General features: G+C 35.8%; 1 protein-coding gene and 1 pseudogene across 3 annotated transcripts; one reads left to right on the forward strand and one right to left on the reverse strand.

Annotated features, from left to right (window-relative positions):
• Positions 1 to 3,928: 3,928 nt before the first annotated feature.
• On the forward strand, positions 3,929 to 54,866 carry LOC125080037 (zinc finger protein 133-like). 3 transcript variants are annotated; one of them, XM_047693836.1, is made up of 2 exons: positions 3,929 to 4,233; positions 50,621 to 54,866. In XM_047693836.1, the coding sequence occupies exon 2, from the start codon at positions 51,580 to 51,582 to the stop codon at positions 53,554 to 53,556; it is 1,977 nt and encodes a 658-aa protein (XP_047549792.1). In that variant the 5' UTR covers positions 3,929 to 4,233; positions 50,621 to 51,579; the 3' UTR covers positions 53,557 to 54,866. The 3 variants fall into 3 exon arrangements, with proteins under 3 accessions (XP_047549792.1, XP_047549793.1, XP_047549794.1); XM_047693837.1 differs by lacking the exon at positions 3,929 to 4,233 and adding an exon at positions 34,957 to 35,080; XM_047693838.1 differs by lacking the exon at positions 3,929 to 4,233 and adding an exon at positions 40,932 to 40,943 and having other exon boundaries at positions 51,300 to 54,866.
• LOC125079794 (vimentin-like) lies at positions 22,703 to 33,781 on the reverse strand (annotated as a pseudogene).
• Positions 54,867 to 60,948: the final 6,082 nt, after the last annotated feature.

A 60,948-nucleotide genomic window follows, 5' to 3' on the forward strand; every position in this document is an offset into this window, starting at 1 on the left:
CCCTTGCCTTTGGCAATGTTTCTAGGAAGAAGTTGATACAGCTGAGGTCAAAGATGTACCACATCATCTTTATCCATTCATCTGTTGATGGACATTTAGGTTCTTTCCATAGTTTGGATATTGTGGACATTGCTGCTATAAACATTCAGGTGCACATGCCCCTTTGGATCACTACAATTGTATCTTTAGGGTAAATACTCAGTAGTGTGATTGCTGGGTCATAGGGTAGCTCTATTTTCATCTTTTTGAGGAACTTCCATGCTGTTTTCCAGAGTGGCTGCACCAGCTTGCATTCCCACCAACAGTGTAGGGGGGTTCCCCTTTCTTCTCATCCTCGCCAGCAACTGTTGTTTCCTGACTTGTTAATTTTAGCCATTCTGACTGGTGTGAGGTGGTATCTCATTGTGGTTTTGATTTGTATTTCCCTGATGCCGAGTGATGCAGAGCACTTTTTCATCTGTCTGTTGGCCATCTGGATGTCTTCTTTATATACAATGGAATCCTACGCAGCCATCAAAAGAAGTGAAATCTTGCCATTTGCAACGATGTGGATGGAACTAGAGGGTTTTATGCTGAATGAAATAAGTCAATCAGAGAAAGACAATTTTCATATGATCTCCCTGATATGAGGAATTTGAGAGGCAAAGGAATTTGAGAGGGGGTTTGGGGGTTAGGGAAGGAAAAAATTAAACAAGATGGGATCATGAAGGAGACAAACCATAAGAGACTCTTAATCTCACAAAACAAACTGAGGGCTGCTGGGGGGTAGGGAGTTAGGGAGTGGGTGGTTGGGTTATGGGCATTGGGGAGGGTATGTGTTATGGTGAGTGCTGTGAAGTGTGTAAGCCTGATGATTCATAGACCTGTACCCCTGGGGCTAATAATACATTATATGTTAATAAAAATATATTAAAAACAACCTTAAAAAGAGAAAGTAATATAAGTAAATGTGGGGTCAAATCTTTAATTTCACAAGTGACAAAAAGACGATATTTTTTAAGTAAGTGAAAATTTTGAAGTGATGCAGATTAATGTTGAAGGCCATTTACCCTATGTTAGCGATTTAGGGAACATGAGTGAATTACTTGATCTCTTTGTGATAATTTCTTCTGGAAAAGAGGAAATTGGTTAAAAAAATGTCTGGAATACTTGCCTTGCATTGAGCACAATAGGATACCAACATAAATGTGCCATACAGTAAAAAAATGTACACATTTGGTGTTATTTCTTCTCGTACACATTTTCATCCCAGATACTGATCATATGCCTTTGTAGAGAATGCATTTAAAATGATTCCCTTCTAAATGACCATTAAGAAAAGCTATCATTAAAAAGATATATATATATATATATATATATATATATATATTTACCATAGAGATTTACTTCTGTTTAATGTTTTGTTTTTACTTTTTTATTCTGAAATAATTATATTTTCACACCCACTGGAAATATAGTACAAAGAGGTCCTCTGTACCCATTACCCAATTTTTCCCAATGGCTTCTTCTTACATAATTATCATAGAGTATCAATGGAATTGATAGATAGGAATTGATTTAGGATAGGATATGGAATTGATAGCAATAGGAATTTGATATTGCTACAATGTGTGCACATAGTTCTGTGGTAGGTTTTTAAAAATGGCCTCCCAAAGACTTATTCAATTCCTGATTCCAAGAATCTAAAAATATTACTTTAGATTGCAAAAGAGTTGAATATTAACTAAGGTGTGATTAAGTTAAGGATCTTGAAAGAAGGAATTCATCCTGGATTGTCCAGTTGGGTCCTAAATGATATCACAGTTGTGGGTGACTATGTAGGTGACTATAAGAAGTTGTGGGTGACTATGGACAAACATAGAAGAGAAGGCAAAGATGAAAAGAAGCAAAAGAGATGTGATCGCAAGCCAAGGAATGCTTCCAGCCACCAGAAACTGGAAGAGGAAAATAATGAGTTTCCCCCTACAACTTGTGGAGGGAGGGTTGCCTTGCCAACACGTTACTTTCAGCATAGTGGTACTGATTTGGGACTTCTGTCCTCCAGAATTTTAAAAGAATAAATTTCTGTTGTTTTAAGCCATTCTGGTTGGTGAGAATTTGTTTCTGCAGCCACAGGAAACTTATACAAGTTCCATCTCATTTTTATCATATGGAGAGATTGGTATAACTACAAATGCAATCCAGACACAGAACTATTTCATCACAACAAAGATCTTCCTCTTGATAACCCTTATAGTCTCTGCTTTTAAGAATTTTTAAATTATTTTTTGAAATATATACAAATGCAGTGATCCGGAGGGGCATGTGCACCTGAATGTTTATAGCAGCAATGTCCACAATAGCCATACTATGAAAAGAACCTAGATATCCATCAACAAATGAATGGATAAAGAAGAGGTGGTGTATATATATATATAATGGAATACTATGCAGTCATCAAAAGAAATGAAATCTTGCCATTTGTGAGGACGTGGATGGAACTAGAGAATATTATGCTTAGCGAAATAAGTCAGTAGGAGAAAGACAACTATCATATGATCTCCCTGATCTGAGGAATTAGAGATGCAACGTGGGGGGTTTGGGGGGTAGGAAAAGAATAAATGGAACAAGATGGGATTGGGAGGGAGACAGACCATAAGACACTCTTAATCTCACAAAACAAACTGAGGGTTGCTAGGGGGAGGGGGGTTGGGAGGGGGGGTGGGGTTATGGACATTGGGGAGGGTATGTGCTATGGTGAGTGCTGTGAAGTGTGTAAACCTGGAGATTCACAGACCTGTACCCCTGGGGCTAATAATATATTATATGTTAATAAAAAAATTAAAAAAAAAATTTAAAAAGAAATATAATGTCCAGGTTTTTATTTGTAGTTAGTGAGAAGAATAGAGAAAACTACACCTAAATGTAATTTTAAACATAAATGTAATTGAAGATGAAAGTCCCAATCTTTTATGGCAGTAGAAGTCTCCAGAGTCTGTTGTTAACAAAGTGTGCTGTGGTTTCCCTCCCAAGTAATATGCAATTCACATGTGAGTCCAATTGTATATGCCTAGTTATATCTGTTGTGAATTTTACTGTTACCCAAAGGCAGGTACACAGCTTGCAAAACTACTCATATATTTTAATGGCTATTAAAGGCATTATGTCTACTCTGTATTTATGTTTTAAATTTAAATCTCATTAAAAGAAGACAGTGGGTTAGCAAAACTGCTTCTCTTCAAAATAAAACTTTGAATAGGAGATATGCATTTGTCCCAACAAATAACTAGACATTTTTTTGAAAAGGAATTGAGATTTTTTTTTTTCAAAATAAAAGTTATCGAGGGCTGCAGTTTTATAGGAAACTTGAAACAGATTAAAAAACCAAAAGCATAATAACCCTAGTCCGGCAATCCCACCCCTCTGCATTCATTACTGATCTATTTATTATTTTATTATTTCTATGTGATGAGCCTCGCCAAAGGGAAGGAGCCCAGGTAAGGGGTTGGCAAATGCCATTTGGCCTTAGTATACATTTCTGGATGCTGTTCACTCCTCCCTAAATCCCCTTCCCCCTTTAGAGTTTGCCTCAGATTACTATGCCTTTTTAATCATAATAATATTTTAGACAATCTCTTTGGAACACACTGGTCTTCCAAACACTGGGTAATCAGGTGAGGGACACCTGCCTGTGACTCTAAGCCTCCGACAGTCCTTCCCAATGAACTCAGTGTCACCTCCTATGGCGCACTCAGGTTCCACTCCTGGCAGATTGGAGTTCTCTTCCCCCCCAACCCCCCCAGCCCGACCCTCCCCATCCTCTGGAGAAGCGGGACAAAAGAATCCGCCTCTTTGGGTGTGCAGCGGGAGACCCGAGCGCGCGGGGCACCCGAGCGCGCGGGGCCATCGCTGGGCATCCCCTCCACTCTCCAACTCGAGAGACAGCGCACCCTCTGGCCTTGGGAGCAGCGGCGCCCAGCGATCCCTGGCTGGGCTTTCTTTGGCCGCCGGTGACATCACTGGCGAAACGGATTCCAGGCGCCCGGCTCCTGGTTTTAAGAGACGTAGGTCGGTCAGTCCGTCTCTGCCTGTCCGCCGCGGAAGAGGGCTGCTCATCGTTGAGTTCCTGGGACCCGGAGGAGGAGGGAGAGCGCAGGCAGCGAGGGAAGGAGGACCCCGGCAGGCGACAGCAAGGAGTTCTGCCCCGCGCACTTCCCGGCTGCCTCCGCTGCCCGCGCTGGGCCTCAGCACCAGGTGAGTCCGGGAGCGCGAGGGACCGGAGCCGAGGGGCTCTGCCCGTGTGAGGCTGGTCCTAGTGTGAGTCACTTACGGGAGCCAAAGGCACACAGTTCAGTTCTATGCATCTCCTGCCTCTGTTAGAGAGTTGCTGGGATCAGTATTCTGATCTGCTGGGGCCGCAAAGGCCTTTTGGAGGACAAAGGATTTTTCTTACCAAAGACATGCTTCTCTCCAGCCCTAAGAGTAGTGAGCATACAGTCTACAAGTAAAAGAGACCAAAGAAGTAGGATAGAATCAAAATACAGGGAGGAAACTGTTACCAGGGAATGTCCCTGCAGCAGCCTCCAAACTCAGGTGCCTGGTTTTGGGGTATAGAGAGCCAGAGAAAGAGGACTGGTTCTAGGATACCTGAAACCTTGTACAAAAAAAGAGAAGAGAAAGGAGAGAGGGAGAAGGAGGGAGGGGAGAAAGAGAGTAAGAGAGAGACAGAGACAGAGACAGAGAGAGAAGGGAGAGAGAATGAGAAAGAGAGAAAGGAAAGAAACAAAAAATTCACAGAACTCTGAAATGACCAGGTTTAACTTCTGGAGGAAGCTAAGTGGTGTGGAGAAAGAATGCATACACTTTCATTTGTGTGTCCTCTGACCTGAGCTAAATAAACAGCTACAGGGCCAATTATAGTTAGAAACATTTAGAATACTAAGGCTCTCTCTCTCATTGACTCCAGATGTGGCCTTTTAAAGGTATTATTTATAGGTAAGAGACTATGCAAATTTTAAGTGGACAGCCAAACTGAGTTTGGGCAAACATATGTAAATTAAGATACAGAATATTTATGTGCATCACTCCAGAAATTCCCTGAGTATCCCCCTTCAGGAAACACCCACTCAAATGTAAACACTTTTCTTATTTCTGCCACCATAGCTTAATTTTGTCTGTTCTTTAAATTTTTATAAATAGAATTATGCAGTATATGCACTTTGTGCAGTTTCTTTTACTAGTAAAAAATTCTCAAATTCATGTGTATTTTCAAATCAGTAGATTGCTCCTTTTTAGTGCTGAGTGATATTCCATCGTATGAAGAAACCACAATATGTTTTAGCCTTTTACTTACTCTTGGGGCATTTGAATTGTTTTCAACCTTGCCTTATAAAATAAAGTTACTAAGAACATTCTTGTAAACCTTTTTTCAGGTATTTGGGAATCAATCTCTCTCTCTCTCTCTCTTTCTCTGTAATTGCTGGGTTATAAAATAGGTATAATTTAACATTATGAAACAGAGGCTGAAACTGTTTTTCAAAATGTTTGCACCATTTTTTAGTGTGACCAGCAAGGTAAGAGCAATCTAGCTGTTCCCCATCATGCACAACACTTGGAATTTTAATCTTCTTCATTTAGCAACTCTAAATTGTAGTTTGCCTTTTCACTTTATTTATCATGCTCTTTGCAAAGCAAGTATTTTTTCATATTGGTGAAATCCAATGAATCATCTTTTAATGATTAGTGTTTTTTTTTCCTTATCTAACAAAAATTTTCCTACCACAAAGTCTTAAAAATATTTTGCATATTCTCTTCTAGAAACATCACCATTTTAGCCCTTATCTTTGTGTCTGTGATCAGTTCTAATTTTATGTGTTTGGTAAGAAATAGGGGTCAGGGTATTTTTGGTTTGTTTGTTTGTTTTATTTTTCCAAATGGATATCCAGTAAGCAATTTCAACATTATTTGCTTAAAAAGCAATTATTTCCCTATTGGATTGCCCTGGAGTCTGTTGAAAAGCATTTCACTGTACTTGTGCGGGTCTATATCTGGTATTGTGATTTTGTTTCATTGACCTACTATCTATATTTATAACTTGAGATTATGTACTTTAAAATATTTTTATAGAACTTCTTAAAATCAGGTGATGTAATTCTCAATTTTTTTCTTTCTCAAAAATGCTTGTTTATCTACAAATATTTTAAAATCAGTTTATTAGATCTATAAAATGTCTACTGGAATTCAATTCAAATAACAAAGCATCTTCGGGAAAGATTGAAGAGAATTGACACTCTAACAATTATAAATCCTCCAAGCAATAAGTCTGATATATCTTTCATTTATACGGATCTTTTAAAATTTCTTTCCACAATGTTTTATAACTTTTAGTGCATCCGACTTGCACATTTTGGGTTAAATTTAATCCAGTGCAATTTATGTATTTTGGAGCTGTTGCAAATGGCAATACATTTTCCAATTGTTTGTGGCCGATTTTTAGAAATATGATAAAATCTTGAGTATTTACTTTGTATCCCTCAACTTTGTGACATTTGCATAGTACCTCTACATATTTTGCTGTTGAGTCCTTAAACATATCTTATGTACACAGCTATTTTGTCTGGAAATAAATATGGTTGTGTGTTTTTCTTTTCAATTATTATGTGCTTTTTTTTTCTTGTCTTATTTCACTAACTAATTTCATTTGATTAGGTTCATTAGCACATACTGAATAGGAGTATGAACACACTTGCTTTTCCTCAATCTCAGGGAGAAATCATTTAATATTTCACCATTTAGTATTTTGATAACTATAAGGTCCTTTTACCAGATGAAAAAGTCCCTTCTTCTCCTATTTTTGCTGGGAGTTTTTACACATGAGTGTTAACTTTTGACATTTACTGCATCTATTATAACAACATATTTCTTACTTGTACTGTTACTATGGTGAGTATCAGTTTCATATTTGGTTGTAGAAATAATCGTGCATTCCTGGGATGAACTCAATTTGGTCATAATATTTTGTCATTTAGATATTGCTAGGTTCTATTTTAATTAATTGATTAATTAAGACACAGAGACAGAGAGAGTGGGGCGGGGAAGGGCAGAGGGAGAGGGAGAGACAGAATCCCAAGCAAGCTCCATGCCCATTGTGGAACTGGTCCCATGACCCTGAGATCATGAGCCAAAATCAAGAGTGGGACATTTAACTGACTGAGCCATCCAGGCGCCCCATTAGTTTTTATTTCTCATGTCCTATTGATGAATTCTGTGTTATGTTCATGTATGGTATTGCTTTGTATTTTCTTTTGTTTTAATATTCCTTCCATGTTTTCTTACCACTTTATATTGGTCTCAGGAAATAATTTGGAAAATTATATATTTTTCTACTTTCTGAAAAAAGTTTTGTAAGATTGGTGTGATTTCTTTCTTAAATGTTCGATAGCATAAAGCAGTGAGCTAATTAGTGCCTAGTTTTCTTTGAAAGAAGATGACAATAATTCAATTCCTCATAGATATAGATAACAGGTTGTCTATTTTTTAAATTCATTTTAATAAGTGTGCTCTTTATTTTTTTTTATTTTTTTTTTAAGATTTTATTTATTTATTTGACAGAGAGAGATCACAAGTAGACGGAGAGGAAGGCAGAGAGAGAGAGAGAGAGAGGGAAGCAGGCTTCTTGCTGAGCAGAGAGCCCGATGTGGGACTCGATCCCAGGACCCTGAGATCATGACCTGAGCCGAAGGCAGCGGCTTAACCCACTGAGCCACCCAGGCACCCAATAAGTGTGCTCTTTAAAGAGTGTCAATTATATCTAAATTGTTGAATTTGGGGAGAATGAAGATGTTCATATTTCCTTTTAAAATTATAATATTTATAGATATAATAGCCATATCCTCTCCTTCATAATTTTAGTAATTTTATTTTCCTGATGAATCTTACTTGGGATTTTTCAAGTTCCTTTTTTCCTCCCAAAAATCTTCTATTGACTATGTTAATTTCTCTTCTCATTTGTTATTTTTATTCCCATTCTTCTCTTTATATTCTTTCCTGTACCTACTCTGGGTTTATTTTGTTCTTAATTTTCTAGTTTCTTAGGGTGGAATCTTTTAAATTGCTTTCAAATTGTCTTATTTTTTAAGTATTAAATCTAAGTATAAATTTTCCTCTAAAACTGTTTTAACATTTCCTCATAAATTTGGGGGGGGGTTTTTTTTTTTTTTTTTTTTTTAATTCATTTTGAAATATTGACTAATTTTTTGTATGCTTTCTCCTTTGACCTATGGTTATTTGGAAGTATTCTACTGAATTTCCAATCACTTGGGAATTTTTCCAATATCTTTTTGTTACTAATATCTGCCTTAATTCATTTTTCCTGAGAATGTACTGTATGATTTTAATCATGTAAAATGTATTGAGGCATATTTTATCATCCAGCATATAATCTATCATGGTGAATATTCCTTGTGTATCTGAAAATAATGTGTGTGTGTGTGTGTGTGTGTGTGTGTGGTTTTGTGTTTGTTTTTTCATTTGGTGTGTGAGGTGCTTCATAAATATAAATTAAGTTAATTTCTGTGGTAGTAATATTCAGAATTTCAATATTCTTATAAAAATCGCAAACTGTGGATCAAAGGTTTAGTTCTGTCAACTTTTTCACCATGTTCTTTGAAGTGCCTTTCTGAGAGGCGAACACTTAGGTTTTTCTTCTTGATGAATTGGCCATTTTATCATTAAGAAAGTTCCCTCATATCTCTGGTAATATTGTTTCTTTTTCAACTAAAGTCCACTTTACATGCTACGAATATATCATCTCCAGTTCGCTTCTTTTCTTTCCAAATCAATAACACTTTATTTTCAGTTTTTCTTTACCAGTGATATTAGGACAGAGCCTGTTCTTCTCTCTGGGATAGTTACTTATTTTATGTATTTATTCCAATTGTCCGTAAGCATTAAACAGAAAAAAACTTACATAATGCACCTTTAAACTGGCACTTACTGCTTAGGGTTGGGGAGCAGGGGCACAAAGGTACAACGGAGAAGTTCTTAACCTGTGCTTCAGGAATCTGAAAGTCAGAAGATGGGCTGGCATAAGCCCTTTGAAATTGTTTGCAACTTCAAAGATTGTGTAGGTGTACATTTTTCTAGGTAGGAGATCTGAGCTTTCTACAGAAGATTTCTTACTTTTCCAACTAAGAACAAGACATAATTGAGGCAGCATTCTTAAATCTGTAAATACCATGTGGATGGTTTCTTTCAATCAGAAGATATAACTCTAGCCACTTTGCGCCTAGCGCTCCTAGCATTACTAAAACTAATTTGTGCTAATCCCTTAACAATGCTTTATCATTGAAATTTCGGTTGCTACAGTTTATGCCTCAGCAGTTTTTACATCCTTAATTAACCTTTTTTTCTATTATGAAAATTTTAAAACACATTTGAGCAAAAGAGATTTTAATAAGGCCATAATTATCTCATGCGTATAGATACAAGTTTGAAATAAAATAAATTAAAAAATACAATGATCATTACATAGGGAACTATTTCTGCTGAAAAGAGCACTCAGGCCCTGTGAAACACTCTCCTCTTTCATGTTCTTTATAATTGTATGTCAGAGTACACAGTATATGTGCATCCTTGAATTGGAAATCATCATTGAAGAACAGTATTAAGAGGATCCCTGTTATGGATGTGGGGGCAGGTGACTTGAATTTGGTATCAGCCCTTGCAGTGTCTCCCGTAGTGATTGTGGACAGGTCGGCTTCCCTAAGACCCAGTTTCCGCCTCTCTGGGACCAATGCTGTCTATTGGAAATATAGTGTGAACCACACATGCAAGCACATAGGTATTTTAAATTTTTATTAAAAAGAGTAAAAGGGGGCGCCTGGGTGGCTCAGTGGGTTAAGCCGCTGCCTTCGGCTCAGGTCATGATCTCAGGGTCCTGGGATCGAGTCCCGCATCGGGCTCTCTGCTCAGCAGGGAGCCTGCTTCCCTCTCTCTCTCTCTCTGCCTGCCTCTCCATCTACTTGTGATCTCTCTCTGTCAAATAAATAAATAAAATCTTTAAAAAAAAAATTAAAAAAAAAGAGTAAAAGGATAACAGTGAAGTCAATGTTAATACTATATTTAGCTCAATATCAATATTGTTATAATTTCAATATGTAATCAATATAAAATATTATCAAAATGTTGTATAATATTTTTTCAAACTAAGTTTTTAAAATCTATTTGTACTTTATGCCACATATCTCATTTTGGATTAGTCACCTTTCAAGGGCTCAACTTTGACATCTGACTACCTTCTATTTTATTGGCTTATAGGCTTATATAAAATTACTGCTTTAATTCTATGAACATGGAAGTTAATGAGAAACAAAAATTCATCTTTAGAAGTTTGATTTGTGGTTTTATTATATCTCCTGTGTCTGATTAGTATGTTCAATGATTTCTCTATCTTTTTGAAGACATGTAATAAAATCATACTAATTTAATAACCCTATCTACTAATTCAATCATTTACTACTATGGTTCAGTTTGGATTGACTAAATTTCTCATTATGGATTGTGCTTTCCTGTCTCTTCAGATATCTGGCAATTTTTAATTGGATGGCATTGCATTGTAAAGGTGACGTTATTCAGTACTGCATATTTTTAGATTTTTAAAATGTTCCGAGTCTTGTTCTAGAATGCTGTTATTTGGAAACAGACTGATCTGTCTAGGTCCTGCTTTTATGTTTAACTAGGTAGGACCAGAAGGATGTTCAGTCTAGGGTTAATTTTGTCCACCGCCAAGGCAAGTTCTTTCTTAGCACACTGCCATGTGAATTATTAGATTTTCCACTATGGCTTATGGGAACTGGTGTTATTCTAGGTCTCCCGTGAGTGCTAGAAACTTTCCCTTGTAATGCATTTGGTTGGTTCTTTCCTCGACCTAAAATGGTTTCCTTATGTACACATAGTGATCAGTACACCTGAGGGGAAGCAGAATCTGCCCTTCTAAGCAAGCCACATTGACTTGTGGATTGTTCTGAGCGGAAGGCAGTTAAAACCCAGGAGATTAGGAAAGCTTTCTACCTCTCCCCTAAACTGCCTACAAGAATTTAGATAGGGGACTTGAACCAGGAAGAGAACTGTTACCAGTAAAAGACTTTTTTGGAATGGTATAGGAACCATTTGTTCATCAAACTTTCGCTCTTCTCATCTTTATGTAAACTGTCTTCCTCCCCTTTGGAGTCCCAAGTCCTCTGCTCCTTTCTCCTAAGCTCAGATTGGTATATAAAGCTTAATTACTTACCAGCCTAGAAGTCTCATATTTTTACATGATTTGTTTTTCTCTTGTTAATCTGTCCTTTTCAGTTTTATTATTAGCCAGCCAAAGAACTTAAAAGGAAAGAAAGGAATTTTTCAGTATCATTCAATCTAGCGTAACTGGGCTTTCCTTTCAGTGTAAGTATTGGATCATTCTCAAGTTTTCTGCTTTGTCTTTCTTTGCACATGAAATCTATTTGAACGCCACAAAATAAAATAGGATGCTGCTAATATCATTATTTTCCAATAAAGTTAATACAATATGGACTGTTTTAAAGAAAGCAGTTCCTCAGTATCATTATATCTTGCTCCATTTATAGGTATTTAATTATTTTTCAATTGACTTTACAAAGAATCAGCCAAATTTAAATCATAGTTATTCTGTGGAGATTTCTGCCCCTTTTTCTAACCCTCGAGCTGAAATTTGATAATCACATATTTATTTTTCTAGAAAAAAAGAAATGCTCATAATTATGCACTTAGGCAGATGCTTCTCAATATATGCTAAAACTTACTATAAAAATATAATTTATAAACCCTCATGATGCAATAATATTCAAGACAGAGGAGATGACATTCCTAGAGTTGCAATGGTATATTTGCCTTTTGAGCATCTTATAATTTGAGTGTTTCAGAAATCTTTGTCATTCCTGGCTGCCAGAATAATAATGATGGTTAAATTAGGTGAAGAAAACTAACTATAATTACTTTTTTACTGTAATTTTTTACAAGACAAAGGATAAAGTCTTTATTTCAAAAATTTGCATGTGTATTAGCACAAAAAACTAGAGTAGACATTCCTACTAGTGAATTTGGGCAGGAAGTTTCTGAAATATAAATTTATCTGGAGACTGTGATAGATTCTTCTCAATTGTCCTCCCCTGTCAATTCACCAAGAAAACAAAACAAAACAAAATGAAAGAATGGTCTTGAAAAACAAAACCCAAAGAATCAAAGTATAACTTGTTGGTATGTTACTGTTCAATTATTTATACTACTGAAAACTTATGGTGCTCCATCCCTGTGGGCCAATTTGAAAATGAATATGGTGCTATCCATGGTTCATTTTGCAAAAGAAGTTATGATTTAATTGACTCTAATACAAAGCCACTCTCTTTTCCCCTCCTTCTCTTCTTCCTCCTGTTCCCCTCCCTCTTTACATTCAACAGTCCTTGTGCACATTTAGTTATGATGCAGGCTAGAGTCTGAGCCACTCAGGTTCAGATAAGAACCACTTGTGAAAAACTGCTGTAGCGCTGAGTGGCAAGTTCATCTTTCTGCCTCTGAAAACGGCTTAGCTCCTCAGTAACAGGGGGTTTTCTAGTTCAAAACTTCTTGTAACATAAGTTCTATGTAAAGCAGTATCTCTAATACCCACTTTGCTAGTACTGAGTTCTTTTCAAATGTCAGGGAATGTGAGATTGAAGACCTTGATTCAAAAGTATACTATTCAGTATTTGCTGTTTTTTATTTAGTAGATCAAAAGAGCAACATTGTTTTAAGGTAATATATACAATTAGAAAAATGATAGTCCTTGTATAATATAATGACAAAGATAAAAGGTCTTCATTTAAGTATGAAATCTTATAAATTTTATGATTTTGTCCAATCCCACCTTTTCATGAACAGTTTTAGTAGCTGAAGCACTGCTGCACTTATTAGTCCATAATTTTCCCCATATTGAACATATATTAGGGTCCTGGTGAGACTTTCTTTATTCAGCCTGCAGGAAAAAGCTAAGCATTTTGCTTTTTTTGAAGTGGCAAATCCCATAGACATAAGAAAGCTATTTAATCTTGACAATTGGCTCTTCCCTTCAGGAGGTGGCAGGTAAAGTCAGTAAAAAGCGATTTAATGATACGAATAATAACCAATATAGAAGCTCATTTAAGGTATGCACAAATAACCGTGGTCAACGAAAGTAAACATGCATTGGTTTAATAGATACAGCATAGAATGACTGCACTTTTTAAAATGCCTTCATTCTGTCGAAACATTAAATTGCTCTTCCAAGACAGCCAATAATTTACTTCACAAGGAAAAATGTTTAGATATTCAAAGAAGTAATGTGAAGTGTTCTTTAGTTCTTGGTGAATAAAGGACCAGTGGGATGCTTGAGAAGGCTTGTGTTTTATTCTGCAGAAGCTTTTTGTTCCTTCGCGCTGTGGTTCTGCTGTTGGTTTCTTTGGTTTGTTAAGTATGAAATGACTTGTTAGGGAGAGGGACAACACAGGCAAGGAAGGAAACTCTACCAACTTTTGGTAATTTTTGCTTCAAGCAAGTGAGTTTAGCAGATGGGAGGCAGAGGAGGCAACTTGGGGTTCTCTGGGCCCTCAGATCTGTAACCGTCATACTACACATTTATTTGTATTCTATTTTAAGAAATGTTATATATTGATATATTGATGATTCCTCAGCCGCCTCTTTTTCTCCCCCATAATCTAACCTTAGTATCAGGCAAATAAGTTTGATGTTGGACGCGGTTCCAGTTTAACTTCTCTGAAATACTCTCAAAGAAATTTGAGCTACTTTTCCTTAGTTCTGAGGGGGCAGAGCTGGCACTCTTTTTTTTTTTTTTAAGATTTTATTTATTTGACAGACAGAGATCACAAGTAGGCAGAGAGGCAGGCAGAGAGAGAGGAGGACGCAAGCTCCCTGTTGAGCCGAGAGCCTGATGTGAGGCTCGATCCCAGGACCCTGGGATCATGACCTGAGCTGAAGGCTGAGGCTTTAACCCACTGAGCCACCCAGGTGCCCCCTAGTTTTCCTTAGTTCTATTCATAAAATAAGATTTCCATAACCACTTCATATGACTCTCTATGCATTCATTTATTTGTGATCAGTTCTATACCATTCTGAAGAGTCAAACTGTAGAATTTTATTCCTCCTATATTTAGAAGATATTAATATGCCAGTGATGGTTTTTTTGGGGGGGAGTGAGTGCTACTTTCCCGGACAAAAAGTGTAAAATGTTCCAAGGAATGAACAGTTTCCCTCTGCCACTCATCTTTCATCTCTGCCAACTGAAGTGCTGGAAATATTGTTTTGTTTTATATTATTTCAAGAAAAAAAAATGGAAGCAAATTAATTTCACATAATAACTTTGAGTACCTAATAACTAGTCCACTGTGTGTTTTGTTTTTGTCTTATAAGGATGAAAAGTAACAGGTTTTAATAAAAGGTCATAATTTTTCTGGAAAAGTCTGACATGGAAGAAGGTACAGTGGGAGGAAACCATAGAAGTTCCTTGCTTTCCCTCATGTCATCAAAGCAAGCACATCACCTCCAGTGTACTGGCCTTTAAATTCTGTCAAAACACATATCATCTTAAGAGCACTTGGGTGGTGCAGTCAATTATATCCAGCTCTTAGTTTCAGCTCAAGCAGCGATCTCAGGCTTGTGAGATCCAGTCCCCAGCTTCCACTCCCCACTGCCGTGGAGCCCTGCACTGGGCTCCACACTCAGCATGGAGTCTGCTTGAGATTCTTTCTCTCTCTGCCCCTCCCACTCATGTTCTCTCTCTCTCTCTCTCTCTCAAATAAATAAGTCTTTAAAAATGAAACAAAATATATATCATCTTATAGAAGAAAATATAGATTGTAGCATGAATATCAGTATGTTCCACTTAATTCTAGGAACTCTTGTCAAGCATCTTTGTCAAATTGTTGGGTATTTCTCCATTTTCTTAAAAATAAAAAAACTGAACCATGCGTCTAATCATATGATTTAAAGATATTAACATACCCCTGGTAATGTTAAGTGTATCTCTCTAAGCAATCTCAGACATGAGAAGTAAGTAGAAGGTACTCCATTAGGCTGAAAGTCTTTTGAGGGCAGAGTCCAAGTCTTAGGATACTCGATTCCCTGCATGGATCATTTTTGAGTCTGGCAAGTGTGACATATATACGTGCCATATATATCTATTTGAAAAAAACAGTCAGATTTTTTGTATTCTCAGGTGACCTCTAAGCACTATTCCTACTTTTATAAGATGCTGTGTCTTTTGGTGTTTATATAATACATTGGGAGAATATGATATGTTTTAATTGAGTCCCATGAGTGTTATGATCATACTTTTGACAAGAAATTCTGTTTCAGTTGTATTTCTAGTTTTAGTCCTGCCCATATAATTATGATACTTTTTAAACAAATTTACAGAGTCAAACTATTCCAGATTTCTGACTTCAAGAAGTAGACAACATGTTTTTTTAAAAAATATCTTCTGGTTCCTCCTAATTTTGCACTTAGGGATTACTTCACTTATATTTACTATGTTCTTTTTCTCTACCTTCTCTCTCTGTCTCTTTCCCTGTGAATCATACACACATACACACACACACACACACAATCAAACTGCAACTTCCTACCTTGTTTCTTTCATCCACGTAATAATAACCTGACACAGATTCTTCCTATACTTCTGAGGTGGGAAAGCTGGGGGGACTCCATTTTAGAAAAGTTCCATCTCTGCTGGCTTTCTGCTAGGTCCCGCTGACTCATCTTCTATATTTTGCATGTGAATAAGCCACAGAAGCTAAGCTCCCACTCCAAGTGGGAAGCAAGAAAGTTAATCATTCTTTGAGTTTTGTCCTAGGCCCCCAAACACATGATAACACCTAAAGAGAGCCAGATCCCAAACACATTCCAGGTCATCAGCTGCAAACAAATCTCAGCTGATCATCAGTACTCCTTAAAGAATACCCGTTCTTTACCTGTCACTCGCCTTTGGTCAGACCCTACCCTGGATTCCTGAAGGAACATGTACCCCAGACCTTCTTCTAATACAAACCCCAACCCCAAGCGATGGAGAGACTCACTCTCCTTTCCTTCCTGAGTCTCCCAGACACTCCATCTGCTCTACTCTATCACTTAAGCTGTTTAACAAAACTCTGTTTTCACTTTCTCTGGCTTGCATATGATATCTATCCTGCATGAAGTCAAGGGATATTTTGGCTGGTATTGCAGGACACCCCCGAGTTCTCAGACCCAGCCTACCTGCATCACTAACCATCCAATTCATACTTCCTCTTTCTTTCAAGACAGAACATCTGATTGTCTCTAAGAAGTCTCTTCCTGACCAGCTTTCAACCAACATCAAGTTATAGGGTGAATCTGCCATGTGCTTGCATATGTATTACCTTCTATTTATTCTTTTTAAAAATCTTACTTAAAATCAATTAATTAACATATGGTATATTATTAGTTTCAGAGGTAGAGTTTAGTGCTTCATCAGTTGCATATAACACCTAGTGCTCATTACATCAAATGCCCTCCCCAGTGCCCATCACCCAATTACCCCCTTCCCCCATCCACTCCCCTCCAGCAACCCTTAGTTTGTTTCCTATAGTTAAGAGTCTCTTATGGATTGTTTCCTTCTCTGATGGTGTCTTACTTTATTTTTCCCTCACTTCCTCAAAATTCATCTGTTTTGTTTCTTAAATTCCAATTATGATTGAAATCATGTATTTGCTTTCTCTGACTGACTTATTTCACTTAGCATAATACTGTCTAGTTCTATCCACATTGTTGTAAATGATAAGATTTCATTTTTTTATGGCTGAGTAATATTCCATTATATACATTAATTCTAATGTTAAACTTTTCAGTATATATATTTATCATGTAATTCTATTTATTATTATATATAAACTGTTTAAGAAATATAATTCTGGTCTATACTATATGTCCTACTGAACCATACCTTGTATTAGTAAACCTTCTCAAATATACAACCTTAGGAAATAAGTTCCTTCTTTTTGAAGAAACATTTCATTTCCAGCATACCACATTATATATACTCATTTTAAATTAAAGTATAAAGACAAAAATTAAAGCCTCCTATAATCCAAGTATGTGAGCACTGTTGCCATTTTCTTGAAACAATAATGAGTTCAATATATAAGAAAAGTTGAATAATGATTTGTGATTATATCAGTTCACTTAATAAGTTCCAAATACCTTGATATAAATCAAGCTCTGAATTTAGATTAATTCTATAAGCTGATTACTTTCTAATTTTGATAGTTCATGCTTAATAATACATTATAATGCAGGTTTGGTCATATTGCTTAACCTATCAGATTAGCACACTTAGATCATTTATTTGGTCGCAATTAAGGATCTTAGTAACTAGGATTTATAAGTAAATTCCCCAAAGGAAATAACTTATTACCTTGATAGTTCAAATGAGGTTTTACCTAGTTTCTCTGAGTGCATAATTTTTAGTTGACTTGTTTCTAAGTGTATGCCTGCTTTAAAACTTTAGATATTAATAAACCATCTCAAATCTTGGCCTTTAGAAGCAGGGCATGAGAAAACAGTAGCTAAAATTGTGGCTATTATTTATAGGTGTGTTTTGTTTAAATAAGGTAAAGATTTTGAAATTTACTCTGTGTGAAAACTTATCAAAATGCTCCACGTTAGGTGGACCAAAAGGAGAGAAAAGGAGTGAACTGATTTTTTGTTGTCGTTTATGACAAGTATGAGACAATGTAATTTACATTTTTAAAAAATCCTGTTGGATATATAATTCTGGCCCTCAAATTAATGACCTTGGATTCTGGAAGTGCTTCCAGAGTTTAGCTGGCCAGTTTCATTGTTTTCTGCCAAGTGATAGAGGTTTTAATTGCTACATTTCATTAGGAAAACAAAATAAAGCAGAGTTATTACAGGCTGCACGCTGTAATGTAAGTCCTATCTGTTGGCCTCTTCCAGCGACCACCCAATGTAATGGCATGAGACTGGTTTAACTAGGCATGGCCCAACTAAAATGCCCTCTTCTATAGAAAGATTCTACCCTATCAACAATTGTGACTTCTAGTTTCAAGTTTATCTATTTTTTTCTTTTCATTTCAATTCAGAGTTTGAATCTTTTATATAGACTTTAAGTAACTAAAGGTGAAACGATAGTCCTTTTCCTGAGATCTGCTATTCACAATACCACTGATATATTTATTGAACAGAAAGTAGCATAGTTTGCACATTAGTCCATTAACTGCTTCATATTCATTGTTTCAGCATCAAGGGAGAATGACAACACAGTTCTAAAATTAAACCAACTCACCATTTTAGTTACACAGCATTGAAAAGCTGTTTTTGAAATTAAAATGATAGGCAGCAAAAGATTAGGCTCCTGAAAAGGATCTGAAACCTTGTCTCAAGTATCATTCAATATAAATGCATTCTTCATTAATTTGTAGAACCAAAAAAGAAGCATTTCACCCTTTTTTGTTGTTCCAATATTATGATCTCAAAATCATTCAGTTTTGAGCATTTGAATCTCTATAAACTAGTTTACAAAGCTTATGGAGTAAATTGTAAGTCATGGAGCAGGGACTAGAAAAAAAGAAAAAAAAAAAAGAGTGCAGAATCTTCCTGACTTTGCTAAACTGAAATAATCCATCTCTTAGCTTTCAAGACTTTTATATGAGGCCACCATGAATCATAATCTTTGCTTCAGGGAAAGTGTCCAAAAAGTTTGATTTGTTAAATCAAAATCACCCTTGATTTGAAGGAGACAATTGTAACGATGTCATTTCCTGAATTATCTCAAATAACTATAGAATCTGAAAGAACTGGAATGATTAGTGACCTCATACAGATTAAGGGCAGCTACAAATACAAGCAAGGGCATCCCCTCCCATTCTTCATCTCACAGACAATGCTCCTTCTGCAGAGTAATTCAACAAGTATTTTAATTTCTTTATACCTCATCTGTCCCTAAAATTATATTTTATATGATAGCGGATGACTTCAGTAGTAGATGAACAAAGGCATGGATGGATAGGTAGGTAGGTAGGTAGGTAGAAAATGTTTGCCAGATGTGGTCCATAAATTGTCTTCAAAAATCTGAGGGGTTGGGGAGCCTGGGTGGGTCAGTGGGTTAAGCCTCTGCTTTCGGCTCAGGTCATGATCTCAGGGTCCTGGGATCAAGTCCCGCATCGGGCTCTCTGTTCGGCAGGGAGTCTGCTTCCCTCTCTCTCTCTGTCTGCCTCTCTGCCTACTTGTGAACTCTGTCTGTCAAATAAATAAATAAAATTTTTAAAAATAAAATCTGAGGGGCCCTCAAAGATAAAAACATTCCAACTCTTACTCAACTAAAATTGTTACTATCCTATCGGTAAAATTTAGAATCACTTTCCTTAAAATGTTGTGCTACAAAATCTGACTTTGAAATTTAAAATCCAGAGTTATTTTAATATGGAAAGTTCAGTGAGTATGATAGTGGAATCTCCTACTACTTTGACTTTTTTTGATTTTCAAGCACCCAAACACACACACACACACACACACACACACACACACACACACACACACACACTCTGGTCTTTTGCCTGGTGCTTGATTTGACATGTATTTCTCCTTATGATTTTAAGTTTTTTTTTCTTTTCAATTACTAAGGTTTCAATTAACATCTCAAAGATTTAACATTTAGCATACTGATTTATAATAACTATAATACTTAAAGTTCTTGTCATAAATGTATGAAACTAGGTTATTTACTGACAGTTTTTTTTAACATGAATACAATTCACAATACAAATGCCATTTGCTCTTATTTTCAAAAGTCTATAGATTAAAATAGAGCTTTTTAAAAAATCTTTTAGCTTTATTCATGTGTTTTTCTTAATCCCACTGAGTGAAAGGATTCAGGTCTAGTGATGTCTAATTCCAAGCTGATGCGTAATTGCTACTACTCTACCATTACACAAAGAATTATATTATTTATACTTCAGTACTCAGTCAATTTAACCAAAATGCTTTAAAAATAACACTTGACTGAGATGAAACATTTTTCACACCTGAAAGTTTTCCTATACGTTAAATCCTGTTCTTTCATTGAGCCATTTATATTTCTTGCCTCTAAGAAATTGTGACTGTTGGAATGCCTTAAATTAGATTCCCCTCAAAACTTTTATTAGTTAATAGAGCTCGGTTTTATTAGTTCTAACCAAGATCCTATTTCCTCTTTACAATATTCTCCCTGGTTTCTGATAATACTCAGAACATTACCTGTTTTTGTTCTATGTTATTTTTTCCCCCCTGGTATGCATATTTAACGTCAAGTATAGGAGAGTTTCTTCTACTAATCAGTGAAGTAAATTATGGCCTTTTTAAAAAATAGATTTTGTTTATTTGAGAGAGAGAGAGAGTGCATGCGCACATGCCCTTGAGCCAGGGAAGGGATGGAGGGTGAGAAAGAAGTAGGCTCCCCACTGAGCAGGAGCCTGAAGTGTGGCTCCCTGGCATCCCAGGACCCTGGGATGATGACCTGAGCAAAGGCAGACAGTTAACTGACTGAGCCACCCATACACCCAGTTATGGCCTTTTAATTTTGATGTCAGACTACTAGAATATTTTTTAAAGAGGGGAGTATAAGAAGACTTACTCACACATACAGAAATGCAGGTGTATCACATTAATGCTTATGGACAACTTAGAAAAAAACTTAAGCAAACAAAAAGGAATAATTTAAAATAATATGGTATATTAGGCAGCATTAAAAGTGATATGTACTGAAATGAGACTCCACAGTTTAAGAAGCTAAATAAAAGAATACAAAAACACGCATTTGACATATTTTACTGAGCATTAAAGTGGTATATTATAAAAATATACATAAAATAAAATTTGCTCATAAATATAAAAAATTTCAAAATTGTGTTTATAGTCTTGTGTATATTCAGTAATAAACTTGTCTTTATGCATAATATAACCAGTAAATATAAAAAATTAAAGTAATTTTCTTTCATTCTAGAAAGCTTGGATTATACAGAAAAATTCAAATAATAAAATTAAAATTAACTGTAATGTGTAATGTAAATGTTTTTTTGACTTTTATTAAAAATTTTGCTCCAGATTTTTAATTTTTCCAAAGAACTTCAAACCAGAAACAGGACACACTTAATCAAGTCTTTCTGGAAAAAATCTCAGTCAATGTAGTAATTTCACCTTAATTTTTGAGCAAATATGCTAGGAATTCTAATTGCTAGTTTCTTTGTACCACATTTGAAAGTGTGTGTTTACCAATTCTTATTTAAGAATTCCAGTGTTGGGACGCCTGGGTGGCTCAGTTGGTTGGACAACTGCCTTCGGCTCAGGTCATGATCCTGGAGTCTCGGGATCGAGTTCCGCATCGGGCTCCCAGCTCCACGGGGAGTCTGCTTCTCTCTCTGACCTTCTCCTAGCTCATGCTCTCTCTCACTGTCTCTCTCTCAAATAAATAATAAATAAAATCTTTAAAAAAAAAAAGAAAAGAAGGAAAATCCTTTGTTAAAAAAAAAAAAAGAATTCCAGTGTTCTTTGTAGATGACCAGGTCAGCACAGTGCCGTGTCTCCTTCACATCTGATGTCTGTTTCTCCTGCTGGTCAACAGTTAGTTGATTAGGATTTTCCCATAGATTATCTTGCAGACTTTCTTGCAGCTTTTTCTTCTGTTTTTAGATGTGGAAATGTCCATACATTTTTCATTACACCCTGAGGAATTAGTCACAAATTCCAAAAGTGATTTCTTTTTTTTTTTTTTTTAAGATTTATTTATTTATTTGACAGACAGAAATCACAAGTAGCAGAGAGGCAGGCAGAGAGAGGAGGAAGCAGGCTCCCCGCTGAGCAGAGAGCCCGATGCGGGACTCGATCCCAGGACCCTGGGATCATGACCTGAGCCGAAGGCAGAGGCTTTAACCCACTGAGCCACCCAGGCACCCCCCAAAAGTGATTTCTGTTCTTCATCTATGTCAAACAGCTGGTTCTCTCAGTTAAATTCTTTTTGTTGGACGTGTGTGTGTGTGTGTGTGTGTGTGTGTGTGTGTGTGAGAGAGAGAGAGAGAGAGAGAGATTATTGCTTGTCTACTTATTTTATCTTTTATTTTATTTTATTTTTGAGTTTTCTAAAAATTTACTGAAGCAGAAACAAGTTGGTCAGATACTTGTTGGTAAAAAGTACTTGTGATGGTATTCAAAAATACTTTTCAGAAAGTATTCTAGCATAGGTTTTCTTCACAAACTAGATTATGTTGAAAACTTTTTTTTCCTAAATCTTTCAGGAGTGTTAGTTCTTAAGACCTAGAGATTATTCCTATTCCGATCTATCTTGTGCTCCTGAAAAACTGCAGAAAGGCATTTGAAAGCTGTTTCTTTAAGATACGGATTTCATGGGGCACCTGGGTGGCTCAGTGGGTTAAAGCCTCTGCCTGCAGCTCAGGTCATGATCCTGGGGTCCTGGGATCGAGCCCCGCATCGGGCTCTCTGCTCCACAGGGAGCCTGCTTCCTCCTCTCTCTTTCTCTGCCTGCCTCTCTGCCTACTTGTGATCTCTGTCTGTCAAATAAATAAATAAAAATCTTTAAAAAAAAAAAAAGATACGGATTTCATTTTTATTTTTGCCAGTAATCTATTGCTGAACCAAGTGTGTGTAATTTTCACTGAAGGTCATGGTGATGCCGAGAAGTTTCACTGATAACCTGCCCATCTCCAGTTTCAGCCATCTTAATCAGAAGTATCCTTTCTGATTGAGGGTCAACCAGACGGAGTGCATCCAGATTGGTTTCCCTCAGGTTCAGGGAAGAAGCTTTTGGAAGGGGCAGAGCCATCCCTCTCTCCTGCCTTCCGGCAGCTTCCTGTAGGTGGCAGTCTCACTGTCAGGAGCCATCTAGACATTCTGCAGATCTTGGTATTCCCGAAGGCCACCTTCCTTCATGTTCTGAATATCACCCTGCAGGCGGCCAGTAGGGCCAGTAGTGTCTCGATAGTCAGCTTCAAGGGCATTCACTCCCGTTTCACTCATCTGGTGTTCAAGGGACTCAGTTCCTCTGAGTGCACCCACTTCACAGGTGAGGGACTGCACCTGCCTCCGGTACTCAAGTAACTCAGCTTCTCCTGGCACAGGGCATCATTTTCCAGTTCACAGCCTCAGAGAGGTCAGCAGACTGGGACGTGTACCTCTCCGCAGCCTCTAGAAGCTTCTCCGCAGCCACTTTCATACAGCTGGCACGCATCACTCATGGCTTGCCTCCTTATTTTAAATTTAGTTTTAATTACAATGAACATTTTAAGATCCAAATTTATTTTCTTTCCAAGCAGTCTTTCTCTATTTTGTTGATATCCTTTTAGAAGGACATGCTTGGAATTTAGATAAATGTTTGTTATCTCAGTATCATCAGCTCTAGGGGAATGTTGTCATATATCTCAGGAACCTAACCCTCATTCCTTTGTGCTGCCAGAGCATTTCATGGGGGCCTTTTACAATATTTGTTTAAACAATGACTCTTTGCTATCGTTTTATTACTGATGTTTGCCAACTATCTATGATAATTTATTCAAACATCATCCCTCACTCTTGGTATGTGCATATGTAAAACCGTATTTAATAAAAGCCACATTGCAGGGATTAGGATTTTATGAGGTATGTGTATAGCACTGAATCTGTTGATAGTTCCCTGAACACGTTTATATCATTTATCTGTGCTCTCTCTCCCTGTTCTTTTCACTCACGTCCACCCTTTACCGTATGTAAAATTTTCCTGTTCTCTTTTGTAAGATCTTCCTAAACTTCTGTATTTCTCTAGTATATGGTACATGGAAGGGAAAGTTTTGAACTAACATGCATTCATTTAGAGTTTTAGAATTCACACCTTTATTCAATGCAAAAGACATTAGGATTGGGGGGGATTAAAAATATCCTGTACAATAACCCCCCTTTTTTGTTCATATCTTAATATTTTCCAAACATCAGGCTCAAGTTGAAGATTTAAGAGGTGATTTTACTTTGTTAATTTTTATGATAAATATATGTATATTTAAAAAATATATATACTTTATTGTATATGACATATTTTTGTAGGAAGGATTTGAAGTGCAAATTAAATAGATCCACACATGTGTACATATATATATGTGTGCACATATATGTATTTGAAGAATTACCAGCAGAAAATAAAGATCATAAAAAGGAAGAGAGAGAAACATCCCTGAAGGGTAAAGTAACTGAATATTAAATTCATTTCTGGGGCAACTGGGTGGCTCAGTTGGGTAAGAGTCTACCTTCGGTTCAGGTCATGATCCCAAGGTCCTGGGATGGAGCCCCTTGTCTGGCTCTCTGCTCAGCAGGAGTCTGCTTCTCCCTCTCCCTCCACTCTTTCCCCTGCTCATGCTGTCTCTCTCTCAAATAAATAATTAAAATCTTTAAAAATTTTATAAAAATTCATTTCTGAAAATTATAGACAGGAACATTCAGTAAGCTAATATAAATCATTTCAATTAATAATCAGAATAAAGGCATATTGATTTCTACCAAGAAAAGATATTTTCATGGCATCAAGTTGTAAAAGAATTATTTTGTAAAACTGTCTTTAGTCAAAGTTGAGCAACATGTTGGTTATTGTCATCAGGAGAGTGTTAAAATATGGGAGTGACTATTTTTTTGCATGAACTTTGGTGATGCAGACCATTGGAAGTAGATCAATTGAATTTCTAACCATCCCTTTAAGACATTTCTCACCACAAATTACATAAAGATTGACCTCAGCTCTTTGATTTGTTTGTACTAAGCTCTATGAAACAAGTCAATGTGTTGACGTTTTCAGGGCTACCAGTTAAGATACAACCAAATTGCTGGATTTATAATGATGTAATTAATATATAAATGTCATTGACAAATTAAATACAAGCCTACTTTCTAAAATAAAAATGCCGGTTATTTCTGAAAAAGACCTTTGCATATGTATGTAAAAATCTTTCTATCATAATTTTTTAATTGAATGTCTTATTTTCTTAGAATGTTTTTTAAAAACATTTCTAAATTCTAATAATGACTTGGTCCCAAGATGGCTATTTTATTAGGGATATGTTTTATTTAAGTTGAGGATATATATATTGAAATTAGAGGTATATTTATATTGACAGAGAGTAGATACTAAAAGTAAAGTGGTGATTTTTTTCTTAGGGATGTTTCAGTCTTCATTGGATTAGCATATTTTCTTTCTTTTTTTTTTTTTTTAAGATTTTATTTATTTATTTGACAGAGGGATCACAAGCAGGCAGAGAGGCAGGCAGAGAGAGAGGAGGAAGCAGGCTCCCCGCTGAGCAGAGAGCCCGATGCGGGGCTCGATTCCAGGACTCCGAGATCATGACCTGAGCCGAAGGCAGCGGCTTAACCCACTGAGCCACCCAGGCGCCCCGGATTAGCATATTTTCTAAGGCAAGCACCATGAAATAAATTTTCTTCCTTCTATAGGTAGGATCTATCTCAGTTTTTAGCTTAAAACTTGAACTTTTATTTTGCTGCCTAGCTTTATTTTTAAATAAGGCAAGCTGTGTTAGATTAAAAAATATACATAATGTTGAGCTACCTGTGTATTTGCTTTCTTCAAGAGTAATAATTTATATTTATCACAAATACACTAATATAGTTTTTTTATTGTTCATCTCTTTACAATTCCTCTATAAAATGTAGGAAAAAGCCTTACACATATTCATCCTGTTCTAAAATAATTAAAATGACTTATATATTATTATAAAAATTATTAGAAGAATGATTAGAATTATTAGAAGAATTAAAGACAGGAAGAGAAAAATCATAAGTATAATAAAAATTAATCCTAATAACATATGAAGTACAAATAAAAACAATAGTACAATTGTTTCTAATATAATAGTTTTGCAAATTAAAAAAAAAATCAGTACTGACCCAATAAGTAGTCAAAAGTCAATTCTTTCTTTTTTCAAGATTTATTTATTTCGGGGCGCCTGGGTGGCTCAGTGGGTTAAGCCTCTGCCTTCGGCTCAGGTAATGATCTCAGTGTCCTTGGATCAAGATCTGTGTTGGGCTCTCTGCTCAGTGGGGAGTCTGCTTTCCATTCTCTCTCTCTCTGCCTGCCTCTCTGTCTACTTGTAATCTCTCTCTGTCAAATAAATAAATAAAGTCTTTTTAAAAATATTTATTTATTTATTTTTGGGGGGAGGCTCAGAGGAAGAGGATGAGAGAGAATCCCAAGCAGACTCCCTGCAGAGAGTGGAGCCTGATGCAGGGCTTTATCCCAAGACCCCAATATCATGACCTGAGCAAAATCAAGAGTCTGACTCTCCACAATTGAGCAACCCAGGTGCCCCAAAAATGAATTTTTATACATAGTCAAGGAGGAGTACAAAATGATATAACATTTGAAAAGATAAATGATAAATTATAAATGTATCATTAAATTTTAATGCATATACTATACCAATTATATTTTTTGTAATTTATTCTATATAAATATTTTTATGAAAGAGAAATTATATAAAATATTCTAATATCTCTAAAAATGGGAATAATAATAAGGTAACAGTGCTTTCCTTCTTAGAAAATTTGTTTTATTTATTAATGCGAGATATAGACCTAATTCAGAAGAACTAATCAAATGGTGCCAAGATGATAAATACATAGAAATCTTATCAATATATGATCTTCATGAGATGAATTTGTAAATGTAACTCCAACTATCTTTTTGTTTATATTACCATGACCCCTGCCACGTTATCCCAGATTTTAACCATCTTCTGCAAAGTGCATGCCATCTCATATGAAGTTAATCTGTAGCACTTGCTTACTGTGTGATATAGGAACTAACTCAATGAAACTTAGCTTTAATGTTGTTATCATCATCACCATTATCAATATGACTTTCCTTGATCATCACAGTTCGTACATACACAGATACACACACACACACACTTAAAACTAAATGGAACATTTATTTATTTATTTATTTATTTTTAAAGATTTTATTTATTTATTTGACAGAGAGAGAGAGAGATCACAAATAGGCAGAGAGGCAGGTGACGGGGGGTCAGGGGGAAGCAAGCTCCCAGCCGAACAGAGAGCCTGAGGAAGGGCTCAACCCCAGGACCCTGAGATCATGACCTAAGCCAGAGGCAGTGGCCTATCCCATTGAACCACCCAGGCAACCCTAAATGGAACTTTTAATATTTTCCAAAGTAGAAGGAAGTATTACACCTGCAAGAGACGCTTAGAGTACTTTGAAAGATAAATAAGATGAGTATGTTAAGTAGTCTTACCATAAGAAATGTTTATCTTTGAAATATAGTGGTTAAATTTTGTATCTTTAAGATCATAGAAAGATAATGTTACAGACACGGAACTGCATAAATCATCCCTATTTTCATCCATCAGTTTTACATAAAGCCCAGACTAAGTACTCTGGTTGTCTTCCGTACGAGTATCTTGTTCAGTGAATAGCAGAGGGATGGAGGCTGGGGAAAGATAAATGTGAAGATAATGTTTTTCATTATCTTTGTAGCATAGTTATTGTCCCATTCTACAATCTTAAATGGATATAGTTGTCATAAAGACAAAGCAAAAGAATAAAAAAAATCTGACTATAAAATAAAACCTGTGTAGCTGTCACAAAGTAAAAACAATGAGCAGTGAGTTGGAGGCATCCTCTTGTGGATAGTTTAGTCCATATGATGATTACCTTAGAAAAGAAGAGTAAATAAGGAATATCTTAGTTTGAATTTTGCAGTGTATCTCAGTTAACCAAGTACTTTACAGGTGTTCCATGCTTCTAATAATTCCCAATTGAGACTTCATGAAAAAAGATTCAGGAAAAGCTCACTTCTCGTGAGAAGTTCATCAACTTTTATTTTGTCTTTTTATCATCTCTCTTTATCTTTGTGCTACATTTATTCACTAAGGAGTGTGTGCCTGTATTCACTTTCACCTTTCAGCTTGAGGAATTTAAATGTCAATAGATCTCTATATTTATCTAGTGATCTATATGAGACTGTGACTCTATATTTTCATGGACGGGGTATGTGTGTTTGTGGGTGGGGTGGGGTGGTTGGAGGTGAGGTTATATAATTTGGAACCAGACAGATTTGAGTGTAAATGTTATTTTTTCATACGCTACCTATTTCCTTAGTGTCAACGGACAAACATAAAGACAAAGACCAATGTATTAAGGACTGCAGAACAAAAATAAAGGTAGATCTTGAAATATTGAATAGCTTCACCATCCATGGATTTCCTGCCCTTGCATATTTTGGGAGGTAGGAAAAACAGTACTTTGTTTAGCTTAATTCTAATCTTTCCTTTAGAAACATAATAGGCTATTACATAGCATTATTGACCTATCAGTGATGTTAATTTGACATGCATGTTTCTTTAGCTACCTAAATATTATACAAAACATATTCTAATATGCACTTATGATGTTATGAACAAAATGAAAATGCACTAATATGTATTATATATGGTAGTGTGTGTGTGTGTGTGTGTGTTGCTGCATTTCATGAGTATAGCTATCTTCCTGGGACACAGAGGTGAAAGTTAAAGGACTAACTGGAAAGGGACCGGCCCTAAGGAAGGCAGGAGATAACATTTCTTCTTGGAAAACACTAATCCCATTTAGATGTTATGGGGCAGTTGGGCAGAGGAAGTGGGACGAGATAACAAATTTCCAAAATTAATGAAATATTTACCTAGAGACATTCTGGAAGAGTGCTCTTTGTAGAGTGTGATAGATGACAACATAAAACTGTTTCCATACAATATTCTAGTTAATTAGCTTAATAATGGATTAGGTAATAGTCACTTCCAGTCATAAAAAGATTTGGTCCATGGTTCTGATGAATGGCTGTGTCACATTTAGCAGTTTAGTAGTTATTTATAGATCCATGCTGAAGATTAATGCATATTAATAGTTATTTGTCCCTGACTATTTAAGAGGTTAATCTTCAGTTAGATTTTCCCAAGCACCATAGGAAGAAAGACCTGGAATAGGAATCAAGGAAAAGGTAAAGGATAATACCATCAAATGTCTGCTCCAACAAAATTAAAATAAAGATAAATGTATTTCCTTTATGTCCGCATTACTCCTGGAGGAGTAAACAGTCATCAAAAATCCAAGTAATGGCATTCTCAACAGCTTGATACTTTTGTCGAAAAAAAAAAAAAAAAAACCAACCTCAAAAACAAAACCAAAAAGCACTACATTTATTTACTTTGTTTCATGATGGGATGAATTTATTTGTTTATTTCCCTGTACCCCATCTTCTCTTCTAAGAGAAATGACATACTAGATGACTGTGAAATAGTTGTCCAAGAAAACTTACTAAGAAGAAGAAAAAAATTCACTTGGCTCATTTTATTTAAGTAACACAGTTCTGAAAGTAAGGTTTTGGACTACTCTGCTTTAAAAAGCCTGCTAGAAACCACTCCAGACTATGAAAATATCTGATAAAGATTAAATATACTTCTGTTTTATTTTCAAATTGGAATAACTGTATAATTGGCCTTGTCTTCAGGTAACAGATATGTCAGACCCTGAGGACTACCCTGAGTCTAGTTGGAAGTGTGCATAGGTGGCTCAGCATTTTAGTTAGGAAGCAAATACAGGCATAGCCACAATAATAATAGCAATTATTTCTGTGCCCTTCTTCCTTCTTCTACTAAAGCAGATGCCTTTGAATGAGATCAATTATAGGACTTTATCTAAAATTTCTGGCTAAAATAACTATTCATATTGCTGTGAATGGCAACTTTATGTGTTTTCAGTTGGGAAATTCAGAATAACAAAAAAGAAACAAAATTGCAATTGGTCCGAAAAGAGAGATCAGGAGAAGAAATCTAAGCACTGGTTTAGAAAATGGTTTATGAATACTATTCTAATGACCGAACTTTTTAAAATTGTGTCTGCATGATTTCTTTTTAATATTCAAACTTCTATATGAAACATTTTCAATGATTTAGGATTTATGAACATTTTCAATAATTTAGGATTTATGAATTCCTATGAACCAATTTCATTGCTTTGATGTGCAATATATCTGTTTCATTACACTGGCTCATATATGATATATTTTCTATTTTAATTCCTATAAAAATGTCACTCAGGAGTAAATATTTAAAAATAGAAGCTGCAGCATACATTCTATTTTAAAAATATATGAACGAAATCATCCCTAGGATGTGTCATTGAGGAATAATTTGGGGGTTTTATTTTATGTTATTTCAAAACATTTTCCCAGTACTAAGCTAAAAAAATAAATCCACTTTTCAAATTCTTTTAGAATTAGATTAAGGGAATTATTGGCAAATTTCATTTTACTAAATAGACAAAATTAAGTAGTGGAAACAACTTTGTTAGAGTGACATATTTAGACTCAAATAGAAATTTTTTTGAAGATGTATTTATTTATTTGAGAAAGAGTGCATGTACGCATATGCAAGTGGGGGGAGGGGAAGAAAGGTAGATTCACTAGTTAGACTTCCTGCTCAGTGTGGAGCCCCAACATGGGGCTTGATCCCATGACCCACCCCTGAGATCAGGACCTGAGCCCAAACCAACCAACTGAGCCATGCAGGTGCCCCTCAAAACAGAATTATAGTTCATTGTCCTCCAACTTCCTACCCGTTATTCAGTTCCCTCTATGGAAACTAAATATCCACCAAACCTCTATCTGAAACTTCTGGAGAGTTTTTAAAATAAGTTGTTTCTAATCAGCTACAAATTCCTCTATAACTGTCACTAATTTGTTCTTACTTTGTCATCAGGAGAAGGACCAACACTACTTCACACTGTGTGTGACCTTTCTCCAGTATATACATTCTTAATTGGACACTGTTTTTCTTTATAGATAACCCCAAATTAATCTCAGGATCCATTAATACATAAAACTTAGAGGTCTTTTTTTTTCCTCTTTCGGTGAGAAAACTGATACAAAATTAGTTTCTTATCACTTCATGGTCCCTTGAATCTTTGGATACAATTGTCCAATGAAAGTCTACTTCCAAAATTACAAGATTATTTTTATTATGACTGGATACTTGAATTGGTTCCAAAGAATTATATTTGGGACAATTTTTAAGATATGAGAAAGAGTGTGCTCATTTGCTCCTTTCATGTAGGAATTTTAAGACTAGCTCCTAAGTTAGGTTATAAATATGCGGCATGCCTCTGTTGCTTCTGTAAATATAAAAACTAGGAAAATTCAAAGTTTTTTTTAAACTGTTGTATTCTAGAGTAACTTATCTGACAGCTGATGTCACACCACTACTGAAATTGACTAAGCTTAACTCTCTCCCCACTTTTAAGTAGGAAAAAAAAAAATGATGTGAACACTAGAGTTAACTGGGGCAATTGTCACAGTACCAGAAAGTGAATTGAGATTTTTAGACCCAAAGTAACAAAAAAACTTTTGAAATGAAAAATCGCATCTATATTTATAGCCTTGTACATAGAATTCTTTTAAAGAATAGAGAAGTTCATGCTAAAGTTTATTTTTCTTTTTTTAAAGCCTTAGAAATGACAAAAATAGAACTGATGATAATAATAAAGCAAAAACTTTGACATCTCACATCAATTTGAATGGCATGTTATGTTGCTTTCTTGTAAAACGAATCCTAAGGTAAAAAATATTGCTTGTTGGATTCAAATAGGCAATTGTGTGTATTTTTTGATATTTCTGTTTAAAGAGGAAAGATCAAGGTTGCAAAAAAATTGATTTTTCACCAAAAGTAATTATGTTGGCAAGGATGAGAAAATTTTTTCTTTTATTAGGCAGGTCCTCATAAAAGGAAATGCAGTCTATTCTTTAGGGGATAGATGTTACCTCAGTATATAGAACCCCTAATTTTAACATTTTAATTTATGGAAACACCAAATGACAAAATATATGAGTAAAGGCTGACATAAATGGGTGAAGAATTAGTTATCCCAACTGCTTTATATCCAAATGCTCTTTTATGTGTGCTTGAAAAATCATCATTTTTATATATGATAACTTGAAAATGCATATCCATGTAGGTTCTCTTGGGAAAAATAATTTAGTTGTACAATAAACTTAAAAATGAATAAAAGCCTTTATAATGATGGAAAAAATTTAAGTAATATTGTTATTTGTTTATTCTAAGTTTTTAAAAAACTGTCCAAAGGAAAAATTCCAAAATATATTTTGTGTTTAGGATTAATTGAGCTTCTTAGATCTGTGGGTTTATAGTTTTCATCAAACTGAGAGATATTTTTGTATTACTTCTTCAAGTATTTTTCCTGATCCTTTTCACTGAGGGATTCCAATCATATGTATGTGTTATTAGGCTGTTTGAAATTATCCCATGACTTTCTGATGCTCTATTTATGTTTTATTTTCTAATCTCTCTCTCTCTCTCTCTCTTCTTGGTCTGTATTTTATTTTAGATAGTTTCTATTACTATGACTTCAAGTTCACTAATACTTTCTTTTGCAGTAACTGATCTGCCCTTAATCTCATCTATTGCATGTGTTATTTCAGACAATGTTTATTTTTCTATTTGTCTAAAGTTTGATTTAGATTATGGTTTGGATTTTCTATGTCCTCCATTCAAAATCTCAGCATTCCTCTACCTTCTTGAGCCATATATAGTTCAAGTTATGGTTATATATTTATAATAACTGCTGACATGCTCTTGTTTATTAATTCTATCATTTGTGCCATTTCTGAGTCTCTTTCTATTGATTAAATTTTCACCTTCTTATGGATTGTCTTCTTCTTTGCATACAGATAATTTTTTATTGAATACCAACTTTTGTGAATTTTGCTTTCTTATGTATTGGATATTTTCATATGCCTATAAATATTTTTGATCTTGTTCAGAAGAACATTTATTTTTAAAACATTTGATTCCTTAGAGGCTTGCTTTTAAAAATCTGTTAGATGAAACCAGAACACCCCTGAGTTTATGACTAATCTTGCCCCACTACCTAGCCAAAACCCTTCTGACAACTCTACTTGAAGCTCTCTGAATCATGAGCTGTTTTCCATTTTGGCTTGTGACAACAAGAATTATTCCTGACTCTAGTTTTATTTCAGATTAAGTGGTAGTATAATCCTTATCAATTGTTCTTTCACTGGTCTGGGTTAGTTTCCTCATGATTACGTGAATCGTTCCTCAGCTAGGAGCTCTAGGATGACCATTTTTACAGATCTCTGGAGCTCTCTTGTGTAGCCCTCTTTTCTATTGTATTCTGCACATGAGACTCCAGTCACCTTGACTTCTACAGATATGCAGTTCTCCTTCTGGATAATTGCATTTTTACCATGGAGACTTTTGAGATTTCCTTTCTGCATATTGGTCACATGTTCCTGACTTTTTCTGGTTTTAATTCACCATGTAGGTTGTCTCTGTTAAGTTTCTGTTGCTTTTCAATTTAGCTTCTCTCTTGAAACGTGCATAAAATATTTGGAAATACTCAGAAGAGTTTCAGTCGTTGGTTATTTACTCCTTCTAACCTGCTGCTGTTGTTTTTCTCTTGCTTTTTAACTTTGAATTCTATCATATGATTTTTCCTTGTTACATTATGTTAACATATCAATTATTTTTCATGTTATTGTGGTAGAAGGTAAAAACTTATTCCAGCTTTTGCATCATTTTAAGCCAGGGATATGCAAACTACCACCCATAAGCCAAACCTGGCCTTTAGCCAGTTTTGTAAAAAAGTTTCATTGCTCATTTGATTACGCATTGCTCATGGTTGCTTCCCTATTATATTGGCAACACTGAATAGCTGTGACAGAGCTCACACATTTAGCAAAACCTAAAATATTTACTTTCTGGTACTTTACAAAAAATATCTGTAACCCTGTTTTAAGCTTTATGTATGTGTGTGTTGGGGGGCACTTGCATTTACCTAGTGTTTATATATCAAAGCCAAAAGTTTTTCAGACTTAGTATCAAAGCATCAGAGTTAAAATTCATCTGTAAAGCTTATCAACTATTTAATTTTATCCAGGTTACTAGACCTGCTTAAAATAGCCTAATTTCAAAATGGGAATATTTATACATTTAATACTTATAATTAGGAATAAATGATAAAATGCACTGAAATTACTTCATGCATAATGCACATTTAGTAAAGCCCCTTACTTCCCCCCTTACTAAAATGAAGCTCATGAAAAACAAAATAGGGACTATATACATTCCCTATACAAAATAGAAGTATGCATATCTGAAACATCATTAGATTGGGAGTTTGTTCTCTTTCATTTTTGTCTATGTGTCAATGTAACCTCTAAATTCAGAAATTCTTAGAAGTGGCAAGTACTCATACACAATCTTTAACAAGAACCTAATTTTTAGACTGAAGTCTTTGGGTAAATTAGATCATTTCATAGCTATGGGATAATTTAAAGACTCTTATAAGTCTGGACATGTTTTACAGCAAAACTCTTTTTCTTTTTTTTCAAAAATCCTCTTGTTGAAAGACAGTTTTCTCCTTCCCTTTTTCTTTTGGAGGTTTATTTACCATTTTGTGCATATTGTTTGAAATACCCAGGGATCTAAGTGCGAACCTCAGTCATGAGCTGGGTGTGGTAGATCTGCGCCCACATCATTTCTGTGTCATCCCCCACTTTTACGTTTTAAGTTCTAAAACATCAATTTGCACATTTTAAGTTATTCAAACAGGCCACTTCCCTGCATGGAAACTCTTCCTCTCTCTATGAGAAGAGATGAGTAAAGCTCCCAGAGTCATGACTTGTCCTCTGGCTCTCCAGGGACTAAAAAGACCTTGAAAGTGTTTTTGTCTACAGTTCTGGAGAAGAAAGATTTTGGGCAGGCCACACCGGAAACTGTTTTTCCTTCTGGCACAACTGCTCTGTAGTGCACAGAAGACTGGGAGTTTGATGTTTGGTTTTCTTTGTAACTGTGACACTAAAGTGCCGATGGCTGTGCTTTAGCTTCTGTATCCAGTCTAACGTGCCAACAGGGAGAACATGAAAGGCTAAATTGAGAACTGCAACTTCAGAAAACTGAAATCTTTTGGGTAGGCAGAGCTTGATTTTTCTACTAGGCTGATTTATTTCCTGAACTTTCTAAAAATAAATGTATGAGATGTCAGACATGTCCCGTGAAATATAGTCATAGAAGTAAAGAAAATATTTTAAAATATGTGTGCATATTATTCATGTATTTGGATCAGGACTAAGAGAAAACAAGAAAATGAAAAGCCTATAAAAAAACAAAAAAATAAGAAAATGAAAATACTGAATTTTTCGTCATAGGCTTGTAGCACATTAAATAATTTTTCTTGTTTTGAAATGTCTTGCTAGGTTTCATAATAAAATAAGATTTATTTTAGAAGGTGTACATTTAAGATGAAATGACAAAATGTGAAATTGTTTTGTGAGGAAATAGTATGCTTCATACTGCGTATATAACTTTAAACTACTAATTTAATTTTTATTCATAGGATTTATTAAGAAAATGTTTTCCTTTGTATGTGTTTCAGTTTAGCCTATTTTTAAATCCTTTGAAAATACAATTTTATACCTATTGTTTTCACTAAAGTCATCCCCCCCCAAAATCTTGACTTTGTTTCTTTAAAATGTTTTAATTAACAGAGGACATGTTATTGATTTTATGAATGCCGGGTGAGATATCAGAGTTAGTGTGCTAAAATGCTAAGTCTCAGTGTTGGTTATTCATTGCCATCAAGGATGATTAGATTCAGAATCAAAAAAGGCTGTCAATAGACAAAAATTTACTTTATCTTGTATCTGATGTGGCTCTGCATGTAGCATATATTGAAAACATCTTGGGCATTTTAGTTAACTGGTAATTTGGCTACACATGAGTGGAATTTAGTTGCCAAGAAAATTAGTACAATCCAACTGGGAATTAATAGAAAAACAGTATCTCAGAAAAGAAACTGGGACTCTCACGTGGCTGGCCAAGGGTACATCTTTAGGATCCTATTCTGTTCTGGCTGTTGAGTTATAAGGAAAAATAAAACCCAAACTGAACCCATTCAGGGCAAGGAGGACATTTTGAAAGCATTTTGAATAAGAGATGAGGGAACTGGATATGTCTATCTTGAAGAAGATTAGATGACAGGAGGAAGATGTCAGTCTCAAGTATTTGAGAGATATCATGTAGGAAAGTGTCGTAAACTCTTCTCTTTGGCTTCCTAATGGTATAATCTAGATCAAATGCCAGAATTTAGGGAGATGAGTTTGTGTCCAGTAGGAGGCAGGATTTTAGTGCTACCTGGAGATAAAAATTGTGGGTTTCGACAGGGAGCGAGTTTCCCATCTCTATTAAATCATCTTTTGACAGGCATATGTTCAAGAAAATTGAGGGATTGTCAGCTCAATCAGATATTTTAAGGTTCTTTCAAATTCATAGAGTATGAAATCTATAAATTTGCACACACACACACACACCCCAAAAGCAAAAACAATTTTTTATGCACAAAATTATAGGCTCCTAGTCCTCAGATTTTATACTTTCCTTACTTTTGTTAATGTGATAGAAAGAACTAAATAGGATACATGCATTTAGAATAAATACCAATCTGACTGGATTTTGATTTTTAAAAAATATAATTTCTTAAGTTTTTAAAAAAATCTGGTTTTGTGTGATAGTAAAGGATGAGAAAAAAGGAAAGAAAGAAAGAAAGAAAGAAAGAAAGAAAGAAAGAAAGAAAGAAAGAAAGAAAACCTGAAAGGAAGCTGGAGGTTCTAAAGGGACAGGAGACTTAGAGAAGTGCTGCTGTTCTCTGCTTGGCATGGTGGAGCCTAAGGTTACAGCACATATTGGTGACGAACTTGGATTCTGAAGTCATGCTGATATGAGTGCACATTCTAGCTTTGCTCTTTTCTAGCTGTATGTCCTTGAGCAATTTATCTCAGCAGTCTTGGCCTCAGTTTTTGTTCATCTGCAAAACTGAAACAGCAAGAGTACATAGCTTTGTACAGTTATAAGAGGAACACAAGATAATGCTTGTGGAGGGCATGGTACTTTTAGGGCTCAGTGATTATAATTATTACTGTACTCTTACACATGAAGTACACTTGCCTTTACACTGATAAATTCTCAACTTTGACGACACAGTATATGATTCACATTGGGGAGTGCATGTGTGCATGTGTGACAAAATCAATAATTACGACATAGTGTCTAGAATTCTATGTTTTGTTTTGTGTTTTTTTATATGAAAGGGGAATTTGACCCCCTGCTAATAAACAAGGAATGATAATTATCTAAAGCTATAATCTCATCTAAATAGAAAATAAAATTATTTTTATGTTCCCAAGATACGTTGAATGGTTGTTTTCAAATTATTTTAAACCAGTATGTTCAGGTTAAAGAAATGAATTCAAATATGTGGCTAATCTCATTTTCCTGAGAAAGAAATGCTGTTCAAAAGTAGATACAATTACTTTTCTTTGAGTCTGTTCTTCCATTTAACCCATCTGTAAGTTAGTGTTCTCTTCAGTTTTTTTTTTAATCAATGGTGAATGGTGGTGCTCTTCCAACTGAAAAAATACATTCCAATATGCATTATAGTTTCAGTAGAATCAGCTAAACTGACAGTAAGAATCAGATGATTGTTTAAAAAATAAACAAATAAAATAAACTTCTGTGAATTTCCAACCTCCCCACCTCAAACAGGCTTACACATTTGGTGAAATAATGTTTCGCTTTAATGTGTAAGCCTTATGAAAAGCCATAACATCTCTTTTTTAATGTTTTACCCATGCCTAATTAGTGTTATTTAATTTAATAGTTTGTGATTTAATAATAAAAATATGAATAACCATATTATAGGGGATTCTAAGATGTTTAAGACCTGTCCTCATCTAGTGGGAGAGGAAGATAAGTTTACAGATATATACAGCTCATAAATATGTGTTGAAGATATTATATAAGAGGGAAAAAAACTAAACAGAATTATACAGAATCAGAGAAAGGAGAAATACATTTATTTGGTTAATTCAATGGAGGCTTCATGAGGGAGGATATATTTGATGGCTACGTAAGAGAGGATGTGAAATTTGGAGAGAGATGAAAGAAGGCACCTTAGAAAGAGTTAAGAGTCTGAACAACACACTCATGTGAAGAATTGTGTTTATGTTCTATTGACCATTTTCCTGTGGCTGATGTGTGGAAGCCTAGAAAATCAGAGGTCTTTACCAGACCCCTCTTCTGACTTGAGTCACATCCATCTCTATTATTTACATTGTTTGCCAATGCAATGCCCTCTGAGGTTTTCTTTCACCTCATTACCCCAGCCTCTGTTTGAATTTCCCTCCTGTGCTCACTCTTACACATACAACCAGTCTCTCTCTCTCCCAGGACCTATGGTATTCATTTCGCTTTCTCAGATCTGCTAAGCTCTTTCTGATCCTTCTGCCTAGAATGTTCTGTATCCCTATCTGCCCCACTACCCTATCTTTCCCTAGTTAATTGCTCTTTATTCTTCATCCTGTAGCTACTATTTCCTCCAGGAAATCTTTCCTGACACCCCGCCTTGCGTACCTCCTGTGTGCTTCAATCGACCGAGAATTCTGCTGCGGCACTACCACACTTGTTTGTAATTTCCTATGTTCCTGTCTGTATTCTCTATCAGCCTAGAAATGCATGAGAGCAGGAGCTGTGTTACTCGTTTCTCCATTACTAGCACCGTGGTTGCCAAGAAGTGTGTATGAGCACAGTGGTTATTCTTGGTTCAGTGAATGAGTAAGCAAATGAGTGCTAGATTCATTAGCATCTAATGTTTTGAGAATTATTAGAGTGTGAATATAGACTATCCAAACTAGTGGCATAGGAATCACAGGGCTAGAGACCCTGAGGAGTCTGGGGCAGCTGAATCATCATCTTGATTAGACACCGATGACTAGTCAGTGAGACAATATCTCTTTGGAATTCACTCAGATAATTAAAATGTGAGAAAAAGAGATTAATATCAAGAGACAAAACATCTTCCCATATTGTGTGTCAAATATAGGTATATTAAAAGTACAAGACACTGACAAAAAGAGTATCAATTATACAGCTAAGAAAAAAGCCAATAATGGAACATTTTTTAATGGAACATATTTTAAAATAATGGTTATGTCAGGTCGAGTGGCATAAAATAATGGCTGTTATTGATTAGTGAAATTTTAAATAAACATGTTAACTATGGATGGAAAAATTTTAAGACCAAGTTCTATTTTATGCTTGTGTTTTCATTTTTGTTTTTGTTTTTAAACATGAGTAAATGAAACATACATGTGAAGTTATAAAGATAGTTGATTTAAAGCTACACTAGAAAAGCTCTATTTCTGGGGATGCCTATATGTCTGGTTTTTTGACTCTTGAGCAAGATAAGGGCTGCTAAATTAAAAATATAATGTTTAAGATCAGAAACTCCCTGAAGACTCTCTGGGTAATTTCTTTACTTATGGTTTGCACCTGACCTAAGTAGTTTGACAAACTCGGCTTGATCCTCTCCCCAAAACAAGATTCCTTATACAGATCTTAGTGGTTCTAACCACAGACACAATGACCCTTGGGGAGCTTGAACATGAGAAATCTCTTAGACTACAGATAGAAAAAGTCTGCACTCTTAAATAAATGTATAGTGTTGTGCCTTTCTAGAGCCTTAAAAAAGCCAAACACTTATTTAAAAGACATGGAAACTGAAATTAAACTCATAATAGTGTTCCTCCCTTCCTCCCTCCTCTATTTTCCTTCCTTCCTTTCCTTCTTTCTCTCTCTCCTCCCTTTTTCTTCTTTCCTTCCTTCCTTCTTCCCTTCCTCTCTTTCTCCCTTTTTTCTTCCTTTCTTTTTTTCTTTCACTTTTGTTTTCATGATAGCTTTAGCTCATCCAATTTTAATGATTCCCCCCCAAAGTATCTTGAGATAAACAGGTAAATGCATTTAAAGGCCTAAATTCAGTGCAAGTTTTAGAAAAATAAACTTTAAAAGAAGTATATCATATATGCCTGGTCAGTGCATCCAGCAAAATGATTTCTTTTATAATTCCTATAATTTATGGTTATTTGTATGTTAACTTTAAGAACAAAAAGACATGAGGGTACCTGGGTGTCTCAGTTGGTTAAAATGTCCTATTCTTGGTTTCAGCTCAGGTCATAATCTCAGTGCCATGAGACTGAGCCCTGTGTCAACTCCATGCTGGTCATGGAGCCTGCTTAAGATTCTCTCTCTCCCTCCGTCCCTCCCCGCCACCATCTCTCTCTCCCTCTCTGGAAGGGGCGGGGCCGGGAGAGGAATAAAAGGCATGAGAAGAAACACAATTACATTTATCTTAAAATCAAGTCATTAACTATTTTATTGCCTGATTTGTTTCTCAGGTGTAATATAAAATGAAAAAATTTCAAAAAAAATTAAAGAAGAAGAATAAAACACCACTTCTCAGATAGCACATAACAATAACTAGGGTGATTTGCAGACTACAAATTTTGTGACTGGCATTGTTCCCTACCACTGTGTTCTTTTTTTTTTTTTTTAAGATTTTGTTTATTTATTTGACACAGAGAGAGATCACAAGTAGGCAGAGAGGCAGGCAGAGAGAGAGAGGAGGAAGCAGGCTCCCTGCCGAGCAGAGAGCCCGATGTGGGGCTTGATTCCAGGACCCTGGGATCATGACCTGAGCCAAAGGCAGAGGCTTAACCCACTGAGCCACCCAGGTGCCCCCCACCACTGTGTTCTTATGTGATCCTCTCACTTATAAAAATAATTATTACTACTCATTTATGAATAAAGCTTTTTAAAAATTTTAAAGCAAAATTCTGATTGAATTTTATATCGTACCCATGAGGGTAAAGCTAATATATTAATAGCAATTGCATTAAGTAAACAACAACAACAAAAAAAAAACCACCACCAACAACAACAAAGTTAAACAGTAGCTTATACAAAATAAGAGAAATCTAAAAGCAGGCATTTTAGGACTAGTATGGTGGCTCCCTGATGAAATCGGGATTTTGGATTTTGATATCTCTATACACCTAATCCTTTACTCCTGTGTCCATTGTTTCCCTAGTGAAAATAATAATAATGATGTTGCTTAAACTCTACAATCTGATTTTCCTTTTTTTAAAATTTTTATTTATTTTATTTATTTATTTGTCAGAGAGCGTGAGCATAGGCAGAGGGAGAGGGAGAAGCAGGCTCCCTGCTGAGCGAGGAGCCCAATGTGGGACTCGATCCCAGGATGCTGGGATCATGACCTGAGCCAAAGGCAGCCACTCAACCAACTGAGCCACCCAGGCGTCCCTCATTTTCCTTTTAGAAAGAAAAAGGAATAGCCAAAAGGTGACAGTTTCTTGCCAAGTGAGTCTGTCTCACCATTTAAGATGCTTTCTCAAACCCCTTCCAAAAACTTCCCCTGAATTATCAACAACCAGGAATATATGCCTTAGTCAGTTTTCATTGTAAAGAAGTCTGGGGAATAAAGCTTTTTATCTGAGCACTTTGCTCTTACATCAAAATCAGAATTCTAGTAAGAGATAAATAAAAAAAGAAATGGGAGTATATATTTTGCACTAACCAGAAATCTGTATTTATAAAGGGGTAGAGCTAAAATTTGAAGCCAGATTTTCTAATCTCAAACCCTCGTCAAATCATTACTACATTACAGAACATCCCTTAGTTGATCTGGCCTCAGTCATGTGCTAAAACTTGGAATGGAATGGAATGGGATGGAATGTGGTAAAGCACTAATTTGTGAATCTGTTGAATGTCACAAATCAGTCACTATATCAATAGGGAAATGGAACAGTTGGGGAATGCCATATAAATATGGTATGGATCACAAAAGATATGTGAAAGGCTTCTTTCTTTTCTAGTTTATTCTCCTGATAATTGAAACCCTGTAAAATATTTACTATTTGCCAGGCTGACCTTATTTGATTGAACTAGTTTAACTGTCAGAGAACAGTGTGAAATTTTAAGAATAAGAGAAATACATTCTGTTAGTGTAAAATACAATTTATTTTAGGTGCTTGCATAAAATCTAAGACCAATATAGCCATGCTGATTTATTACTCTTTCCATTCCCCATTTTTCTAGGGCATAGGAGCATATTTCTGCAGAATTATAGGAGCAAATTTATTATAAATACTCAAACTGCTCCATTTTAACATTTGATTTGTTTGCCTTACAAATCCATATTCCTGACTCTGATCAAACCTTAAATCATGTTGGTACTGAAATTATTACAGGATCACTGAAGATTTTTTTTTTCTTGGCCCTTGCTTGAAAAGTCAAGGCATTTTATATGACATATTGATAAAATATACTCAGTAGCAAATCAAAGTCATGTGAAACTGAGTTAGCTAAGTATATTCTAACTGCAGAAAAATACATTAAAAATAAAATCACTTTAAAAAAAATCCAGTTGTATGTTAAGAATATGGCCATTCAGAAAAACAACTTATGATATTTTAAAAATATGAAGAAAATACTTTAATGAATGTGGACAATTCTAAAATTAATTAATTTTGAGAGAAAACCTCTTAAGCATATGCTAAAAAGTAAACTTAGAAATCTATTATTGGTATTTATTTAAGCCACTGATATGAAGTATATTTACTCTGCCAGTCAAAAGAGACTTATATCCTAACAGAGTCAGATTCTAAGTTACATCCATAAGTTTGTATCTGTCCTACTTGTATTCAAAATTCTCAATTTTCCATAAAGTACAATAAAAAATTTGAGCTGACAGATATGTGCTGTTCCTTGTATTTATGTGTGTAGCATTTAACACTGTGGCTGGCATTAAATGGAATTCAATAAATATAAGTAAATTAATAAGTGAATATATTAAAAGAAGTTGGTGAAATAATTTCACCATATTTTTTGATATTTAAGAGAAGCACAGGATACCCTAGTTGTTTCAATTTTGTGTCTGTCTTATAACTTAAGTTACCATACATCCCTTGGTGTTTAATCATGTTTGAGTAGAGCTTATATATGTTTATGCATAGACCGTCAAGATTTTTCTTTTCTTTTTTTTTTATTTAGTTCAATAGCACTACTCAACTTATTGAAATGAAACTTACTTTAGGTTTTATTATATTCCAGTTCAGTTTAAAGACAATAGTGTATATCCTTTTTTTTTTTCTTTTTCTGCTTTTCTTTTTTTGCTTCAGACATTCTAGGTCAGACAATTAGAAGGAAGACAACAATGCATTTGTTGCCTACAACACTGGGAAGATTAATTTTCTTTACCCATTAACTGTCATATCAGATAAATAGGATGCAAGTTTATCTGTGATAAATGCACTCTGTTTAATGCAATGAGACAGTCTTTTAATTGAGAACCTAGCATAGTGTCAGTTAAATCTCCTCTGCTTGACTTAATTAGCAAGAACTCTATGTTAATTATTTTGCATTTAAACCTTAGGAGCCTCAGAGATGAAAAAATATATAATCCTTTTTGAAAATGAAAAAATAAAAGCCCAGTAATAAAATCAGTTTGTATGGTTTTAAAGGGTGTGTAAATGTGTTAAACAGCTAACGAATTTTCAACACTGTACATGCTTGGAAGATGTAGAGATTTTAATGAGCCTCCTTAATTCTACTTTCATACCATTTTACATTCTTTTATTGCAAGTTGTTTTTATTGGATAGTGTTCATTTGAAGAAATATTCATCAATTTACCGTATCTTGAAAAATGAGGAAAGATAAAATATTTATTCATCACAAATTCTTATCAACTAACTGATCTTACTACCTGATATAAGGTAAGCAAAATATAAGCAGAAATCTTGTTTTGATTGTTTTTACCCGAAAGCTATATGTCAAACGATTACATGAAGTCTAATTTTAAATATGTGTCAACATTCTAAACCATTTTGTTGTGCCTCACTTTTGAACTCCTGGCTCAGACAAAGCTCAGAAAGAGAGACTGCTAGATAGACTAAACTTTGCTTCATTATAATTTTTTCAGAGGAACAGAAAACATCTCTTATTCCTTTGACTGACAAAGTGTACTGGCATGGTTCTAAACACTTAATGCTAAGAAGAAGTGTGTTGGGTTTTTGTTTTGGCTTTTGTTTGATTTTGAGCGGAGAAAAACTAAAGACAGGCTCAGCATAATTGTGTTTGAGTGTGCAAAGAGCTGTCACGATTCAGAGAATAGAGGACCTAATTTCACATCTAAGGATCTAGAAATCAGTGTACCAAGGGGGGTTAACAATGGATGTCTCCAGAAGGAAGAGTCTGGAGGGTTTCCTTGCTTTCTTCTTCATATATATATATATATATATATATATATATATATATATATATATTTCCCCCTGCAATAAACATGTTTTGTCTTTTGGAATCTTACAATGACATTTTTTAAGAAGCATAGAGAATTCTAAGCTAAAGGGTCAAGGAAGAGTAGGTGAATATCTAAAAATTGTTATTTCAGATTTCAAAATCTCCACATATTTCAACCTCAACCCCCCATTGGTGGTTACATGTCTGTGTTGGTTGCTATTCCTAACCTATTAAAAGGCTAACTGATACCACTTAATGTCTTAGTCTATCCTGGTATCGAACATGGATCTGTAGGGAATGGGGTACTGAAAATTAGAAGCAGGAACTCAGAGAAGTCTTCAAGAAAGAAGATAGATCTAGGAGGGAAAGGATGGTCTAATATGGCAAGTAAGCTAATGTCAAACTTTGTCCACTTAGTTTGGCTAAATTCAGAAGAATTTCCTGACCATTTCCAAAAAAATTCAATTGTACTTAATGTTAATTCATGCTATTATACTCCAATTTATTTTATTTTAATTTTGGGATTTGGCTTCTTGCAGTAGCTTGGGATTCTTATCAGGAACACAAACTCACTTTGCATAGCCAGAAGAATTATTGTGAGGGAGTTAAGCACATGGGTTCAGGAACATGACCTTGGGAAGGTGGTTTTATTTCCCCAGATTTTTTTTTTTTTAATCCAAGTGGGCTTGTGTTTTGTAACTATTAAACCACAGATACATAGAAGTGGTGAGAGATTCACTAATAATACTTAAGAACGCCCTCATTGTGATTTATTGAAAGTCAGTCCTCAACACAAGGGTTTGCCAAACTGTGGACGGAGCCAAAATACCCTTCAGCAGATGAATGGATAAAGAAGATGTGGTACATATAAATAATGGGATATTACTCAGCCATCAAAAATGATGAATAGCCACCATTTGCATCGACATGGATGGAACTGAAGGGGTTATGATGACTGAAATAAGTCAAGCAGAGAAGGACAATTTCATATGGGTTCACTCATATGTGGGACACAAGGAGTAGCACCAAGGACCATAGGGGAAGGGAGGGATAACTGGACGGAAAGAAATCAGAGAGAGAGAAAAACTTTGAGAGACTCTGGGTTCCAGAAACCAAACAGGGTTACAGAAGGGAGAGGGGTGAGAGGATGGAGTACCTAGGTTATGGGTATTAAGGAGGGGATATGTTGTGATGAGTACTGGGTCTTATACACAACTAATGAATTTTTGAACACTACATCATAAACTAATGATGTACTATATGCTGGCTAATTTAACATAATGAAATAAATTAAGAAAAACAAAATGCTAAAAAAACCCCAAAAAACAAAAACAAAAGAAAAATTATATATATAACACAAATAAAATAATATTAGTAACCACTGTTGGGCGCTTTCTCATTTTATTTTCCTTTTTAAAAAGCCATTATTGAAGTATAGTTGATACAAATATTGCACATATTTACTACATATAACTTGATGTGTGGACAGATGTTTACCCCTGATATACCATCACCACAATCACAATATCCATCACCTCCAAAATTTTCCCTGTGTTCTTTTGTCGTTTTCTTGGGATTTTTTGTTTGTTTGTTTGTTTTGTTTTTGTTGTAGTTGTTTGAAATGAAATCCATCTCTTAAAATAAATGTAAGTGTACAAATGCCATATGGTTACCTATAGAAACTATGTCATACAATACTATCTCCATTTCACTGATGAAAAGTTGGTGTGTAAAGAAGGGAAAGTAACTTGCTCATTACTGAACCCACCACTTTAACGAGCAGGACCAGGAGTCATATCTAACTGCTACCATCTGTAAACCATACTGGGGGTGCATCCCACTGAGTTCAAGCCATTATTTAATTCCTGATTGCTTTAATTTAAGGGATGTAAATCGTGTGTTCTCTAACACATATAAAAATCATCACGTAATATTCATCAGGATTCTTACTAACTTATAAAATGTTGGTTTTCTCACAGACTGTAACTATAGCCTATTTGAAAGTTCTGAAAATATTTTTTCTTGAAAATTTTTCCAAATGAGTCTGAGGTTGGCAGTAAACACAATTATTAGTGTGATTTTTGCTCACTTTAATCCTGAGTTTGTTTTCTATAAGAAGATAGAGAGATAACAATACCAATAAACTGACGTTATTATCTATAAGAGATGTATCTGATATTTTACTATAAACTTCTGGCTTTAGCATTTTCAAGAATTTGAGATAAATAACTGAAAGTCTTTTTCCTTTTTCATCAATCTGATTTTTTAAATTTACATAGATTTAAAAACTGACCTAATCTTAAAAATTTATTACACTCTTATAAATCATGAGAGCCCAATACACATTGGTTTCCTCAGGCCTTCCTCTAAAATTTTGTTAAGGGTACAGAAATTTAGTGTATATGGTTGGTACTGTCTCTCTCTCTTTCTTGATACTGTGTTCCATATCACATATAAGAATAATATACATAACATAGTTCTAACAAAAATGTGTTTTCTTCCTCAGGTAACAGATAATCTATGAGTTCACTGTTCTAGTTCTGACTCTGCTGTTATAGTACAGATATATATTTAAATGTCCTTTTTATTTATTTACTAGTGAATTGGTAAGATGGTAATATAAAGACCATCTAGTTCTTTAATTATAAGGAAGTTAAAAAAGAATATATGAAACCAGTCCAAATCCTTCCCTTGGATTTACAGCTGACATGTGGTGAACGGTTGAGAACATCTGGGAAGCCTAACCATATGCAACTATTTCTTGGATTTGACCAAGGAAGCAAAAGGCAGTGATGGCATGAAAGATAGCGCTGGGTGTGCTTTCATGGAATCTTCTGTGGCCAACTCTTGGCTGTCTTCTATCCTTGATCACTGGCCTTTCTTTATACTTGGCAAAATAATAGTTAAGCACGCGTCCTTAAAAGACACTGACTGTGACTGACTACTTATTCCTACAGATATAGGACTAATACTATATCAGTTCAAAATTAAAACAAGCACATAAACAAGTTGTTATTTCTTAGTGTTTTTTGTTTGTTTGTTTGTTTTATAGGAAATGGCTTACTCTGTTCCCTTGTTCTCTGCTCTACTTATGGGCTCGGTTTCTTCTTACAAAGTCGTCTGGACCCATATTAGAGAGTTTATGTCCAGAGAGATAGTAGATCATACTGATAAGGGCTCAGATGCCAAAACTAGGTTGCTGTTTGAATCCTTAGCTCTTTTTATTTCCATATAGCAGTTTTAAGTATATATATTTGAAGTGGTTAACAATTGTCCCCAATATTTCCTATATTTGCAGAATTTACTATGTTAGACACTTCCATGTTGAGAATAGCTTATTGTGACTTGGTGGAAATTGGAGGGAACTTTGTCCTTTCCATTTCCATTTCTCTTTGTCCTTACCCATGCCTTAACAATGAGTTTAACTTCTGTCTCATGCTGGTTCTGTCCTTTACTCTAATACTTTGAAAAATCACTTAACCAGTGCCTCATTCCTCAGATGAGGAACATGAGAACATTTACCTCATATTTTAAATACACACACACACACATACACACACATAGACACATTATTATTTTTATAGAAAACTTAGAATGATGGATTTTTCACAGAAGGCACTGTGTACTGCCATTGCCAAGATCATTGTCCAAGATAGCTATGACTAATTCTTAAATATTATTAAATTTCATTCTTTTGCCAATGCACTATTATGAGAATATGAACCCTTATTTCACTCTTTTAGCTTCTCTCACTTTTACTCTGTTGCCATTTGATCTAATTTAATCTACTTCCATTCCCACCCTCACTTCCCTCATGGTTTTGCCTTTATTCATGCCCCCACCACTGACCACCGCAGTCCCCTGTCTGAAATTTTGGAATGACATTCAGAGGTCCTCTAGTACCTGAGATATTTATAAGTTGCTCTTTATAGTTAATCCCTAAGCCTTATGCTGAAATTGACATTCATTTTTTATTGTTCACCTGGAAAGAAAAGCACTAGTCTCTATCCATTCTCTAATTATACCTCTGATTGTTACTTTCCAGGTGGTTAAGGGTGTATGAATACCTTAACTTCTCTTGATCAAGCAGAGAGCCCTCTAGTAACCTAAATGCTATTGCAGTAGTAGCTTCTTCACAGCTGTTTAGGTCTCTTAATTAAAGTTATTAAGCTCAAACTACCTCCATATTATGAAATAAACTGTGCTCTAATATTTTTAGCTCCTTGATAAATGGGCAGTGGAAATAGAAGAATCCTTAGCATGTAGCCTATATCACCTGACCATATTATATACTTAGTAAATATTTATTGTTATATATCATAGGAAAATGATCTTGCAAACTGTAGATTGCAAAAGATACCAATTTGAAAAGGACCTAGATGAAGTGGTTTAATTACATGAAGTGGTTTACTTCAAAGCTTCTATTTGTTTTATAGACACAGTTTAGTTTTGGAAAACAAAAATGATAACAGCTGGTCTTTTCTCTTATGGAACTCACTGTTTAGTTTCATCAGATGTTCTAAAATGCACAATAAACACACATGTACACACATCTACATCAATGACACTCACAACACAACACTACCTCAAAACCTCCTGATGAAGATATGAAACATGTTGCACTTAGAAAATATGGGAGGAAAGGGCCACTGTTTAATGATTTAATTTCCTTGAGCATTAACCAAGGACAAAGACCAATCTTTTATGAATGTTATACTATATACTTTTCTCCATATATCTTGAGTTCCTCTGGTTTCTTCCCATAAACTAAATGATTCAATTTCCATAAAAATTTTCAAAGAGCTATGAATGAAATAAAGCATTCCTTTTGGACTTTTTTTTTTTTAAAGCATGTTTTTTAGAATAGTTGTCTCAGAAGATACTTTTGGGAAAGAAATTTCTTCATCAAATATGTTTCAGAAACACTACATCCCATGTCTTTATCTTGGTGCCTGAGAGTGAATTTAGACATACTGAAGTATTGGAGAAGATTTTTAATTAAGAAACATGTATAAATGGATTAACCAAATGATTTTCAAGTTTATTGGATCAAAGAATTCCCTTTATTTCCCTCTTCCTATTGTCAGCTTGAGTTACACTGATATTTTGAGAATCATCTTGCTTTGGGCCTCAATTCTGAGGCTCAAATGCTGAGAATAAGCATTTTATCTTTTCATATTACCCATAGAGAATTCTACAGTGAGCATTTAGATTCTTGAATGATATTTGCTTGTATTTGTGCCTACAAGCTGGCCTCTACATGAAACATAAAGAATCTCATTTATTTTTATCATTCTTATTATTAACCATTATTATTATCACCATGATTATCATCATGCCCTTCTGTGTGAACAGTGCGAAGAGTGCTGGCACTCAGATAACCCTTCCTGTGTAGTCTGAATGCTGAAACATTGCTAGGGGAGGGTAAACATGGGAAAGTAAGTGAAAAACAGGGAAAGCACACAAAGAGACTCTTTTCTTCCTTCATATTGTCTATTCACTTCTCTTATATGCCTTGAAAGACTGTAGGAGCAGCACCACAGTGAATGCTGTCTTTAATAAAACAAAAACAGTTTCAAACAGTCTGTACATCTAGTGAAGCTGTGTTTGACTGGACTTGTCCAAATGCTCCCAGCTAGAATCCAAGACCCAGGCTTACTTGTGAATCAATAGCCAATGCCAGACCCAAATAAATGTTCCTGTTATCAGCTTCTTGTGTCCTCATTTTAAGCGTCACTGTGTCACTGTAACCAGCAGGGATGATTTCTCTAACTTACTTAAAAAAAATCATCTTATTTCTGCACTTCATAATGTCATAGTCATCATTCTCTTTCTTATTTAAATGATATATAGCTTGCTGCTTTTTCATTGTGAAATAATGAACAACTTCTGACTTGTTTTACTACTCAGTGTCTGCTGAAAAGAACTTTCTCAAGGGTCATTGAGAAGGCCTTTTTGGATAGCATATTCAGCAGCCAAATATAAATAACAGGAGAAAAAATTACGAAGGTGACTCCTGTTCTTTTGATTGTTATATGGACCTCTATCATTCCATTTTATCTCCCATCACAAAAGCAAGGTAAAACTTTGATATTTGATCCTAGAATAATGTTACTAAAGTTAAATATTAACTGTAAACTTATGAGTAAATTTCAATGGCTGAGGGCAAAAACATAGCCAATTTATGATAACTATGATAAGAGGGAAAAAAAATTGGTAGCACAAAAGATTCAAAATGTGAGTTCTTTTTTTATTTTCCTCATAAACAATTCTAATCTCTCTCCCTTTATTTTTCCCCACCAGGAATACTTCTGCTGTCAGTTAGACTATAAAAGAAAAAAAAAAAAGACATTTGTTCCAATGGTAACAACAAGAAAAACATTAAAAAAATAAAAACCACACTTTTCTATGAAGTAGAGAAGAGTGGAGGATTGGATGAAGCTAACTGAACTGAATTTTATAGAGAAACAAACACTTCAGAGAAGAAGAGAGAGCAGTAGCTACTTCTTTCTGGGGTCATTGCCAGGTTGTACCATGGGAGGACTGAGGATGCCAAGAGCTAGTTGGAAGAGACTGTAGATTGGAGGAACCTCAGCTCAGACAGGCAATTATGCCTCTCTCTCTCCCCACCCCACCCTTGAGAAAAACAAACAAACAAACAAACAAAAAAAAAAACAGTGGATAAAGACCTGGTAGGTAAAGAGAAGTCACCCAGTCTTGGCCATTCTCTAAATGACTGGATTCCAGAACTTTGTGAAATTGAGAAACTAAGCAAACCTATCTGAAAGTGTAGCCAAATCTTCCAGCTCACGTATGGACACCATCAAAAGCTAGCAGAACATAGCAGAGATCAGACTAGAGTCAAAAATGAGACCCATACTTATATAACCCAATGGTTTCAACAAAAACGTCAATGCACTTTAAAGGGAAAAGAGAACTCTCTTTAAGAAGTGTTGGGAAAACTTCTTTTCCATATGGGAAGAAAAAAAACCCCGATCTCTATTATACACCAAACAGAAATGAATTTGAGATAGATCATACCCTTAACATAAAAGCTAAAATTATAAAACTTCTTAAAGAAAGATAGGTGTGATATAAGGAGTCTGCCTCTAATCTGTTATCCCTTACAGTGTCATACCTGCCGTGGAACAGACATTGCAATTGTGTCCCCACTGGCTTTAGCCTCTCAGTGACAAGTCCCTGCATCCAGGGTCAGGCATGTAGACTCTGTCCTGGGGGTAGCTATTGCACAGGAGCCAAATATGAGCAGAGAGAAGACCTCACCCTTCTTCTGGGAGACCATTCAGGTGACCAGAAAAATGGCCTCGGGGCTAACAGCCAGGAGAGAAGCAGCCATTGTGTCATTCCAGGATGTAGCTGTGGACTTCACCCGGGAAGAGTGGTGGCTGTTGAGCCACGCTCAGAGGATGCTGTACAGGTGTGTGATGCTGGAAAACTATAGCAACTTGGTCTCCCTGGGAATCCCATTTCCCAAGCCAACACTTGTCATTCTGCTAGAGCATGGGGAGGAACCCTGGACAGAAGAGGGTGAAGCTCAGCCCAGCTCCTGCTCAGCAGATGCAAAGCCAGAAATTCAACTTGGTTCCTCCTCTGCTCTGGACTTCTGCAGTTGGCAACGCCAACACAGGCTACACGATCATTGCCTTCCAATCTGCCCAGGCTTGCTAGCAGGCACTCTCTGCCCAGCCTACCATAAACAGCAGCAGCAGCAATCACTCTCTTATGAAAGCTTCTGCCATGACAGAGTGAAAGACGATGACAGAGAAGAAGGCTCCAAATCATTGCTGGAGAGGACAAGGAGGAGGTTCACCTCCAGAGCTTTCTTCAGCCCACCTGATGGACAGCTGATAAGCTTGAGGGAAGGCAAGACAGTGGTGGAAATAAAGCTCAGCTCAGCTGAGAAGGCAAACCATTTAGAAACAGAGAAAGTATTAAAGTGGGTAGGTTTCTCAGGATTTGAAGTAGCGAATTGTGGAAATTGTGGGCTAGGCTTTAGCCAGAAATCAGCCCTCTTTGTTCATCAGAGGAGTGACTCAGGAGGAAAGCCTTATTTTTGCAGTGAGTGTGGTCGAAGCTTCAGCTATAAATCAGCTCTCATCACACACGAGAGATCACATACAGGGGAGAAGCCTTACATCTGCACAGAATGTGGGCAAGCCTTTAGCCAGAAGTCTAACCTAGTCACCCACAAGATGGCCCACTCTGGGGAGAGGCCTTTCGCGTGTGAGGAGTGTGGACGAAGCTTTAGCCAGAAGTCAACTCTCATCAGACACCTGAGGACACACTCAGGGGAGAAACCCTTTGTGTGCCAGGAGTGTGGGCGGGGCTTTCGGGATAAGTCAAACCTTATCACCCACCAAAGGACCCACTCATGGGAAAAGCCTTATGTGTGTAGGGATTGTGGGAGGCTTTTTAGAGACAAATCAACTCTCAGCAAACATCAGAGAATTCACTCAGGGGAGAATCCACATTTGTGCCCTGAATGTGGCCGGAGCTTTAGTCAGAAATCGTACCTCATGAAACACAAGAGGACACACTCAGGAGAGAAACCTTTTGTGTGTCAGGAGTGTGGACGAGGCTTTAGTGATAAGTCAAACCTTACCACACACCAGAGGACACACTCAGGAGAGAACCCCTATATGTGTGCAGAGTGTGGTCGAGGGTTTAGTGTTAAGTCAGCTCTTATGACACACCAAAGGACTCACTCTGGAGAGAAGCCTTACGTGTGCCAAGAATGTGGGCGTGGCTTTAGACATAAGTCAACTCTTGTTGCACATCAGAGGACGCACTCAGGAGAGAAGCCTTTTGTGTGTGGGGAATGTGGGCGAGGCTTTAGACAGAAGTCACATCTCATCAGTCATCAGAGGACACACTCTGGGGAGAAGGCATATGTCTGCCCTGAGTGTGGGCAAGCCTTTAGCCAGAAAGCAAATCTAGTCAGGCATAAGATGGCCCACTCAAGGGAGAAGCCCTTTGTGTGTAGGGAGTGTGGGAGAGGCTTTACCCAGAAGTCAGCTCTCATAAGACATCACAGGACACATTCTGGAGAGAAGCCTTTTGTGTGCCAGGAGTGTGAGCGGGGCTTTAGTGATAAGGCAACTCTCAGCACACATCAGAGAACACACTCAAGGGAAAAACCCTATATTTGCAGTAAGTGTGGGGAAGGCTTTAGGCTGAAATCGCTCCTTGCTAGACACCAGAGGACACATCTGTTGTAAACAAGCTTCATGCACAAGATGTGTAAGCAAGGCCTTAGTAATAGGTCACAAATCGTACCTCATCATGCAAGAAGAGATAACTTTAGGGGAAATTTCATGTTGTCAAGGGTGGGACTTCAGAGATACTAACTTTCATCAGAGGATAGAAAACCTACTTGTGTGAAACAATGGTTTTCGATTAGTAGCAATTTTTTCCCCTCCCTATGTGACAGTTGGTGAAATCTAGAGACATTTTCTTTTGTCACAACTGGGAGGCTGTTACTGGTGTATAGCAGATAGAGGCCAAGGATGCTTCTAGACATCCTATGGTGCACAGGGCTGCCTCCCACAACAAAAGTCTCCCATCCTGTAAAACTTGGATCTCTTCAAGGCTAGTTTTTGGTTCCCAAATCCCCACCATTGGCTCAGAGGAAAATTTCTTACTCTCTTGCAACTGAATCTCCTGCCTAGACCTCCATCCTCCCCACTCCTTCAATCCAGATCTGATGCCACTCCCTTTCTTCTTTAACTCTTTCCATTTGTTTTCTCAAATATGGTTTTCCCTAATAACTCCTTGCACATCTAATCCCATCCTCTTTTTCAGAAGACTCCAACTCACACAATCACAAGGAAAGAATGGTAACGTCATAGTGAAACAACTAAGCCCACCTATACCACCTTAACAAAGTTAAGCACTAACATTGAGAGAGATTGCCATCATAAGCCCCCTAACAGGGTTCATTGAAAAAGATAACATGTATATTCAAAATATGTTTCTGCCAAAAAAAAGCTGTTACTTAAGTCTCATCTCACAAGAAATGATTAAATAAACTTAAATTAAGTAGAATTTTATAAAACAACTGTTCTTTAATTTTTAAAGCCATCAAAGTCAGGAAAAACACAAAAAGGCTGACTAAGTATTGCAGGTTACAGGAGACTATAGAGACATGGTCATATAATGCTTGGTATAGGATTGGCTTGTGGACTTTATATACTTAAAAAGTATATATACTATACTTATACTTGATATAAATACTATATAGATGTGTGTGTGTGTGTGTGTATATATACACTATAAAGTATATATACTATACTTATACTTAAAAAGTATAGTCATGAAAGACTATGGACTAGACAATATTGCTTAATCAATGTTAAATCAATGATAAATGCAGCATACTGTGGTCATGAAAGTCATCTTTGCTTTGAAAATACACAAGTCAATGTTTAGGATTAAAAAGATACAATGACTTCTACTTACTCACAAATTGTTAGAAAAAAAGAAGTGATCTGAAAATGTTCATAGAAAACAAAATAAATATAAAAATATAAACACATTCTCCAGGAGTGGGAGGAGGAAAGAAAGACAGACAGACAGACAGATGGAGGGAGAAAGAGGACACAAGTGGAACCAATAAAGACCCCTGGTAAATCCGGTTAAAAGGTATACAGCAGTGCCTTATAGTCTTCTTGCAACTTTCTTTTTTTTCTGATATTTTATCAAAGTAAAAACATAAGCAAAAAAAAAAAAAAGAAGGAAGCAATCTCCTGGGATGGTGGGTTGGTTGGTGGTTGGAATAATCACCATTAGTATTGCACTTATAACACAGCCTAGAATAACTCAACTCCTGAAGAAATCACAAAGATTAACCCATATCCTAACTGCCAGATAAAGGAAAGGCCTTGCATTTTCTGAGAAGTATCCATACATTAGTCTTCAGCATTTTTTAAAAAATACACAGTGTTCTGAATATAATTAAAAAGGACCAGATATGGAATGAAATAAAAAATGTAACCTTACTCAAAGGAAAATGGTAGAAGCAGACCAACAGGTCACCTAGTTACCAGAAAGCACAGCCATGGCTTTAAATCAATTATTATAACCACTTTAAAGAGTTTAGAAGAAAACTGGCGGATAATTTCAAAAGGAAAAGCAAAAGTTAAAAAAATATGAATAGTAATATTGAAATATACAATATCTGAACTTTTTCCATGCCTGCCAATGCAGTAAAATTAACTGCCATTTTCCTTCCATTTCTTTCTGAAATAACTTTCATGAAGATTTAAATGAGTGATTTAAATAAACCCAGAAATAACATTAGAAGGGAGCCATTGCTTTGAAAGTTATTCATCGACTCATTCTTTAGAACCAGGAAAACCAGTCAATAAACCCTGATCTAGTCAACCATATTATGAAGAGGCACTACATTTAAAATTTGTTTTTCATATTCTGGACTCCAAAAATTATGCTATTCCTCTCAAATCTGTCATTTGCTTCTGTGATCCTTATTTAGAATTGTTTTTATTTCCAAACTTTAAACAGGATATTTGCTTTCTTTTAAAGCATCTGCCCATGGGGCGCCTGGGTGGCTCAGTGGGTTAAGCCTCTGCCTTCAGATCAGGTCATGATCCCAGGGTCCTGGGATGGAGCCCCACATGGGGCTCTCTGCTCAGCGGGGAGCCTGCTTCCCTCTCTCTCTCTCTGCCTGCCTCTCTGCCTACTTGTGATCTCTGTCTGTCAAATAAATAAATAAAATCTTTAAAAAAAATAAAATAAGGCATCTGCCCAAGTAGTTTTCTTTTTCATAAATAAATGTTTTAAAACATACATCCTGTTCCAGATGAGTAAGAATCTTCTGTCTCTTTCTCTGTCCCTCTCTCACTGTCTCTTTCTCTTACTCTGTTTCTGTGTCTATTACATTTAGACCAACCCTGTCCCCTAAGTCAGCAAATAAAACTTCTCAGTTTTTGTAAGTCAATTTCAAAGGAGCAATAGCAATTTTCCTGGTTGAGTTATTTTCATTAATCAACATTCCTATATTAAACGTGGTATAATAACAATGGAATGGCTGGATGTGATCCACCTACTGTTGGGATTAAAATGGGTGAAATTTCCAGAGAATGATTAGTGTTTATTATGAGAAAGTGACCTTGCAATGAATATAATATAATGAAATGTGTTGGGCAACAATGATTTGTGTTCTTTTCCTAATATTCTTTGACATCAGAGAATGATACGAATCAATTTCAGTTCACTGTGTTAGTATGAAACAAGACTTAGCAGTTTTGGGTTATTGTAATTTATCGGTTTTCCCCTTTTGGCAAACAGTATGAGCTTATGTTAGATGACATTATTATTTCTTTATATCTCAAATAAACCTTTTTGAAACTGAAGGGATTTTCCTTGTCATTACACATACACACACACACATTCCAACCACAAAACTTGATTTTGTACATCATTATTATTAACAATAATAATCGGAGCACCTGGGTGGCTCAGTGGGTTAAAGCTTTTGCCTTAGGCTCAGGTTATGATCTCAGGGTGCTGGGATGGAGCCCCGCATTGGGTTCTCTGCTCAGCGGGGAGCCTGCTTCCCCCTCTCTTTCTGCCTGCCTCTCTGCCTACTTGTGATCTCTCTCTCTGTCAAATACATAAATAAAAATCTTAAAAAAAAAACACTTTCTTTGGAAAAGTTTGGAACAAAATGAGCAGCAAATGCATAAGGATTAATTCCTGTAAGTTTTATATTATAACTCAATTTGTGTAATCTTGGACCTTTCTAGGGTATCTGCTTATGCTCAAATACATATTGCCTTATGAGTCCAACATGTGGAATTAAAAAACAAAATATGAAAGGAGCCATGGATGGTGTTAATCTGGAACTCTGACATGAGAAGTGGGTAGTAAGTTTGTCCACAATATCTCCTTGCCAGACATTTCTTTCTAGTCTCCTCCAGCAAAAGCAGAAGGAATCTAGATAGAGGAGTTTCTTTCTAGATATTCAGTCCTCAGAGGAACATTTCTACAGATTCCCCATCTGCTAAATCTGGGTTGGGGGGACAACTTCAAAGTACTAGCTGTGATATATAATAGTAAGAAGGCTAAAGGAAAATACTTAAGATGATTAAAGCAAGCGATAGATTCTGATAGATTTGGATATTCATGCATTCAATTACCTCCTACTTCCCTCACCTTCTTATACCCAAGTAGCTCAATCAAAACTGCTGTTTCTATGCTGTAATCTTGGGAAACAGAGACAAACTGTCATAGTAGTAAAGAACAACCTGCAAAATGCAGTGAGAAGAGTCATAGGTAATCATCTGCATTCACACTCTGGCTCTACCCTTGAATTTGCTCCATGAACCTGAAAAACACTGGGTACCTCGAAAAGCTTCATTTTCTCATCTGCACCATTATCAAGATTAAATGATAATATGTAAACCAGGATCATGGTAAGCAGTCCTTTAAAAAAATACTCTCTTTCTTCTGTTGTGCCCTATTTAACTAGAGTTACTAAGAAACAGAGTAGGTCCGTGGCAGTTGCAGCTTCAAATCATTTTATGACCTTGATCAAGTCACGGAACTCCTGAGTTTCTTTCGACCATCTGCAAAACCAGGACAATCAGAGTTGACACCTGTTTACCATGCTGTGAAGATAAATGTAGTAACATCCACAAAGCGGGCTGTACTTTTGAGGAAGCCAAATGCCACTTGCAATAAAAATAACAACATTCATAACATTAAGAAATATTTATTTCCCAGACACTCTCTGAAGAGATTTGGGCATCTGTTGTCCAGGACATATTGGCTTCTAATTAAAAACAAATACTTGCCAGTTTTCATTAAAGTCCATTTTAGCAAATTGTTACTGTCCTATAATATACCTATCGAGTGTCTTGCAGATTAACAAAGAACGGTTGGGAGTGCCGGAAGCCAATGGAAAACCCCGCCAGGGCACATTCTGTGCACAGTTACCAGTCAGCCAGCAGCATTTTTCACTAAGATTTTACGTGCCTTCCCCTGAGCAAATATTAAGCTTTTAAACTGAGAGATTTTACCAGGATTTTTGATTCTATGTTGCCTAATAGTGGTGTGTGACAAATATATATGATGCCATAAATCTTTGTATTACATTTAAACAGATCTAGTCTTGTTTTGGCTCTTAGTAATAGCTGTGGGATCTTTCTAGATTTAATTTAAGGTTTTGATTTTTCACCATATCTCTAGAAAAAGCACTGTCAACATTAGACTTTTTTTTTTAATGCAACTGTGCATTTAAGAAATGAACAAAATAATGTGTTCAAAACGTGACGTGTGCTTATTAAGGAAGCCGGCATGTTTTATCATATGTCTTTAGTTTTCAAAATTCTTCAGCTATCATTGTCTAGATATGGTTTTCAACATATGGCTTATAGAATTATATATGAAAGTCTTTCTTCTAGACAGAGTTGATGCCCAAACATATTCTACTGAAAGCTAAATGATTCAATGGAGTGTATTTAAAGCACAGTCCGCATATTCAGGGCTAGCATGCTGGAGAAAACCTTTATCTGAGTGTCATTCTCTGGACTGAAAGAGAAATCATAACATAAATAACCTTCTAGATATGTTGGCGGTCAAGTCATTACCTAGCATGTGAAGAAGGAAAACATTTTTTTTTTTTAAGTCAGCGCCAGATAATACTACAAGTAGAGAAAGAGAATAGTGGAGAAACAGTCTTTCAGAATTCTTTGTGGTTTTCAGAACAGAATCCATTGAAGATATACATCACTGATGCACAAAATTCAAGCTATGGTTGTTCTTCAGTTTTCTGCTGACTTAAATGGACTTCTAGCCTTTTCTCTGTAAGATTTGAATGTTACTTTAAATAGACTGATTTACCAGAGTCTGTTTTTCTTGCTGAAGAAAATGAAAAGGATGAGAGAATAAAAGGAATCCTGTTTATAAGGCTGAGCACGTTCAGAATTGTAAAGGCTCCCTCATACTCAGTAACCCTCAAGGAGTCGGTGAGATGGTCTCTCAGTAGGACTGTCAGTTTCTTCCATGCTCCCCATCTATCCTCCACAGAATCACTAGGCTGATCTTCCTGAAGCCTGCTGACTCCTGATTGTTTTACAAATAAATGCATTCATAGCCTTCCAAGATTTTATTCCTACTTGAGTTTATGACCTCTTCTCACTGCTCCCTGATATTTCCTTGACTTTGTGCCTAAATGACCTACAGATTGAATCATGTCCATGCTTTCTGACTTCGATCCATGCCCTGGACACAGTTTTGAATTTTCTGTATTCACATGTAATGTGTGTTATTTTTTCAACTACTACTCTATTTCTACCTCTTAAGCCGTAACTAATTTGACTCCCTTTAGAACTTCCACAGCACTGTATCTGGATCTTTCATGGAGGGTTTCATCAGATCCTCTACTATGCATTAAACCATGTATGTAGATGCCTCATGTCCTCCACTAGGTCTAACATTTTGATCCATATATGATATAATCTCTCTGGGGTCAGGATTTAATTTGTGATTATATCAGGGTGTGCATCAACCTCTGAGCGTGCACTGTATTCAGTGAAATGTATATAACTCATTGAATAGATACAAAAGGGAATTTTTTATCCTAATTTCATCATTCCTTATTTCATCTGGTACAATTTTATATTTTGTTCACATTTTTTTCATTTGTTTTGTTGAGAATGATAAAGTTGCTTCAGTTCACAGAAAGAGAAGGTAAAATAAAATGCCTTAAAGAAAGTCCCGAAGTCCAGAAAAGCAAGCTTTAAAACCACCAGGATTATTATTATTAAGGAACAGGGACCCGAATGGCACTTTCACAGCAGGAAAAGTCCAGTTAAGATACTCCTGTCAGAAGAAATAGAAACCAAACTCTTTTCTATCGAATTGTCAAATTCTAAGAAAGGAGCATGTAATCGGTCTAATTGGTCATGCAAGGCTTGTATTGGGGAAGATGAACTACTGTTTATGGTATGTGTCTGAAAGACTTCTTCCAGTAGTGATGACATAGGTTCAGGAAAATAAATGAGAGAGCTATTAGCAAGGAAAAATAGAAGTTGTCAAAAACGGGCACACATCTGCTGCTGAAGATTCATCATGTGGAGACATTAGGTGAAATGTGAGAGATAATTGTTATTATTTTTTATAATCTGTAATTAATGAACATGTACTTCAAATATTTTATTATACATCATTGTGATGCATCAGACCGGAGCTGTGTTTGCTGTATAAAGGGACTATATTGCATAGTTTTCCATATGATTGCCACAGAATGGCTTTATTCAAAATACCTCCAGATATGATACAATGCCATTTAATATTCTATAATCAGATTTCTGGGCTGGCATATTATAACAGGTGCCAAACTTTCTGACTGTATGCATAGTATGCTGGTGGATGTGGCTGGGATATCTTTAAGTACAGAAAGATTTAAGGAGATAAATGGTAACTAACTCAAAAAGAGGATAAGACTTGATATGCCTTTAAAGGAAGTGATTTCTTCTGTGCACATCTAGTTAAAGCAGTAGATTCTACATGAGCCCTACAGGTTGGTCCTCATGGCAAAAACATCCTATATTGTATAAAGCAAAATAACAGTACTTGTCTTGCAATAT

The sequence above is a fragment of the Lutra lutra genome, chromosome 10, assembly GCF_902655055.1.
Source record: "Lutra lutra chromosome 10, mLutLut1.2, whole genome shotgun sequence".
In the NCBI taxonomy this organism is placed as follows: domain Eukaryota; kingdom Metazoa; phylum Chordata; class Mammalia; order Carnivora; family Mustelidae; genus Lutra; species Lutra lutra.

Excerpts from the sequence above, each read along its gene's own strand:
- LOC125080037 (XM_047693836.1), top strand. The coding sequence starts at position 51,580 with ATGAGCAGAGAGAAGACCTCACCCTTCTTCTGGGAGACCATTCAGGTG.